The sequence below is a fragment of the Myodes glareolus genome, chromosome 12 (genome assembly GCF_982192425.1).
Source record: "Myodes glareolus chromosome 12, mMyoGla1.1, whole genome shotgun sequence".
Taxonomy (NCBI): domain Eukaryota; kingdom Metazoa; phylum Chordata; class Mammalia; order Rodentia; family Cricetidae; genus Myodes; species Myodes glareolus.
In genome coordinates, this window is record NC_142037.1 from 27,298,100 (window position 1) to 27,370,188 (window position 72,089).

Genomic DNA, 72,089 nt, shown 5'->3' on the forward strand with positions numbered 1-72,089 from the left:
TTTGGGGGTATCTATCATTTGGTAGTTCTTGTCATGTGACTGAATAAATTAAAATTGGTTGTTTGAAAGCCTTAGGCTGTTTCTCTCTAACCTCATAATATAATAATTAAATTGGTTCTACATTACATTCCTGTCTGGATCTGAATATCTCTATGATCTGTTTTATTGAATTTTTCTAAAACTTGTATTTTAGTGCTCAATTAACAAACTTTTTAGTGAAAAAAGAAAGATGATAAAACTGATAATGTTTATAATTGACATTACATAAGTCTCATCTAAATTAGTAACCCTTTCATTTAATTGTTCCATTTTTAAACTGTCCAGCATATCATACCGAGACCTAAATCCTCCCATAGTAATAGCATTTCCCATGGTTTTTTTTTTTTTGGTTTTTCAAGGCAGGGTTTCTCTGTAGCTCTGGACCTTGTCCTGGAACTCTCTCAGTAGACCAGAGATCTGCCTGTCTCTGCCTCCTGAGTGCTGGGATTAAAGGCGTGCACCACTACTGCCTGACTGTGCTTCTCATTTTTTTAATGTGGGAAGAAAAACTCTCTTATTTCCTCCCGTTAAGAAATCCCAGTTTACCAGATATGCCAACAATGTCAGTGAACTGTGAGGTGCAGCATGTCTGAATGGAGAACACAGGCAGTGAACAGCCTGACGGATGACGGCTGCAGTTGCTAGGTGTAGCCATGGGCTGCAAGTGGCAGCCGAAGGAGAGGGAGGATAGGGAAAGCACGTAACCCACAATGGAAAGAGAGAGCGCTAGATAGAAAGCTGGCTGTCTGAAAAACACACAGGGATTGTGCGGAAAAAGCACACGTTGTAGGAACTTCCTGAAGGCAGGGCCAGCCCACATAGGATGGGTAAGTCCTATGATATTTGGTGCCCATGTGTCCATGTGCCTGTGGAGTTTGGACCTGTGGAGTTTGCTACAGAGGGGCTGCAACATCATCATAAACATCATCATCATCATCATCATCATCATCATCATCATCATCATCATCATCATCATCATCATCATCAACAAATCTCAAACTTGCTTAGAGGCTTAGGGGAAAACCGAAGGAAAACCTAGCCTGGCATGTGCAGCTCCGGCCGGAGCCCCCACTGGCCTGTGCCGGTGGCTACAAAGCCACAGGCAAGTAACTTTTTGTGAATTGGCCCCACATTGGGTGCCAATCTGTAGCATAAGTTCTAATAGGTCTTAATAATGAAAGCCCAGAGTCAGATATTGGGAAAAATGCTGAGAGATCAGAGATATAAAGGAGCAAAACCACAGCCACTTTACCTCTTCACTTCCCAGCTGAAAAGAGACCGAGTTCCTGTCTCCTCCCACCTTATCATCACTTCCTGTCTGTACAGACCTCCAGACCTCTATGGTTAGCTAGTGGTTAGCTCAAACCTCTGAGCTTCAGGCAAGCTTTATTTGTACAAGCAAGATATCACCACACTCCTCTTCTTCTTTGTTTTTTGTTTGTTTGTTTGTTTTGTTTTTTTGAGACAGAGTTTCTTTGTATAGCTCTGGCTGTCCTGGAACTTGCTCTGTAGACCAAGCTGGCCTTGAACTCAGATATTTGCCTGCCTCTGCCTCCTGAGTGCTGGGATTAAAGGCTGTCACCACCACCACTCAAGCTGTTGAGCATTTCTTTAAGTGTTTCTCAGTCATTTGTGTTTTATCTTTTGGGAGCTCTCTGTTTAGTTCTGCACACCATTTTTAAATTGGGTTATTTGCTTTTATGATGTTCAAGATTTATTTTTTTAGTTCTTATTATGTTTTAGGTATAAGCTCTCTATCAGATGTATAATTAACAAAGTTATTTTCCTATTGTTTCACTTTGTCTGAATAATAGTGTCCTTTGACATATAGAAACTTTTCAGTTTCATGAGGTCTCATTTATTAATTGTTGGTCTTAGTGCCTGTGTTTATGTGTTCTGTTTAGAAGATCTTTTCCTTTGCCAGTATGTTCATTCAAGATCATTCCCCAGCTTTCTTCTATGAGATTTAGGGTATCTGTCTTTATGCTGAGGCCCTTGATCCATATGGAGTTGAGTTTTGTGCAGGGTGATAAATATAGTTGTATTTGGATTCTTCTACCTGCAGCCAATCAGTTTAACCAACCTCATTTGTTGAAGATGTTGTCTTTTTTCCAGTATGTATTTGTCTTTTTTTAAAATAAAAAACCATGTGCCCATAGGTGTATGGACTTATACCTATGTCTTCATTTTGATTCCGTTGGTTAACATGTCTGTTTTTATGTCAACACCAAGCTGTTTTTATTACTGTAGCTCTGTAGTACGACTTGAAATTGGGGGTGCTGATAGTTCATCAGTTCATTTATTATTATTCAGGATTGTTTTAGCTATTTTGAGTATTTTGCCCTTCCATAAAGAGCTAAAAATTGTCCTTTAAGTTCTGTGAAAACTTGTGTTGGAATTTTGATGGGGATTGTGTTGAATCTGTGGATGTCGGTAGGATGACCATTTTCACTATGTTGTTCCTACCAATCTACGAGCGTAGGTTTTCCATTTTCAATATAGTCAATTTCTTTCTTTGTGTGTTAAAGTTCTTTTTATATGTCTCCATCTTATTGCCCTATTATTGTGTTTTCTCACTTTTCAAGTCTTCAGTATCACTGGTGGTCACATATTTGCTTGAATAAGGAAAAAATGAGTTTCCTAGCTTTGGAGTGAGCCTTTATTTATTTGCTTAGCTACAAGAATAAGATTTTCTGGAGAAATGGAGAATATGGTAGAGTGAACCATCCCTCTGTCTCACTGTGGCCAGCCCTTGACTCACGTTTGTTCTGTTGGATCTTGCATCCTTGTCCTCGGTGCCTAAACCTGGGAATCTTATGTAATGCTCTAATTTGCCCTCTTTGGTTTCCTTTTTATTTTTTCTTTAGTGAATAATTCAAGTGTTCTCAAATTTCTGTTATAAAAATGTCCCTCCAGGAATCCACAGTGAAAATGAAGGATTATTTTACCACTAAACACAACATGACCTCCACCCTTGTTTTGATTTTGGATGCTGGCCATAATCTGGAGCAATTATCCTGACCTCCAGCTGTGCCTGAGCTCCCCTTTGCTCAGCCCCCAGGTCCAGGAGCCTCTCACCGCAGGATGCTGGGTAAATGGCATGATCTTCAAAAGCCCATGCTGACTTCTCACACTGAGGACTGAGTCTCCCCCTATGACAGTCTCACATGAGAAATACTCACGATGCTGAGCATACCTCAGATACACAGTCTATTGAAAACACAACATCAGCAGGAGAGCGGTTCATGCTATTCCCATCTGGCTGTAGTCTCGAGACATAGTAACTTTCCAGACTAGGTTTTCACCCCTGTTCTTGTTCATTGTCACTGCCCCATTGCTGCCTGGTCTCTCACCCTGGGGAAGGCTTTGGCTCGCTTGGGGATCACTTGGGTAGGCTGTCCTGTACTGAACACAACGGGAGGCTTGTGGAGGCTGCTGCTGAGCTGATGTCTGTCACGACCTCTACACCAGGCTGTTTTTCTGCTGCAGTAGTGATGATGTCTGTAGGTGGCTAGTGGCCTTTCTAGAAGGGTGGGTGCTTAGTGCTCCAGCTGAGTTTCTGGATGCACGGTAAGCAGATCCACTTTGCAAGGCCTCCGAACCCACCATGTTGGAGTACCCAAATGATTTCTGAATGAGTGATAATGTGGAATCAGTTCCTGGGTTACAGTCATCACTTTTTTTTCCCACTTGAGAACTGAGTCCAATCCCAGAATAAATGTATTTAGCTATAAAAATGAAAACACTGTGATTAAATTTAATCTTGTTTGCGCTTCCATTGGTGAGGATTTCCTGAACCTTGTCAGAGGACCTAGGTGCTCATGTGTTCCTCTGGGCCTGAATGTTACCTGTGACACAAAGTATGATCCTAATATTTTTTGAAGCAAAACATTATTGTTCCCACTAGTCTCTATTCATTCTTAGAGACAGACTCTTGCTGTATTGCATAGGCTGCACACTGAACTACAGGGCTCAAGTGGACCTCATGCTGAAGTCTTCAAATAGCTGGGAGTATAGGCATACTGCAACCAATTATCTTATTTATTTTTTGTTGTAAAAGGAGCAGCAAGCTGCTTCCCGCCGCCCGGCTACCAGCTAACTTTACCTGAAATAATTACATGGAAACTGTATTCATTTAAACACTGCCTGGCCCATTAACTATAGCCTCTTATTGACTAACTCTCATATATTGATTCAACCCATTTCTAATAATGTGTGTTGCCACTTGACTGTGGCTTACCGGAATGAGTCTAATCAGCGTCCATCTCAGAGAGGAGAGCCATGGCGTCTGCCTGACTGTGCTTTCTTTCTCCCAGCATTCTGTTCAGTCTACTCCACCTATCTAAGCTGCTGTCATATTAAAAGGCCAAGGTACTCTCTTTATTTAACCAATGAAAGCAACACATAGAAAGAAGACCCTCCTACACCAAATTTTTATGGTGCTGAGGATTGAACTGGGCATTGTGCCATACTAGACAAGCACTCTACTTCCAAGATTCATCCTCCACCCATCATGTAGACTTTAAGCCAAAGCTAGAGCCTGGTCTCCACCAAACTCATGGTCAATTGTTCCCCCGCTCCCCATTGGAGGCAAATTTGAATGTGTTGTACCTAATTGGGAGATACAATTTTCTAAAGGGCTTTCAAGGGTAACCTTGATGACATTTAATTTTAGTTCTAAGTTCTAACTTTAAAATTTACATCACCCAAGATTATGACACCATTGTGTTTGGGTTCCTCTTTATGGAGACTTTTAGGGAAAGAATCTCAGTTATGATGACATAGTGTGTCTAATTACTCTTTATGACAGCTTTTGCAATGGAGATTCACATAGTGGCTATATTTGCTATTTTATTTTAGATTTGTATATTTTGTTTTATGTGTTTTATTGCTATATTCTGTGTTTTTGTCTGTGCACATGTGTAACTTGTACCCATAGAAGTCAGAAGAGGACACTGGATCCCTTGCACCTGAAGTTGAGGACGGCTGTGAACAACCACGTGGGTGCTGGAAACTGGACTGTGGTCCTCCCGAAGAGCAGGAAGTGCTCTCAATCACTGAGCCACCTCCCTAATTCTTGTGTTCCCGACGACGGAGCCAACTCTCTAGCCCCTGTATGTTTTTAAGTCTAAAATATTTGCGCTTCTTCTTAGGAACTAAAAACACAGTTTAAGATGGTTTTTGTTGCCATTTTTATATTTTCTATATGGTGAGGAGGGTTCTAGTTCAACTTTCTATTGATCTGGGACATTATAGAGGGAATTTATGACTGTGCTTAAGGGCAAAGGATTAGGCACCTCCCACTTTGCTTTTCTTGAGTTAATTGACAGATGCTGTTTGCCACAAGATACTAATCAAGAGTCATACAAATAAGGGGTGAACAGAATGCATGCCAAGAAACAGCAGGGTTGGAGAGATTGCTTATCAGTTAGAACACTTGCAGCTTTTCTGAAACCCCCGAGTTTGGTTCCCTGAACCCATGTTGGGTGCCTGGCAATACCTGTAACTCCAGGTCCAGGGAATATGGCACCTTCTTCTGGTCTCTGCCTGTGTGGGCACCCAGATAGGAAGCATACACAGACACACAGAGACACACACAGGCACACACAGACACACACAGGCACACACAGGCACACACAGACACACACAGACACACACAGGCACACCCAGGCACACACAGGCACACACAGGCACACACAGACATACACAGACACACACAGACACACACAGGCACACACAGACACACACAGGCACACACAGGCACACACAGGCACACACAGGCACAGACACAGGCACAGACAGACACAGATACACATGCACTTATATAAAAATGAAAGCATCATCTAAGCCCGAGCCTTCTACTACCCTGAATGCTGTAAACTACAGTCCTAGAAAAAGTAGATGTTGGCTGGCCCTGGAGAGGATGCTGCAGTCTGGAGCCGGGCTTTGCCTACCTAATCAAATATGACCTGTGGGAAGCCATGCCATTCTAGGAAGCAACGGTTTTGATCTAAGGAAATGTTAACCTAAGTATCTGCTCTGAGTTTTCTTTTACAGGGTTTTGCACTGAGATTCGACAGGGCGAGACCACTTGGAAAGCTTCCTATGCCCATTTCACATTCATGCCAGCTGTGCTGGCATCTCTCTTGCCCTGCATCCACCTTGTGGCTCTCCCATCTCGTCCCTGCCTTGCACAGACCTTCCCTGGTGTATGCAGTCCCTGATACATACACTGTCTTGTGGTGGTGGGCTTTTTGTGAGGACACATTGCCCTTGCTTTTCGGTTTGAATGTTTTGCCCTCATTTGCAGCCAGTATACTGGCTTCAGACATCCTGCTTGCTCTCACATGATATGAAATGACATGTGAAGTCAAATCACCTAAGACGCTGTGTGTTATCTTTTTGGGGCCATGATGAAGTACATGATCCAAAGAAATTGAAGGAAGAAAGGGTTTATTTTAGCTTATAGTTTCAGGGGGAGAATCCACAACGGTGAAAAAGGCACAGCATTAAAAACAGAAATGAGAAAGATTACATTTCATCTATATGCAGGAAGTAGAGAGAATGAACAGGAAGTGGGGTAAAGTTGTAAAACCTCAAAGTCTGCTCCAATGACCTTCTCCAGGAAGGCTTTACCTCTTAAAGGTTCCACGGCCTCCACAAATGGTGCCCACAATTGGGGGTGAAATGGTCTAACATACAACGGTCTTAGTTACTTTTCTATTGAGACGAAACACCATGACCAAGGCAACTTATGGAAGAGTTTACTGGAGACTTGATTATAGTTCCAGCAGTATAGTCCATGCTTATCATGGTGGGGAGCATGCCACCAGGCAGGCAAGCATGGTACCAGGGCAGCAGCTGAGAGCTCACATCCTTATGTTCAATAGAGAAGGCAGAGAGAAGAGAGTTAACTATGAATGGTATTGACTTTCGAAACCTGAAAGCACCTCCTCAGTGACACACCTCCTCCAACAAGGCCACATTCCCTAATCCTTCCCAAACACTTCCACCAACTGGGGACCAAGTTATTCAGCTATATGAACCTTTGGAGACCATTCTCATTCAAACTACCCATGAGCCTATAGCGGACATCTCTCATTTACACGACCTTACTCTGCACACAAAAACCATCTTCATTTGCTCTTAAGTCAGTGAGGCATCTGAGAAGGGTGGTCTCCAGCGGCCATTGTAGTCTCTACCAGTCAGGAGGTTCAGGGTAGACTTTTCTTTGCTTGGAAACTCCCCACTTCCGGAGGCCACGTGAAGGTAGTGGCTTGGGCGTACATGCGCCTGGCTGAGTGTTGCAGGATGGTGGTGCGTGGAGTTCCTCTGTAATATGTAGCAACTTCTACCCCAGATCACTCTTAAAAGAGTTCTTCCTGGGAGGTGAGAGGACAAGGAAGGGCTGTGATCCTCTGGGGGAGGGGTAAGTGGCTGAGAAGGAAGAACTAAGATGCTTTATCCTTTGGACAACTTTGGCTTAGAATCATTTGTATTAATGAAGGTTCTGTAGAGAAACAACCAACAGGAGCGTGTGTGTGTGTGTGTGTGTGTGTGTGTGTGTGTGTGTGTGTGTGTAGGGCTGTGGTGATATTTTTTATAAGGAATCCTCTCAACTCTCTGGGGAATCTGATAAGTATATACTGTGAGTTGGGGAGATGAAACCCTAGGGTTGCTAGAGGCATAACTTCAGTTTGCAGGTTGACAAGCTCGATTCTCAGGAAGAGCTTGGTTTTCTTCACCTTGAGTCTAAAGGGGAGATAGATGTCCCAGTTCAAAGGCAGTGGGCAGAAATAATTCTCTTCCTTAGCCCTTTAGCTGGTTAGATGGGGCCCAGCACTTTTGGGAAGGCAACCTGTTTTACTCAACCTACCAACTTCTATGCTAATTTCATCCAGAAATGGTTTTACAGGCACACCAGAGTAACATTTGGCCATATCCCTGGGTGGCCTAGAGTCTAGTAATGCAAAAAGGAGTTGATCTCTCTCTCTCTCTCTCTCTCTCTCTCTCTCTCTCTCTCCATCCCTTCCACCCTCCCTCCCTCTCTCTCTCTCTCTCTCTCTCTCTCTCACACACACACACACACACACACACACACACACACACGGCATGAACTTAGAAAGGGAAAAGAGGAAGGGGACTAGTCAGAGTAGGTAGGAGACAGGAGAGGGTAATGGGAATGAATGCAATAGAAAAATAACTATCCGCATCCACGAAATAGTGTCAGAATTTAATTTCCACACACATATTTAGTTATTAATTGTGTGATAGGTCTGATCATGGTTTCAGAGTTCGGGGAAAAGCAAGGCATGAGAAAGCTGCAATAAAATTATAATAAATAAACAGGGTGTCCTTTTCTTCAAAGAATTCTAAAAATCTGTCTCTCCTTCCTTTGTGTCAGTCCTACAACACACACCATCCACTGCGGTCAGGAGGTGGCAGGGCTGTCCTCACATAGCGCTATGAAAAGGTGACCCCCCCGACCCCAGGGTGCTTACATTTGAATGAACTCTCATCAGGTCGCCAGCTTCCAAAGGACCATGTAGGCTGGAGTTTCTGGGAAGCAGCTCACAAGCATCCTGAGTTCTCTCTTACCATCAGCTCATTTTACTTTCCAGCTTGCACTTGCCGTTCAGGCTGATGAGATCTTTAACCAGCAAGACTATGACCTTGAACTGATCATCCTGCTTCTGCTTTGTGACTGTGACCGTGAGGGTTGCAGGCACGTGCTGCCCGGGCTTGGTTTGTACAGTGTTGGGGGTTGAACCCAGGGCTCTGTGCATGCTAGGCAAGGCCTCCACCAGCTGAGTCCAACCCAGCACTTGATCCAATTTTTGAAAACTGTTACTGCTGCTAACTTCGGAAGCAACAGGTTGATGTTTATGATGATTTAGAAAACTAGATGTAATTATTCAATAATGTATTTCTTTCTAGACATCTTATCCGTTCAAAGTTTTGTGCCTCTCAGGTGTTCACAGTAAGTCTCAAAAGAATTTGCAAAACTTATCATTAATGCAAATAGCCTCGAACAACAATTTTAGAGTTGATTTTGTTTTAGATAATCTGACATTTAGTAAGCTCCCACCATTTTAAGGGCAAACAAATATTCATTGAGAAATCATGTGATCAAACTCCAGGTAGCCAAGCCTAGCAGTTGGGTTTGAACGGGTATCATAATAAGTAACTTTAGACAGAGCTTCAAGTGCAAAGCCTTTAAAATGCTCTAAACGATAAAGTATTTAAGACATTGTCGAAATTAAGAAAAAATTGAAAAATTGCATGAAAACACTCTATCAGAAGGAATTCAGAGTTAGTTGTCTTAAGCATTGCCTTCTGCTGTGACACCAGTGGTAGGCCCACCAAGCTCCAACAGAGAGTTTCAAACTCATGGTCACACAGACAACCCTGATGAAAATCCATAGAACACCAAAGAGGCATGAATGTAGACAAGTGAGTTGTAGCAGAGCCGGGTGGGGACAGTAGGACTGGGAAGGAAGGGATGATGGGGGTAAGAGCAATCAGAATTTGTTGTATATGTATATGATACTGTCAATAAAACCCAAATTTAGTCAATAAAATAAACAAGGAAGCACAGAAATATAAAATAAATATTTTCACTATGATGAGAAAAAGTAAAAAGAATTAATTATCCTCATAGAATTGAAACACTTGTTTTTTTACTAACAATAAAAAAATAGCTTTTGTTTGTATTGTTGTTGTCCCAGGACTAATACAGAACAATCCGTATAGCGTTAAGAGGCAAATGAATCTGTGAGACCCATGGAGGCCCAAAAATGTGAGCCTAGTTCCACCTTGTCTAAAGGGCAGAGAGTTTGAAGTTGCTCAATTGTTAACAATCAGGGCTACACATCCTGAATCAGGATGTGGTTACTGTTTCTTTTGACATTAAGATGGTCCATACAGCTAGATCCACTCCACCCTAATCAATGGTCAGGAAATTCAATCATACTTCTGCTCCTTCTTTTGAAATAGGAGGTTTGACCTGTGAGTAGCCACCTTCAGGAAATTTGGTGTAGGGTGGGTTTACTGCCTAAACAACAGAATGCTAATGACTTGATATCTCAAAATATTGAAGCAAGTAACTGTTCTAGTTGTCCTTTGTGTCTTGTTAAAGCAGTCCTTTGTCTTCTTCCCTCTGTGGTATGGGGATATAAAAGTGTATGGAAAAATTAAAGGTGGTGATTTCATTATTCATTGGAACTCCCTCCCGGTACTATTCTATATTTCTGTCTTATTATTTTTAAATGCATCTTTGTATTCTTTACTAATTTTTCTGATCCCCACGCCCCTACCCTGGCGAGAGGTGTTTTTGTCGAGATTGGTCCCCAACATGAGACTTAATTGGACACAAAGTCAATGCAAAAGCAAAGTGTGGTTTGGACAGTGCTTGCACGCACAGCACTCCTGGGTGTAATTTGCGTGTAAAGAGAATAAGAGAACAGGAAGAATGGTCAGACCGATCATCTGTGAAGGACTTAATTGGAAACAGTTTTCTGCTCTTAAAGAGTGATTGATTTTAAACATACCTTTGAAAAACAAACGCCTTACTGATAACCATTTTAAGTACATTATCTCAATGTGGGATTTCAGTAAAAGGTCAGATCTTCCAGTATGACTCAGTACTGATCACAGATAGATTTTACCCGGAAAATGAAATTAGTTGAGCGTTTTAAAATTGGAGCACTTGTTTAACGAGGGCTACACCCTTACCCCCACCCCACTGAAATAAAGACTCCAAGGAGAGAAGTTGGGTGGTGGGAAATGGAACATGAAAACAAACCTCAACGCTCCTGTGCAAGCTTTCTTCACACAAGTTAGACCTGACAAGTGGGCAGAGGAGTGTGCCCTTTACAGCAAGCACAGTACAGTCTGCTGTTTTTTTTGCAGTGCAAGAGGCCAATTGGACTTTCTGCCCTTAATTAAAGGTTGTATTTTAGCCCAGAAGAGCAAGTGTGGAGCTTTAATTTCAGCTCAAGTCTTGTTTCACAGTCCCAAGGAGTAGCTCCCTGAGGACCCTGACTCACGTTTTCTTTTTTTTCCCAGGATCTAGCTCCTTCTTTTGCCATTGGCTAGGCAGTGTTCACAATCCTGGTCATGCAGGCTGTCTCTTGGGCGGATGGCTTGACTCAGCATGGGAGAATACTGTGTCATCCTTTCCAATGAAGAGGCTCTGTCTTTGGACCTCAGCTAGTCCAAAGACTGAGCCTTGGAAGGGAAGGAAGCCATAGCAGTTCTGTGAATTAAATCTGAAATGGGCATGAAGGAAAGCGCAAGCGAGCCCTGGGTCCTTGAAAGACCTGCTCGGGGAAAGCACTGAGCAACCTAATAGGGAAGCTCACAGTAGGGTGGAGCTTTGATGCACACAGGAAGAGGAAGTGCAGGCTATGGAGGATTGGTGTGTCCTCTTGTCATTGCCCCACTGAATGGGAACTGCAGTGGTTCTTGCGACCTGACATCCTGACAGAGAATAGACATCATATTGCTAGGCCAGGAAAAGACTCAGATTTAAATATCAAAATCCCAACTGGGATCTGTCATTAAAAATAAGGATAGTACCTTTGCGGCTAGGGGTGCCTGGGGAGACTAGTTCTGACCAATGGGACTTGGACTGAAGTCCCATTGCCAGGAAGAAGGGAGAGGGCGGAGCAGGAGAAGGCAGATTCATTCCCAGGAAAGCTTTTGTGCTTTGGATGAAAAGATGCAGGAATCACTGAGCTCTTGATCTTTTTGGCTTAATTGCAAATGTGTTGCCTGGAGCTGGGTCAGCCGTTTTATTACCATGAAGTCATCAGTCCAGTTGCTTACTGTGTGAAGGTAATAACCCTCCATCCACATAAGCTACCATCATTGGAGGATCCTATTGTTTGGCTCAACAGTGTTAGTCGACAGATACTAAAATTCAGATGTGCAAAGAAAATATGTTCAGGTTTTTTTTTTTGTAGCTGATTTCATATTTTTCCTGAATCTTTAAGATGGGAAGTGGTGGTAAAGATTATAGTGTTGGTGGACTAAACACATTAGTGATTAACTCTGAGTCACCACGAATGCATCAGTGTTGCCTTAAGGAAAGAAAGAAAAGCCCTTCCCCCTGGAGTCATTTAACCAAGAGCGAGTCCAGATTTGAATTCTCTACTTCACGCTTCCTGTGTCCTGTGTCCTCTGTTCTCCGTCTCTTTGTTGTGTGAATCTGAAAGTTACCTGCCTGAAGACTGTCTCATGAATCTGTCCCTGCGTCTGTATGTTTATGTGTGTCTGTCTGTCCCTCACCAAGGGATTTGCTCTTTATTTGTTGAGCAGCATAGAAATCATCACATGGGGGAAGGGGTGAGGGATGCTTTACAGAAATCGTGAGCAGTTATACAAAGGATTGAGTCAGTGGCTCCAACTGACCCCAACTTAGCGAGATAATAAACGCATTACAAACATCACTGTCAACCGATACCAATATAAATACAAATGTTATGTTCAACAGTGCTGGTGGATCTTCATTTTAGAAGATTATTTTCATCATCTGTGTTTGCTGCTTTCAGCACATGATACACGTGCATTATCTGGGTCAGGGGCACAGAAGAGAACATAGCTTAAGATTGCAGCTACACGTTAGCTTAGGCTGTGACAGTCAATTGCATGGAAAACCCAGGGCAAGTGAGTATGATCATTATATTGGTCTCTTAAAGGCGAGTTAAAAGAAACAGGCTGAGTCCATAGTAGGATATCGATCTTGTGTTAAGCGTCCTCAAGGTGTATCATTAATTCTGGCTGTGAGGTCCAGTAAAAGTTCTAGTCTCAGCCAGGCAGGTGGACCTCTGTGAGTTCTATGCCAGAACTCACAGAGAGAATTCTCCAGAGAGAATTCCAGGACAGTCAGGCCTATAAAGAAACCCTGTCTTGAACATAACAACAACAACAAAAAAAAAGGTTTTAGTCTCCTACAAAGTAAGAGACATTTTCAGAATATTGCACCACCACAGTAGTTGATACTTATATCTAACAATCGATGATTATTAAACTTATTTTGAGTACATGGCTGAGATGATGATTTGGGTGAATCACTGGATTCATAAGCAGTGACATCATCTAAGTGGCTCTCATGGCTCATCAGAGCTCATTGTTAGTGGGGGAGTTTTGCAGGTCTAAACTCGACTCAGCACTTCGTCACTACCAAGGCAGTCACAGAATCCTACAACACGCTGAACTCAATGATTCCCACCTATTGGCTGCACATCACCATCATGGTGCAGTTGGAGCTCTCTGTGTCCATTGTCGCCTAAGTGGGAAGGGTGGGAGGGATGCGGGCACCATGAGGGTGAACTGGAAAAGCATCCTCATTTCGTATTAGGTTTCTCACCTTTCCTACATCAGCCCAAAGAGGGGGAAATTTGCAATAATAATAATAAAAAAAAATCTTGAATTCTTTGAGGTGATAGAAGCTGAAAGGATAGAGAAAAGAATGAAATGGACTCTACTAGTTAAAGTGTATCACTGCCCACACACCGGGTAAGTTAGTTTGAAGAAGTTTGCATGAGAATGTCTCCTATTGACGGATATGTTTGCATGCTTAGTCCCCAGTTCTTGAATTGTTAGGAAGGATTAGGAGGTGTGGCCTTGTTGGAGGAGGTGTGTTGCTGGTGGTGGGCTTCAGGTTTCAAAAGCCCATGCAGGTCAGGCCAGACCCAGTCTCTCTCTCTCTCTCTCTCTCTCTCTCTCTCTCTCTCTCTCTCTCTCTCTCTCCCTGCTGCCTACAGATCAGGATATAAAGCACCCAGCTACTGCTCCAACACCATGCCTGTCTGCTTCCCATCAGACTATCATGGACTAGCAACAACAACAACAGTAATTAAAACATGGGTAAAGTATACTGCTGCATGAACATTGTGAACCAGACAGAGAAGAGCATCCCTTCTCTGTGGCACCCGCTGTTTACTCAGGCCTCTGGCCCTGCAGTGGGCTGTTTCTCTAGGCTTATTCAGCTTGGCCTTTGCTGTCATCGCATAAAGGATGGGTCCCTTCCTTAGGCCCGGGCAAGACTTTACCTGTGCGTTTGTTCTTTCTTGTCACAAATAACAATTCAGGAGCCAGATGTGGTGGCATACTTCTGTAATTTCAGCACTTGGGGGGCTGAGGCAGGAGGATTGCAAGTTTGAGGCTAGGCCAGGTGACTGAGTGAGACCATGTTTACAAAAAGAATCATCATCATCATCAACAACAACAAAAACCAAAACCATGCTATGCTTATATGTTTTTAAATACAACAACCTCTTCTGCTTCTTTTTCTTCTTATTATTAGAGACAAGGTCTTACCACGTAGCCCTGGGTGGACTGGAACTCTCTACATAGACCAGGCTGGCTTCAGACTCACAGAGATCCTCCTGCCTCTGACTCCTGAGTGCCAGGATACTTTTTACATAACAATCAGAAAATGATGGCTATAATCCCAGCAGTTTAAGATAAGGAAGAAGGATGCTGGAAATGTTGGATTTGAAGTTTGCCTCACATCATGAGGTCCTGTCTTAAAATATCCCCCAAAAGTCAAAAAGCATGGCAAAGTAGTCTTAATATGTCATTAATAATCAAATCTCCTGGGCTAATCACAGTCAGTCTAAGTTCCTTATTTTCTCTAAGTCCTCCTACACCTTTTTCCAGGGGCCTGGAAAAATCTTCCCCTTAAAAGCATTTTATTTATCCCTGGGCATAGTAGCACATCCCTGTGACCCCGGCACTCAGGAGAAGAAGGCAGAAGAATCATGGGTTCCAGGTCAGCCTGAGCTACAAAGAAAGATTCTGTCTCAGAAAAAGTGTTTTAGTTGTATATGATACTATTCCATGACCTTAGAAACATTGTACTATCAATGTTAATATACTGTATACCAGCATTTCACTGTGTTAGTCGTCTCAGAACATGGGACAGGCTGGGAGGTGTGGCTGCAGAGAAACATGCTTGGGTGGTTCTTAGGTAGGGGTTAAGTGGTGATCCCAAATTTATGAGTTAGATAAATCAACAAGGCTTTGCAACTTTTCCCCAATAGGGAAAGAACTTTCAGAATTGGGGGAAACAAAGACCTGCCATTACTGAGTTGGAAAGAATGGGCAGCAAGGTGGGTGAGAAGACCAGAGAGTGAGAAGGCGGATGAGAATCTTGAGGGACCAGCAGACTAGGTTTGGGATTATTGGTGCCTGATATAATCTACAGATTAGTTCATATTCTTCCCCATTTTTGTTATATCTAATGATAAAAATCATGCACCCACATGTGCCTTTTATATTAAGCCACAAGGGTCCCCTTTATTCCACCTCCCAACTCCTAAGTTGTGTGCTTCACTACTGCTCAACAAGGCCCACCCAGACCTAGGGGCTATGGAGGCTACTCAGCTGGTCTGTTTCCCTCCTTCCAGAGAGCCACGTCCTTTCAGCAACAACCTATGCCTGAGTCCTCACTCTGCATACACACCAATAGGAGCAGACAGCCGCACCCACCAGGGGCGGCCTTTGTCCTAGGGAAGAACAGTCCTTACTTAGAGGGTGCACTTTACCACCCCACCCGTTAGTGATGTGTGTATAAGGAACAGAACCTGGGCGAGCAGAATGAAGTTCCTTTTTTTTCTCAGTTACTTGTGGAACCCAAGTCACGGTCCCTAACATGGAGGGAGACAACACATCTCTCAGTGGCTGTCAGCAGTGGCATCCTGGCTAGATAGTATGATCCTCCTGGACCAAATAATCCCATGGAGAAGCACAGGGCTTGGTTTGTGTGTGCTGCTAACTGGGAAATTAACTGGTTCTTACCAGATGGCCCCTGCCATCAGCTGTTCCTGCTCTCCTTGGTCCCAATCGAACTAACACACTTATTTAAAGTTCAAGCCAGCACTTACATCAGCATTATGACGTTGCTTACAATTTCCGGCCTGGAGGATGTTTACTAATTTAAATCAGTAGTCTGGTGATCAAAGGGAGAGAGTTCATCGTGTGGGCACCCAGCCAAGGAAACCCATGGTGATTTTTCCTGGCATTTCCTCTGACCCCAGGTATGGAAGGATTGATAATGTGAGAGCAAAGGTGGGGTGTGGGGGGGTGAGGGGTGGGGCGGGAAAAAGCGTGGCATTCGATGGGCCTGAGAAGTGGTTTTGACAGACGCGTGCAGTCTGACAGCTGGCGTTTCAGCCTGTGTCTTAGGTGTATTCTGAGGCCTTGCTGAGAGGCAAGTAGAAGCCTGGGCATATGACCAGGACGATAGAATTCCAGCTCCTGATGGCGCGTTATTAGCATGTGGACATGCAATAGATTCACCCCCACTTCGTCTGTGCCCTTGGTGGGTGCGGCTGCCTGCTCCCGTTGACATTATGCAGAGTGAGGACTCAGGCCTAGGTTGTTGCTGAAGATGACAGCTCTCTGGGAGAGAGGGAAACAGGCCAGCTGAGTAGCCTCCATAGCCCCGAGGTCTGGGTGGGCCTTGCTGAGGTCTGGGTGAGGCATAGCACTTATAAATTTGGGGAAAAGAGTAGACTTTTTGGTTTTTTTTTTGCCCTATTTGAAATTCAGTTTCTTCAGAGATTCTCTTTGAAGGGCCACTCCAATGCTTCTGAAGCAACAGGGAGGAAGTCTCTGGCTTCCATAAATAAGGCAACGCTATGCTGGTACTTCTGCCCCTGTGCAGGTTCCACACTGGCATATTCAACTAGACACAAATAGGAAATATATATATATATATATATATATATATATATATATATATATATATATATTGTGGAAAACTGCACCTTTGCAAAAAAAAAAAGTATTGACTTTTTCTTGTCACTAATCCTAAACAATACAGTAACAGTTATTCAAATTCATTTGGGGATTTAAAGTCATTTCCAGATAACTTAAGTGCGGAAGATGGTGTCTATATAGGGTCTAGCTGAACCATGATACGTGTGGACTTGAGCATTTCTAGGTCTGGCTGGCTGTCTCCTCTTTCTGTGTCACACAGTAAAAAGGTCCGGTTGGAATCACACCCACAAGGCATGGCCTGATGGTTTTCAGACCAAAGTGCTAATTTTAGGTTTCTTAGTTATGCAAATTAGCTGTCACTCAAGCAGAGCACCAAGGATCCCACGGAGGGGCTGGTCAGTCAAAGCTGCTGAGGCCTGCTTTGGGCGTCTGGGTGGAGATTTCTGTGTCGCACTTGGGCTGGAAGCTGCTTCTCTGTGTTACCGTCCAGTTTTGCTGAGAGAGTAAAATCCGTGTCCCATAGGAGGCGTCCCTCTGTGGTGTGCACAGCGGCTTCACCTCAATTGAGGCAAAGCACACAGCTCTTTGTTGCGCCTGCTTTTCCATTTCTAAAAGGAGGGGGATGGTTGGTAGAGACATGAAATGAGGTCACATTTAGAAGTGCTGGGCCATTGGAAGGGCTCAGTGCCATGGTGACTATTGGGACAGCTCAGGGCACACAGATCACACTTCGGTGCAATTCTAGAGTCTGGGCTAGGGACTTGATGTACAGGCTAATATGACCTTGGATTCTTTTTTTTTTTTTTTTGAAATTAATTTCTGTGCTAGGCCTCTCATGTCTTATCCCTTGAGCCCTTCTTTCTGGGCCTTCTCACCACACTCTTCCACGGTTTCTCCCAGTCAGGAGAGGCTAACTGCCCCGACCAGTCATTTTCCCTGACCACCAGCTCTGTGTTCTTTTGCTTCCGTAGTTTAAAAGGAAAAAAGGAAAAGAAGAAAAGAAACCAACCAAACAAAATGATCAAGCAACAAAAATGAAAATCAAAACAAACTGGCAAAAGAGCGATAAGACAAAAAAAAAAGTCAAAATACAAAATGAAACAAAAAGCCCGCAGAAGCATGCCAGTTCTGTGTTGGTTCTGTGTTGGCCGGCTATTCCTGCTGCAGAGCTTAGGTATGGACATACATTTGGGTCTCCCAGGACTGCCCTGTGAGTTGCTTTAGACACTCAGATTGTTCTATTCTGTAGTTATAGCAGATGACCAGTTCTGAAAGGCCAGACTCTTGTTTGTGGAACAAACTAGGGACTGGGAGAATCTGGAAGCTGCATTTTGAGAATAAGGTTTCCTGGTGACAGGATGGCTTGGGAAGGATGCTAGAGCAGCCTTGCCTGAGAGCAGAAGACAGGATAGCGAGATGGGGCGGATGGAAGTAGAAGGCCTTGAGAAGACTACGTCTAGTGGGTTTCTGAATGACCCTGCTCAAACTTACATCTCTCTGCAATCAACTCACTCCCTTCCTGGGGAGGGAACCGTCCCTCCTGTGGGTCCTATGCTCTGGCTTGTTTTCTGTGGTTTAACATTTTATATTTCTGAAGAGACTGGGATTTTAGAAGCAGAATCTGCTGGTTTGTTGGCTCTCAGTGGGTCATGACTTTTTGCTTCTATAGTGTTGAAGGGACTACTGAGGCTTGTTAGTTAACCAGGGCTGCCACCATGTACCAAATTGAAGACTGGGAGCCCCAGAAATTGACTGTCTCCCCGTTCTGGAGACTTAAATGTGAGGTCAGGGTAACGTAGGCTGCAGGGTAGCGTTAGGTTCTTGTTTTGGTTGGTGATAGTGTCGTCTCCCTGTCTCTCATTGTCTGTCTTCTATGCTTGTCTGTCTTTGTGTCAGAGACCTACCTTTTAATAAGAGCATCAGTCCGGTTGGATTAAGTGCCTGCTTCATTCCAGCATGACATCACCCTTTACCTAAGAACATCTGCAGTGACCCACTTTCAGGGCACTTTGATGCTTTTTCCAGTCAGAAATAGGAGGACCATCTCTGCATACACCTCCCACAGCACATCAAAAGCCAGTTTTCCCCAGATCCTGTTTCATCTTGAGTGGAAATAGGTGTGACATTGTCAGCTTGCCCTCCTCTCTGTCTGTGGGACTGGCTTCCACGCTGTAGCCTTGCCACCTTCATGGGCTTAGTTAGGAGTGTGCAGTCATGATGGCTCTTTGAATCCAACGGTCTGAAGTTGGCAAGCCTTGGTTTCTTGTGGGTCATTCTTGAGTTAATTACACAATAATTTATCTACTGAATCTACAAATACATTTTAATGTCTCTGGAACTTTCAGGTGGTAGGCGAAGTTCTGGAATTCCTTTACAGAAACCACCATCATATGGCAGGTGCTGTAGACACGGTTGATGAAGTCTGATGTCATCCTGTTCTAGCTTCTTTTTTGTTGCTATGACAAAGCACTCTGACTAAAAGCTACTTGGGAAGGATTTATTTGGCTGCACTGTGCTCTGACAGTCCATCAGTGAGGAAAGTCATGGCAGGAACCCGAGGTTGGAGCCTGGAGGCAAGATCTGTGGATGGGCTCTGCTTACTGGCTCCCTCTGGCTCTTACTGGCCCCCTCTGGCTCTTACTGGCTCCCTCTGGCTCTTACTGGCCCCCTCTGGCTCTTACTGGCCCCCTCTGACTCTTACTGGCCCCCTCTGGCTCTTACTGGCTCCCTCTGGCTCTTACTGGCTCCCTCTGGCTCTTACTGGCTCTTGCTGTCTCACAAGTTGCTTCCTGTTGCTGGGAAATACACCATGACTAAAAGATAAGGGTTGTGGTCTGTCATCAAGAGAAGCCCAAGTAGACACTCAAGGTAGGAGTTTAAAGCACGGAGGAATGCTGGTTACTGGTTCTATTCCCCAGGCTTGCCCAGCTACCTTTCTTGGACAGCCTAGGCCCAGCTGCCCAGGAATGGTACCATCTGCAATGGTTACCATCAATCTTCAGTTAAGATTTTGCCCACAGACTTACTCACAGGCTAATCTGATGGAGGCAATTCTTCAACCGAGGTTCCTTCTTCCCACATGACTCTCGTTTGTCAAGTTGTCATAAAATAGCCATAACAGCTTCCTAAGAGTTGAGATCATAGGTGTGTATGAGCATGCCTGACTAGAGCATGGTGGTCTCATCTGGTGCCTTGTAAATGCTAAGCAAGTGCCCTGCCCCTGAACTCCCTCAGCGTAAGCACCAGGTAGAAGACAACACATTTGAAAAATTTCTTTTAAAAATTTCCTTGATTAAAAGGTTAATACTGAGAATTTACCCATGGGAGATTATTGGACAAGTAAATATAGTTTACACATTGAAGTACTTATTTCAGAGCCTCTATCCACAGGGTTGAACCTAGGGCCTCATACATTATAGAAAAACACTTGCCCACTGAGCTCCGTGCCCAGGTCTTGTGCTTTTTGATACTAGTCAAACCCAGAAGTCATTTAACACCAAGGCTCAGTGGATAAATTAAATGGCTTATGTTGCCATGACTAGATGTTGAAATGCAGTCATTAATATAGAATATATATTATATATTATATATTGATATAGAATATATGAACATTGCTAGTATAACATTTCTAAGATTATGAAATAGTATCATATACAAATAAAACTTGTTTTTATGAGACAGAATCTTACTTTGTAGCTCAGACTGACCTTGAACCCTTGATTCTCCTGCCTCCTTCTCCTGAGTGCTGGGGTCACAGGCACGTGGCACCATGCCCAGTGATAAATAAAGCACTTTTAAAGGAAGCAGTATTTCCAGACACCTGGAAAAACACGTAAGACCTACAGAAAAATACTGGCCATAATTAGCCCAGGCGGTTTGGTTATTAATGACATATTAAAACTACTTTGTCCTGTTTTCTGACTTTTGGGGGTATTTTAAGACAGAATCTCATAATGTGAGGTTAACCTCAAATTCAACGTTCCCAACATCTCTCTTCTTCATCTTAAACTGCTGGGATTATAGTCATCATTTTCTGACTGTTTTTCAGTAAGTTTTTTTCAAGTAAAGTAACTGTGAATCAATAGGATTGCCTTTGGAGTTTCTGATGGTCCTGAGGAAGATTTTCTTTTCAGCTCCACAGGTCTTGAACAACTGACTTCACAACGAACATCCATGCTTCAATCAAGAGGCTCACAGTGGGCAAGCCACGAGGGGACCCTTCTGCTCCCCATACATTCTTAGACCCACTCTACCTGGTTGGCTGATCTTCCATGCTCTCCTGACCCTGATTGGCACTTTGTGTCTTAGCCCATCTGGATGAATCGAAAGTCAGCCATCCCCATTCCAAAAAGGCTAACACCTTTGCCATCTGCTTGTGAGGCTTTGAAAGCATATGGTTCAGCTCAGAGCACCCACATTCCAGACCGCCTCAGAATTTCTGCACTTCATCACCTCCGTCAAAGCCTGCCTGAAAGAAATCAAAAGCAGTCTTGATGGCAGATAGTTTAGAACTCATTTTCACCTCTGGATGCTACGATTTCTGAGTCAAGTCAAACCAACGAACATTCCCATTCTTAGAATGTTATGTCAAACTGCTCCTAAAATTATATTCATTGGTTTCATTTTATTATTATCCAAGAAAAACAAGATTTTCTGAAAAGGTCACCATGATGTGTTCTTGCAGAACTCTTTGGAACACACCGTGAGACTTGGGAGAGGATCATGTAGAAGCCCGAAGTGCAGGGACATGTATTTCCAAACAGTCTCTGTTCTCTGATTCTCTATGCCTTTTAAAAAGCACCGATTCTCTCAACAACTTTATTAGCTCTGTAAGTTTTCATGATCTTAATAAGTTCTTTTAATGGGAAGAATGCCAGGAGTTCATTGCTCTTTCTTTTTCTTAATGGTTTGAAGGCTCCCTCTTCCCTGTACAATGGTGACAAGAACAGTACCTCTACTGATAACACACACTAACATGTACACTGCTAGCAATTCTCCTCTGGCTTTCCAGAACCTGATAATAAGAACAGAAATGGTTTCAGGTCAAATGCATTTTCCAAAACTACAAACAAATATAAAGAACCGGCCCCTTGAAATGAATGGCACAAGGCTGAATTTTCATAGCAAGATGCAGTCTTTTCAGCCAGGAACATTTGACAATATCTGTAGATACCCATATCTGTAGATGCTGCAAATAGGGCAGAGGAGTGTTGCTGGCATTTAGGGGGTAGAACCTAGGGATGTTGCCAAATATCAGTGCCTACAACCTGAAGAACTGCCTAGTTTGTATGTGAGCCAGAAGGCTGAGGACAGCTGGATCAAACTGTCAGCTTCTAGAGACTAGGACCAGTTATTCCTAGGACTAGTTATTCCTGCCTGCTACAGCTGCTCTTGGAAGTAGTTTTTAAGTTTATTGTCTAAAATTCCCCTTTTCTTGTCTTGAGATAACCATTCATGTGTGTGCATGCACATGCATGCGTGGGTGTATGTTCATGCGTGTGTGTGTGTGTGTGTGTGTGTGTGTGTGTGTGTGCGTGCATGGAGTCCAGAGGAAAAAGTTGACTGTCCTGATCTATCACTCTGGAGACAGGGTCTATGACTGAACCCAGAGCTCACCCTTTCAAAGGCTGCCAGGTCAAAGAGGTCCTGGGTCTTCCCGCTTCCACCCCCAGCACGGGGTGACAGACACCATGCGGCCACATATAGCTTTTGAAAATGTATCTGTTAGGGATGTAAATGCAGGTTACTATATCCAGACAACAAGCACTCTTACCTACTAAGTTCCCCAGGGTAACCATTCTTTTTTTTTCCTTCATATTAAAACTTATTGAACCTCAGACAGAGTAAAAACAGTAAAACCATACAAAACCAGTCTCTGTATTGTTTAGCAATGGATTCATATGTGATAAAGACAATAACACCAGTTTTACCAAGTTTTGTTCTTTAAAAATAATAATGCTGGAGTGACCGCAGCCACTAGTCCAGACAGAGACGGCTAGAGCGGTGTAGATTCCCCGCGGTGAGTGGTGCAGAGCTGGTGGGAGCGCGTCCCGGACAGGCTGGTACCAGCCTTGTGACCGGGAGAGTCAGGCGGGCGGGTGACCAGGGGCGGATAAAAGACTTACAGGACATAATAAATAGACGTAAGGCTAAACATAAAGGTAAACATTTATTACTTAAAGGAGAGACAGACAGACAGAGAGACAGAGAGACATGGAGACAGACATAGAGGAGACACGTGTACACACGCCAAGAAAGGGAACAGAAGAGAGAGTTAAGATGGCGATGGAAGGTCAGAAGAGAGGTCAGAAGTCGCTGGGAGTGGGCATGGCTTGCCCCTTAAAGGGACCAGACCAAAAGAATAACACCAAGATCCAAGAGTGGTTACATCTCTGGAGGATTAAAAAAAGAGACTCAAATGTATAGACAAATTCTTTGACTCGAGTGACTTAAAAAGGCAAATATGTATTCTTTAAATTGCATCATAGATATAAGCTTTCCACTGCAGGTGTAGTTTGGTGCTAGTGTGCTTGGCTAGCGTTCCTGAAGCCCTGGTCTCTCCCTGGCACATACCTGTGTAGCTGGCACACACCTGTAATCCTGGCACTTGGAGAAAGAATAAATTAAATGTTATCCTTGGTGACATAGTTCAGAGGCAGCTTGGGGCTACATAAGAAATGTTCACACAATTTTTTCCTCTCCAGGCAGAGGCCAGTTCTGGTCTTTTCTGCTCCTTAGCAGTCAGGGTGACTGTGCCTCGAACTCTTCGGTGCTCAGGATGCTCCTCCACCAAGGGTGCGTCTGGGAATGAGATGTGGCTAAGCCTCCGTGGTCAAGGTCTGGCTCAGACACTGAGGCCTGTTCTTCCTGGTACATCCTTCACCTGTGCCTGCACCCATGTCTTGTGCTGTGGAGGCTTGTGAATTGGTGAGCCCAACATGGCCCCTTAAGTGTAAGATGAAGTCACCTTTCTAGCCAATACCTGGCACAGGACTGGGTCTGGGTCTATTGAACACCTATGGAAGATGCTAGCTCTTAGGGAAGAAACCCACTTTGGGGGCAGACATATTTGGGGTTCTGGCTCTGCCACTGGGTGGCTTGGCCAAGTTCATTATCTCTTTTTTTTCAACTTAATAAACCTTTATTGAGCTCCTACAAGGAGGATGACTAAAGGCCAAGCTCCTTTCTGTTAGTTTAATGCTCAGTAAAATGGCCGACTGAATCCAGAAGGAGTTCTCGACAGCCAGGGTGAGTTACCAAAACAGTTATTGTCCCCCAAAACCAGAGGGGAGGGGAGAGGAGGAGAGGGAAGAGGAGGGGAGGCAACTGGAAACTGGGTGGGTGCTCACACCTGTAACTCAGCCTAGGTGCCCCAGTGAAACCCTTTCTCAAAAGCAAAACCAAACAAAGGTCCGCAAGATGGTTCATGGGCGAAAGGTGCTTGCTGCCGGGACTGACAACCTAAATTCAATCCTAGGACCATGCACACTAGAAGATCACTAACTCCCCAAAGTTGTCTCTGACCTCCACACATGTGCAGGCAATAAATATACTTTAAAAAAAATACATAAGTGAAAATCTGTAACCTGATACCTGGGCCAGGTAGAGAAGACGTTATGGTGGGATTGGCCCTGAGCCCTCCCATTCCCCAGACCAAACTTATAAACAGCATATACACTGTGTTTATTGGGGACATTCAACCCCAAGGTGTAGGAGGGAGATCAAGCGGAAGGAAAAGAATATAGTGACCCAAGGCAACACATTTCCATGATGGACGCTGAGTCATGGCCAACCTTGAAGGGTGTGTCTGCAGGCTGCTTGGGAGGTCTCCCCAAACTGCTGTTGGAAACAAACAATACTTGCAACAATTCATGGGGATGGAAAGAAAGAGTATCACTACCTGCCTCTCTCCAATCTCCCCTTCCCTGAAGTTTCCCCCATGACTATCAGTGTCCTTATGAAACTGCTTTTGGCTTGGTTTTGGTGGGCCCATGGAATGCCAGATGCCATGTCCTGTAGTGGAGCATCCTGGTTAAGCTCTTGGAAGAGAAACCCTAGGCACAAAGATGGTGAAGGCCAGAGGGAGCCTGCTGCGGTGCACGGAATGGTTTCAGTACCTTCTATACTAAGATATCTTTCCCATGGTCTGGCCCTGGACACTGTGGAAGGCCCAGGGAGAGAACATGGGTTTCAGGGAACAGGCAGGCATGAGAGTGTTCCCTGCTGATAGGAGAAAAGAGCTTCCTAATTAAGTCCAGTCCATGGCTCCATCTTCTCATCTGGCTAAATGGCAGAAGTCACTAATTCCTGAGAGGCACCAGATTTTGAGGAATCCACAATGGTGTCAAGAGCTTCATGTGAGCTTCCCCAACACTTCCTGTCTCCATCTGAACTTTTAACTACCCCAGAGATGACTGAGTCTTGGGACACAAAGTCTTGGTTTAGAGAATCCAGGAGCAAGAGGACCACTGATCTGTCCATCCGTCTGTTTGTTGTTGGCCTGAGGTGTTGGGAAGTGTGGCATGCGCTGATGAGTTTTTGGTGTTGCTTGAGATGGTTGGATCTCAGGAACTGTCAGCCACACTTTGAACATTTATGTGGTCGGTCTCTGGTGTGGATCCATCTACGTCGTCCAAGCTCATCAGAGCAGAAGAAAGATTACGTCCAGCCTTCCCAGTCACACGCGCAGGGCAGGGCTTCCCACCTGTGTGTTTACGCTGATGACTCATGAGGTGAGAGCGCCTGGTGTAAGCTTTTCCGTGGTTTTCATATGAGCAGACAGAAGGCCTTGAAGCTTGAGGCTGTGGGAGACCAGCTTCGACAAAAATACCTTTCTTCCAGAGTGGAGGCGTGGGAATTTAGAAATATCGTAAAGAATACAAAGACGTGAACGAAGATAATAAAACACAGAGACACCTAGGGTAGTATTGGGAGGGAATTTCAGTGAGTACTGAAAACTCACCTGTGTTTAATTTCCAAGAGCTCAGTATATCCCTGATATCAAAAGGTAGGAGTAGAGCAAAAGGACTGCATTAACGTACAAGTTGAAAGTCATGGGGTCCATTCATCATGCATCACTCATGCCCTAGACTCATGCCCTAGACCAAATACTCTGTAAGCAAACCACTCCCTGGGTGGAATCCCAAGTTATTTCCATAAAGGGAAGTGGAACTTAGTTGGCTCCTTAGACTTTTATTTTAGGTAGGGACACCAACTACTCTATTTCAAGAGCAGGAGGGCTGGCAACTAGTCACACCTGTTGACGATAGCCTTGAGAGAGCAGAACTCTAATTTACAACTAGGTGGGACTTTTGTTTGAGTTAGAAGCCCAATAATCTTGAATGAACTAATAACAAGTCCCAAACTCTCTGACCTTTGGCCTCTTGGGGTCTCCCAGATGCCTCTCCTGAAGCACTGGGGCTCTCTGTCCCCTATGAACCAGGTGTGGGCTGCTCAGACACGAAAGATCCTTCCTGGGAATTTGACTGTGTCACAAACGAGTCCTGAGAATCTAAAGTCAGCAACAGCTGAAGCCTAGCTGGGGGCATCCCAAGATTGTAGGGATTTAAGTGCAGCATCCGATCCATCGAGGGAGGCGTGACACAGTCCCTACGGGAAGCCATGCCTCGGACAAGCAATAGTCTGTTGTTTAAAGAGCCTGTGGAAGCAGGTACTGTTGAGGGGACAGGATAAGGCATTGGTGGGGCACTGCTGTGGGCCGTTACTGGGACGCCGCTGGAAAGCGGAGCCTGGCAGGCCACTGTGAGGCATCAGATTCTCACTGAAGGCTATATTCACTCCCACCAAAGTACCTGGACTCCCTAAGGACATCGTGTGCGATGCCTTGTCAATCATTCTGCCTGGTTGGTGGATATACCATGGCTGACAATACATCTGGGAAGGTGTAGGAGGCAGCGGGGGAGGAGTTACCTCGCACCATGGTCGGGTAGGGACAGAATGACCTGTGGCCCCCCTTCACCCTCATTCTGCGTGGATTCCTCAGCAGATAACATAAATGATTTGATTCACGCTGAATGGCGGCTGGCTGATGAACTCCGCTGTTCCCAGAAGGCACTGATGCAGCTGGTGTCGACTTCTTATTATCCTTGGGAGGCTGACATGCGGGAGCCTGGCATGCAGCAGGACACTCATCTTCCTGCTCCATGTCGGCCCAGGTGCAGCTTTGGAACAGAGGTCTGGTGCCGATGTAGGGAAGTGTCCTAACACCACTACCAGGGTAACCATTCTTATGTCTTGGATTTTATTTTATGTGTATGTGTGAGAGCACACCTGTGCAGAATCACGAAGGACAGAGAGAGAGAGAGAGAGAGAGAGAGAGAGAGAGAGAGAGAGAGAGAATGAGAGAGAGACAGAGACAGAGAGAGACAGAGACAGAGACCTATGACTGATGTTAGGAATTTCTACGACCTCTCTTCTTTGAGGCAAGTTCCCTCAATTGACTCTAGAGCATGCTGGTTCAGCCTTGTCTGCCTAACCTGCCTAACCAGGTTGCTCAGGAGTCCTCTACATCCTAAGCACTGCAGTTATTGCACAATGGCCGCAGAGGCAGGCTTTTCCATAACTCTGAGCCTCCGAACCCTAGTCCTCGTGTTTGCAGGACTGACTGGTGCATTAACCACTGTGTCACCTCGCCAGCCTCTCTCACATTGTTTACACTGAACTGGACCTGGATTCAGAGTGGAATCTTTAACCATGCTTTGTTTTGTGATGATTATATTAAGGGTCCTGCCAGTGATGTCGCTGAATATTCTCCTCAGCTTTAGGCTATGGTGCTTGCCTACTTCTCCACGAGGCCCTGGTTTGATTCCCAGCACCACGAAACATAAATCAACAATCTGAAACCTTTTCACACAGCTCCACTATGTTACCGCATTGTGTTAGGTACTGGAAAAATCAGTGGGTTGTTACTTTGTTTCTCACAGGCAGACATAAACCTCATCTGGAGCTGTCACTCTTGACTTCAGCGCTGTGCCTTCTTAGGAGTCCTTCTCAGCCTAGTGTAGCCAGGCACTTATTTTTTCCTGATTCCAGTGCTCTTCCATTATATTTAATCAGTTGTTGCCTGTGTTTTTAACAGTGTTTCATAACATTTATTAAAACTCTGGAGTTTTATAAGCAGAAGCAATTCTGCATCCCACTGCATGTGTATTCAGTGTATATGATGTGAGGAAGCCACGCCCACACAATTTAAATCCTTCCCAGATACTTATTTCATGATGTATTTCCTATCGGAAGCACCACCAATCTTTTAGGAGAAGTCAGCCATGAGTGAAGACAAGGTTGTTCTTATCTCTGTTGTACACTTTGTGTGTGTGTGTGAAGTCGGGGTTATGATTGCTTCCCTTTGCAATCGAACCTAAAAGAGTTAGCAGCGTGGAAGTATCATGGATGAGCAGGCACGAGAGGCAAGCAGAGGAGCTGTTTCTATCACCTTATGTGTAACATTTTGTGCAGGCTCTCAAAATGTCTCGAGTGCTTTTTTCACATAGAGAGCTCTCATTTCACGCTAGCCGATATCTGTGTGTGTGATACAGAAAATAAAGTGTTTGCCTATTTTATTTCAGACCATGCCTTTTAAATCACCCTAGTAATGTAATATATGGGTTATATCTGTCTGTGGCCTATGTGTATACACATGTATGTATCTATGCTTGGGTCTTGCATAGATATGAGTCAGATTTAATACCTATATTCATCATAAAGATATACTAAAATGAAACCCAGATTCAGTATTAATTCTGAAGTGCTTTACACTGATCTTTTATTGCAAAATCTTTGAATTTACAGGAAAGCTGAAAGGATCCTACAATGAAAAGCCCTTCTAAAGCAACTTTCACTCCGTAATTGATGTTTTAACAGTCTCTCTTTACCATAAACAGGTCCATTAACCTACCCCATCCAGTTATCAACACATCTTATTTTGGGATATGTTTCAAAATAAGGTGTAGATTTCAAAATACTTTATCCCAAGCCATTTTGGCATGCACGTATATAACTTCAGCTAAATATTTTTGTTTTCCGCATTGAGGTTAAAAAAAAACCCTACATACAATAAAATGCACACATACACAGTGGGCTAATAGAATTATGATACATGCATACAGCTGTAAGCCTTCATCAGGACTGATGTAGAACATAGTTAATCATTTCAAAAGGGTCCCTTTGTGCTTCTCCCTAGTCACCTCCACCCTGTGTCTTCAAGGCAATTGTCTTGACATCTTGCTTACTAAGAAGTAGTTTTGCTTTTCCAGAATTTACAACTAGAACCATGCAACTGCTTTGGGGTATACACACACACACACACACACACACACTCACACACACATATATATGTATATGTGTAATATATATGTATGTATATGTATATAATTTACTGTTATTTCTGGCTACATAAAACATGCCAGGTTCTTGGTCGCTCAGAATTAAAGATTTTCACCCAGGGCAGAGCAGTGGTTGAGTGTCCAGTTGACAAGAGAAGGCTTAAGTGCACTCTCGGGCAGCTCATTTTTATGACAAGAGGATTTGGAAAAGAAACTGGTTTTAAAACACACGTTTGTAAGAGTCTGGGTGAAGGCTTTTACACAGACCTGGGGCCGGCAGTTACTCGGGACAGGCGTGTTCCAGTGGGGCGGGGCAAGGGATTTTCCAGTTCAACCCCAGGCAAGGATGGAAGGTCCATGCTTGCCCTTCCTTCTTCTCCTTAGTTCCTCTCTGTTTAACTGGGTCTGGTTTCCATCCTTTCGCGCCCGCGCACTGTGAACACTGAGGGTGGTGGTGGGAATTATTGGGGGTGTTCCTTTCCACAAAGTAACCGAGAGAGCAAGGACAGTTTTCCTATCACAGGGTGGCTTTCTCCGCAGGACTGGGGAGGGAGAGCAGCCATTTGGTTGTGAGTCAGCAGCTTCCCCCTCCCATCCTGGGAGAGGCTGTGTGGAGGTGGCGTCCCTTCCAGACTGGAGCACAGAAGTCCCTAGGGACTCTGTCTGGTGGGACTTGGAGAAAGTGAGGGCCGGGAGCGGGCATGCCACGTGTTCATGAGCTTGTACACTCTGCTGAGCACATTCTTACAAATCCTTCCTGATCTTTTAAAAAGTGTTTGAAAGTGTACACGAAGGCACGACAGAATGCAAACTGGTTAAGTTACATCTAGAATATACTGTGCAATTTTCAAAACATTGTAAAACCTCCAGAAAAGAGGAGTTTTCTCTTTTAAGTTTTGTTTGATTCTTGTAAAAAGTCTTACAAATAGTACAGCTCTTAGTATGCAAACTCAGGAAGCATAACAAATTCTGTCCCCAGGAGATTACTGTCTTTCCAAGCTCAGATCTTTTCTACTATTTTTAGCTGCAGAACCATATACACTTTTGAGTCAAAAGCTGTTCTATTTCTGTTTAGGAGTTTGTTTTATAAAACCACATATTGTTAGATGATGAGACATTTTCTAAGGTCAGACGGCATACATTGTGAGTTATGTGATTTTTCTCTTGATTTTGGACAAACAGTCGTTAAACCCCTGTGATTTATTTATTTTCACGTAGCCTACTTGCCTCACAAGATTTAATTTGGTAGTCGCTTAAAAGTAAACTCCTAAAATCGCATATTGTGTATAAACTTCTTGGGAATCTTGTCTGGGTTTAACAAGGCGTTCTATCAGCTTCCCAGACATGCTATATGTCCTGAGGTTGAAGTAACACACTCTTGAAGGCAGAGTTACAGATGCTTATATACTTTAGAGACTAGGTTGCACGTGCATATCTAAAAAACATGTTATGTGGTATTTCCACCGCAAGTTCTGGATACAGTGATCTAATTTTTAATTAGTCAAAGCCTTTAGTGAGAACAGCTTACTGATTTAATGCTCAGCAAACACACAGGTGTTGCGCCTTGCCTATTCCTTTTGTTTTTTTTTTTTAAAAAAAATCTCCTGATGAAACCAAAGTCTAGTGCCTGCCCTGCTCTCGATGTAACTGAAACCGCCTGCCCGGCAACCTTCAGACACGTTGGATCTCCTCCGAAGCAGAAGCTTGCCCCTAAGGCAGCTGGTTGTGGTTCCTCAGTGGGGTGATTTGTGACTCATCATGCTCCTTATGAGAAAGATGGACATTTCCTGAAGATCAAGCGGTAAGTCTTTTGGCTCCTTTTCTTGGTGAGAAGCATGCAGGGGGAGTGTGTCCTGGATCATAGAGATCCCGAGTATGCTACATAGAGCAGCTTTTTGCACTGGCCCCTCACCACTGCGGGTATCTGTGCCAAGAGACTTTCCTCCAAGGCCATGTTCATTATAACTCAAGTAAAGCAGTGCAAAGCTCTATCATGGAGAGGAGGGTAACCCCAGAGTCTACCCAGCCAGTAGCAGTGTTTACCCAAAATCATGGGCGGAGCTCTTTGCAAGCATTTTTGTTCTAAGATGAAATGCTGGCCAACAGCAAACTTCTTCACATTCCTAGGTGAATATAACACTAGAAAAAGTCTTTTTCTGCGAGTCTCCTTAAGGATCAGGGTTGAGGTCAGCTTCAGTCAAGTATTTCCCGGATACTCTTCTGGGACTAACGTGGAATTTCAGGGTGGTACCTGGTGCAAGCATCTGAGGATGTTGCAGGATCAAGATGCTGCATACAGACATGTTGGGAGAATAAGAACCTTTTTTGTCGATAAGGATTTTTTTTTGGTCTAGCATTTTATATATATATATATATATATATATATATATATATATACACACACACACATATATATGTATGTATGTATCTTACTTTAAAAACTGGTTTAGTATAAGCAAAACTCTAGTCTTCAGTAGCTGACTCAACATAGCATATTAACTCTCAAAAATCTAAATGTATTAATACGTCATGTTTTGTAAAAATGCCATTACCTTTTATGAAACTCACCGTATGACCTGTGAGAACCACTGATATTTTATAAATAACTCTGAATTAGTGTCAGAAGAGTGTATATATATTTACATATCACATCTCTTAAGCTAAACAACAGCAGTAGCTTCCCCACTAGGGCCCATGTCATGGGGTTTGAAAGGGTTCAGAGGACCAGAAAGGAATCCCCCGCTGTTTGAACACTAATTGTTGGTTGTTCCTGTGACAGACTTGTCATGATTGCACCAGTGGGCACATCTTGCTGAGTCGTAGTATTGCATGCGAGGGCTACAGCTGAGGAAGACAGCGGATAAAAATGCTGTCCCAGTCGTCTGCCTTTCACATTCTAGCCATGAGAGGAGCAGCCAGCATGAAGGAAGCTTTCAGCGCAACATCACTCTTCAGCAGTAGGATCTTACTATCAAGTTCCGGTGGGCAGCCAATGACAGTGGCAATTGCTTGTATTGCCTTGGGGATTTCAGGGACCTCCCCAATCAACAGGAGAATGCCAAACTCTGTCACTGGATTTTTATTTAATAACCCATGGCTAGGTTTATCTACTCATATAGGGTACAAGAGGAGCAAATTCTAATTCTGGCATTGCCTTGGGTGACCCTGGGTAAGCCTGGGCAGTTCCATGGTGTGTGTGTGTGTGTGTGTGTGTGTGTGTGTGTGTGTGTGTGTTTGTAATTAATTCTGCAAGAGACATTTTGGAGAGGCAGAAAGGTGTAGGTTAACTGTTGTCATTGAGAGAGGAAGCACAAGATGCACAGGCATCTTGTAGTGTATGCAGAGTCCATCTGCTCCCCATGAATTTGTCCTTAGGTTCTTTGTTTGTTTGGTTTTTTGGCTCAGAGCAGTTCTGATGTGGTGATGTGGTCTCACCTGAGAGTGTACAACTATTTATCATAGCATGCTGTCTTAAAAGAAGCTACAAAGAAGGAGGCTCAACAATGTATGAATTGCACAATGCACGGTGGTTACTTTTCCTTTTAATAGTCAATCGTCTTTTAATGGAGTCATAAATTAGAAGAGGGTCATTATGCCATTTGTGTATATCTCTTCCGCCTGAAGTTCTGCTGCAGTGAATTATTTTGGATTTGGTTTGTCTGAACCCATCTTCATTTCATTTTTTTTATTGTCGAGATGTACTTTTTAAAAATTAGTTATAGAATTTAGGTTGTAGATTTTTCCTTCAATGCTTTAATGTACTCCATAATTTGTGGTTAGAAAGCAGTGCAACCCAGACTGGTCTGGAGCTTGCTCTGCAGCAGCTGACAGCAAATACCTCCCACCTGCCCGGGTTGTAGCATTCACAAATGATGCTTTAGGTACTTCGCCTTTTGTGACATAGCATTTTTCTTTGGATGTTTTAGACTTTCTTTCTATTAATGGGTTGCAGGACCTTGATTGGTGCCCACATGTGTGCATATTTATTTCGTTTGTGACAACAATGGAAATGAAATATTTGCCAGAGGACTCAGACAGAAGGCAGAATAAACAAGCTTCAAGATGGGTCGGTCAGTTGGGATCATTGAAAAAGGAAATGATGCAAACAGTGCATAAGGCCAGCAAAGCCCTACTTCAAAATGATGAGGTCACAACAGCTACAGATACACAAAATACTGAGACAGGCTGTTGCTAGAAAAATTTTTCTTCTAGGAAACACTAAAAGGAATCCTCCTGGCTAAAGTAAAATGACGTTAGATGGTATTTTAGGTTCAAATGACAAAAAGAATTTGTAAAAGTCACAGATACAAAGGGTGCTTGTTGACACAGGTTTTAGTCCTGTAGCTGCTCAGTCCCAAAGAAACACACAGAGGTCTACATTAATTATAAACTGGTTGGCCTATTAGCTCAGGCTTTCTTATTAACTAACTCTTACATTGTATATTAACCCATTATTCTTGCCTGTGTTAGCCACCTTTTATCAGAGAGGCATTCTCATCTTGCTTCTTCTTCGCCTGGGTGACGACAGCAGACTGAGCTTTTCCTCTTCCCAGAATTCTCCTGTTCTGGTTGCCCCACCTATACTTCCTGCCTAGCTACTGGCCAATCAGCATTTTATTAAACCAATAAAAATGACAGATCTTTACAGGGTATAAGACTGTAGGCAGAGGCTACAGTTCATTTCCTGGCTGCCCAGACTCCTGAAATAAACTCACAGAAACTATATTATTTAAATCATTGCTTCTCCAATCACTTAAGCATATTGTTAGCTCTTATATCTTTGGTTAACCCATTTCTATTAATCTGTGTATTGCTATGTGGCTGTGGCTTACTGGTGAGGTTCTGTCTGGCATTGGTCTCCAGAGGGGTTACATGGCTTCTTGCAACTCTACCTTCTTTCTCCTAGCATTTAGTTTAGTTTTCCCAGCCTAGCTCTATTCTACCCTATCATAGGCCAAGGCAGTTCCTTAACCAATAAAAGCATACATATACAGAAGGACTTCCCACATCTGGTGTTTGGTAATGACAGAAAGGATGGCCAAGAACATAACCCAGTCAGTAAAATTCTTGCCAATGTGAGCATGAGGACCTGACTCCAGTCCTAATCATCCAGGTTGAAAGTGGGCATGGTGGCATGCACTTACAATCCCAGTGCTAGGGAGGTAGAGACAGGAGGATCCCTGGAGTTGGCCAGGCAACTGTCCTGATTTTGCAAGCCCAGGTTCCAGCAAGAGATGCTCTCTCTAAAAATAAAATGCATGACTCCTGAAAAAATGATAAACAATGACAGTTGCCCTCTGGGCTCCACACACATGCACTTGCATATACATGTTGTCTTAGGGCTTCTATTGCTGTGAAGAGACACTATGACCATGTCAACTCTTGAAAAGGAAAACATTTAATTGAGGTGGCAGCTTGCAGTTCAGAGGGTCAGTGCATTATCATCATGGTGAAGAGCATGGTGGTGACACACGTGAACATGAACACATACCTGCATATATATATATATATATATATATATATATATATATATATATATATATGTATGTATATATGGTCAAAAGGCCTACCTGTCAAAAAGGCATAAAATTCATAATCATTTGAGCATCTAAGAATACAATCACAAAGCATACAAAGTCAAAATGTACAAAATTAGAAAAAAGAACCTAAGAAAGTAGTGAGAAGTTTTACTAATCTATTAGTATTGAGTAGAAAAATTAGGCAGAATATCAACATAGACAGATTTAACAACACCATTAAACCAATAGCTCTAGCAGACATATGTAGAACACTTTATCTAGGAAGAGCAGAACACACATTCTCTCAAGGGCCCTGGGATGTTGTCTGTGATAGAGTTTATGTCAAGCCATATATTTATTGATATAAAACTAGTATAGATCATTTTAAGCAAATTTAGGCATTAAGAAGCATATTTGGTGACCCCAACGGAATAAAATCATGAATACAGAAAGTCACAAAGCTCACAAAAATGTATAAATATCACACTCCTCAATGAGCAAAGGTGTTTCTTTGTAGGAAGATTTTTGATTGCAAATTCAGTGCATCTTTGGAGCATAAATGCATTCATCTTCACAAAATATAAGCAAACCAAATTGAGCAACTTGTACGAAGGGTTACGTACCATTGTCGGGTATGCTGTATCCGAGGAACACAAGGCAGAAATGATATGATATAACATGAAAATTAATCAACACAATGTATTGTATTAATAGAATAATGTAAAAAATGTCATGTTTCATTTTGGTACAGGCAGAAAAACCATCTGTCAAAATTCGACACCCTTTTGTTATGCAATAAGCTAGAAATACAAGGCAACTTCTTCATACTTGGTGAATAACCTCTATAAAAATCCCATTGCTAACATTATGTACAGTGAAAGGTTGGAAGCTTGCTCTCTAATGTCAGATATAAGACAAATTTGTTCATTTTCACTGTTTTTTATTTGATACCATCCTAAAACTTCTAACTGGAGCAACTAGGTAGGGAATAATTTGAATGTAGTTCTAAAGAATTACAATGATGTAATTTTAAATGGTGTGATCTTGTGTTTAGAAACCCTAAGGAATCTGTACATCAGGATTCTGTGTGATACTTAGTGTGAGAAATGTCTCCCACAGGCTCAGGTATTTGAACACTTGATCCCCAATTAGTGGTGCTGTTGGGGAAGGTGGTACCACCTTGCTGGAGGAAGTACATCATTGGGGGTGGACTTTGAAGGTTCTTAGCTTCACTCCTAGCTTGCTTTCTCTGTTCTATGTTTACAGTTAACAGGCGATCTCTCAGCTTCCCACTCTGCCTGCTGCCATGCCCTCCTGACTCCTGGCACTCGCCATGATGGGCTCTCACTTCTCTGGAACTAGCAGCCAAAGTGAACCCTATTTCTTTCTTCTTCTTTTTTTTGAAGCACAAATTCCCATTACATTTATTGATATTTTAAAATACTGCATTGTACATGATTTAGATGACTAAAAATATAGTATACCCCATTATAGCTTTTTTAATTTTTTTTTTTGAGATTATGACTTCAAATTTTTATTAGTGAGTATTCCAAGACAACACAGTTAGGTGAGGTTCATCGTCGCCAAATGTGGAGATAAATCTGTATTTGTACAATACCTAGCAACTTCATTGTAAAAGAGAATGTGAACTCTATTTCTTTAGTTGCTTTTGGTCCTGGTATTTTACCATAGCAATAGAAAATCAAACTAATACAGAGACGTAATAACGCAGATCATTAAATTTATAGGCCACAAGGTGGATATAGAACTCACTTCTGTTTCTGTATAGTAGCAATGAACTGTGTAGAACCATTCAACAAAGTTACTTCACTTAAGGAGGATCAAGTATAATAAAATACTTTGGGATGATTCTCACAAAGGAAGTCTAAAACTCATATTCTTTAGCCCACAAAACATTGTTGTAAGAAATTAAGGGAAGTCTAAAGAAAAGGCAAGCAGGGTGTCTTAGGCTCATATTATTGTAATGACTGTTTTATAACATTTTAGTGCAGTCATTATCAAAATCTCAGCTTTGTTGGTGGGGTGGCAAACCAGTACTCTGGTGCCAGGAAGCCTGGCGTGAGGCTCCCTGGAGCTGCCTGCCCAGCTAGTCTTGCCAAACTGGTGAGCTCCAGGTTCAATGGGAGATCTTATGTTCAAAGTAAAGTGGAACCGGATAGAATTTCAGCTTCCTCATACATGCATGCACATCTGTATCTATGCATGTACTTATACATGTGTATACCAGACATGTACACACATGTATACCACACGCGTACCTCACATACATGTTCATAATACAGACACACACACACACATCCATGCCCCACACACATAGAGACAGAAAGTGAGAGAGATAAGTAATAAGTAAATGCAACTTAAAAAAATAAAAGAGGGGGGGACTGGAGGGATGGCTCTCCAGTCAAGAGCACTGGCTGTAGGCAACTCACAACTACCTGTAACTATAGGTTCAGGATTATCCAACACCTCTGGCCTCTGTGAGTACCCACACTAATATACACGTCACCCACATGCAGACAACACACACACACGCATACATATATTTAAAAATAATAAAAATAAAATTTAAAACGTGAAAAAGAAAGGATGCCAAAAATACAAGCAAGCTAAGAAGTATATGTAAACTGGAATAGATAAAAATTAAAACTTTTGAACTTACACTACCAAGATAGTGAAAATAAATCGCTCAATGAGAAGAAACACTTTTAGGTATTTTCACATCCAATAATGGCAGATCGAGACTATATAAGGAATAGTCATAATTAACAACCTAAAGACAAATATCCCCCCAAAAATGTGCAAAAATTTTGAATAGAGGATTCTCCAGAGCTGAATGCAGAATATTAATAAAGACATGAACAAATGCTAAATCTATATGACACTGGGGAGTGAAAAAATAGCAACTATAACATACAGGAGAATGCCAGAAATAGGGAGTGTGTGAAGTTGGAAGCCACATGTACTGCTGGGAGAAATGCAAACGTGGCTGCTTTGGAACACAGCCTGTTTTCAGCAATTTGAACAGAGGACCATGCAACCTAGCAATTACACTTTTAGATTCTACACCCAAAGGACAATATTTACTTACACAGTAATTTGTGCACAAATGTTCATGGGCTTCTCATTACTCTTGAAACATGGAGACAACCCAAACTTCTGTCAGATGATGAAGAAGTAAACAAAATATTGTGTATCAATATAATGGAATATTATGTTAGCCTAAAAAGGAATTAAGTACGGATATGGTACTTAATGTAGAATACATTAAGCAACATCAAAGCAGATACAACAGGCTATGTAACATAGGCTTCCACTTATCTGAGTATTAGATTAGGCAAATCTATTGGAACAGGACGCAGAGGATGGCTGACGTGGATTTCAGAACAGTGAAGCGGGCAGCTACTGTCTCTTTTGGAGCGATAACGGTACTTTGGAATTAGTGGTTTTGGTGTCTTACCATGGTGCCAGGGCTGAAATCCACCCAGCTGAATACTTTGATGGTAAGTTGATGGCTTGTCAGTTACAGCTCTGTTACAAACAGCATAAATGCTTGATCAGAAAGCCTTCATACGAAGTCCACCAAAAGCGAATGAAGTCTGAGAAATGATCACAACCCAGAACATCTTAAAGAAACCTGACCATGTACATATGCACAACGAAATTCTATTCAGTGGTGAAGGAAACGGAAATCATGAAATTCACAGAAAAGTGGATGGGATTAGAAAAAAAAGTGGATGATACTGAAAGGGATATCCCAGACCCAGAAAGACAACTACCACAGGTTGTCTCTCATGTGTAGTTCTGACCTCCAAATTGTCAGCTTCAAACACTAGGAAAGTAAAAAGAGACTTGGGTGCCTGGCGGTGGTGGCGCACTCACTTGGAAGGCAGAGACAGGCGAATCTCTGTGAGTTCGAGGCCAGCCTGGTCTACAGAGCGAGTTCCAGGATAGGCTCCAAAGCTACACAGAGAAACCCTGTCTTGTAACTCCCCCCACCTCGCCCCCGGAAAAAGAGAGACTTTGGGAATGGCAGGGAGAGCTTTAGAGAGGGGAACAGCAGGTCACAGGTGCTATGAAGGGGGAAATAGAAAAAACAGGGAGGGTTTTAACTGGGGAGAATGGACAATAGAGAGGGAGAGGGAGGGAGGAGGGATAAATAACACCAAGGGAAGCATTAGTATTTTATGTTTACTTGGTCAGACCAGGTCTCATTGTAGACCCTAGAGACACAAGAAGCACTTAGAGGAAGGCACACCCTCTAGGTTTGTCTCCCAATTCCACAGGTATGCTGTGCTGTTCATCAGCCTGTGGAGTTAGGTTTCTGTCTGTAAGGGTGACATACCCTGCTGCTGGTAGACATTTTCTCAGTGCATGTGATGTCAGGTGTCTGGGAGAGACCCAGGAAAGCTCAGTTTCAGACTGCACATTCAGTAGTGCATTGCACGCCTGTGTACACCTGCAGACGAGCGTGAGGAAGAGCAAACTGTTCTTGGATCGCGGCCATAGGCTTCTCTGAGGTTGGAGGCCAGAGTTCAGTTACTAGAGAGTACCATATGGGCTGAGAGGAAGTACCAGCGCAAGCAATGCAGAGAAAGAGGAGGGGGCAGTTCCAGCAGAGGGGATGACGTGTGGAAGCCCCCCCCCCCCCCCGACCCCGTGTCTGATGGAGGAACTGAGAAGGTTGGAGGATCAGAGTCCTGAGGTGCAGGGTAGATGCCAAGGTTGGTTGTGCTCAGTAAGAGGATGGTTGAGTTGGGGAAGAGGAAGAAGTGAAATGACATTTGGAAGTCAATGAGAGTCTTTGATAGGACAAGGGGCTTGTGAGATCCTAAGATCATTCTCGGCCTGAGCACAGTGTGTAGGGTGGGGTTTAGGAAGCAGCGATGGAGCAGGAGACCAAGTGGGACACTGAAGGCCTTGGATCAAAGGGAGGCCTCTAACGGATAAAGGAAGTCATTTTGGAAGAGGAAAAAGATTAGGAGAGAAAAACCTAAAAACAAGAGTGCTATGGAAGAAAGAAATAATGTAATTTATAGATAGTTAAAATACCACAGATACAGATAGAAAAGCTAAAAATATCATCCAAAGTACTAACAAGTTAAAAAGCAAAAGACAAAATAGCTATATAACCAACCCAAGGTCATGCAGGGGTGTGTGTGTGTGTGTGTGTGTGTGTGTGTGTGTGTGTGTACCACTGAGCTAGCTTGGGGATCAGAGGACCACTCTGGGTAGTTAGTTGCTTTTCTCTCGGCTGCTCCTCCGAGCCCTCCAGCCTAGCTAGCCTCCAAGATTCAGGGTGATTTCCCTGTCGGTGCCTCAGACCTTATAGTAATAGTTTATTTGTGTTTTACTGAATAAAGCTTGCCTGAAGATCAGAATACAGAGCTGAGCCACTAGAGGCCAGAAAGTGGTGGCACATGCCTTTAATCCCAGGACTCAAGGCCACCCTGGGCTACAGGAGAGTGAATCAGTCTAAAAGAGAATCAGACCTCACGGCTCTGATCCCAGCACTTGGGAACGGCACACCTTTAACCCCACACTAGAGAGGACCAGGAGACAGGAGTTCAGTGCAGTCTGGAGGGCGTGCAGTCTGAGGTCCGGTGGAGCACAGTGCGGTCTACAGTCACTCCGAGGACAGGATCGCCCCTTTGTTTGTCTGAGCCTTGGTAAAAGTAAGAACTCTCTAGTGACTGGCTGCTTTGCTTTTCCGATCTTCAGTTTGGACCCCAATATCTGCCTCTGGGTTTTTATTACTCATGCTATAAGACCTCCCTGCAGCAGTGCCGGGATTGTAGGTGCAGGCTACGGCAGCTGGCTTTTTACTTGGGCTTAGGGGACAGACTCAAGAGTGAGGCCTTTTACCCATCTCCCTACCCCACGCTACTTTTTAAGGACCGTTGTTTCTTGAACATCGCCAGCAGTTTCTCAGAAGCTGCTCTGCTCTTTCATTGGGTTATATAAGTTACGTCCCTCATAATTTGTGTCTGTTTTTCCCTTTGCCAATGGCAGCAGAGTGGTATCTGCGTTGTGAAGTTAGATTAAAGAGAGAGTCAGAATGAAGCTCCCAGGCCAGCCTGGTTGGGTTGCCCCCGTCAGCTCAGTGACAACAAAGGTCAAATGCAGGGTCAGCTGTGATACTGCAGAGAGACCCACAGATACATTGTATACATTGTATGCAACTGCTGCCAGGCTATGTAACAAAGAATCTCAGCAGAAGCATCTCTGCTGTCTGAAGTGCAGCCTTTGCAAAGTTCTTAGGCTGTATTTTTTTTACAAGTTTGATTTTTTTTTGATGCACAGGCATGCTTTTATGGCATGAGAGCATTTTGTTGAATGACTTGGTAGTGCACTATTGGCAGGCAGCACCTTTCCAGATTTAGATTATAAGAGGAAAATCAGCAAGGGGTAAGTTCAGCTGCCGGCCACTGGGTACTTAAAACTACAGTTCTCTCATGGAGCCCTGGGCTACTTTATCCCACAGGGACCAATTCTGCAAGGCATATGCAGCAGAGATGGCCCCTGATGCTTGCTCTTATGGCTCTAAGCCACATTCAAATTGGGACTGTGTTGTTATCACATTGTAGACATTATTCTTAATAGCAGAATGAAAACTGGCGGATGTGCGAAGAATCGGCGTGCAGAAAATGGGCTAAGTTGCCCTGGTCATTTTTTTTCTGACCACCTTTGAGCTGAAGAAGGTAACTGTGGGTTGTACACAAAGTGGTGAGAGACATTAGCCAATGTTTATTGACCTTATTCCAGACTGTCAATCTAATGGGTTAGGTTCTTGGTGGTGGGATCATTTAGAGAAAACACACTGATGTTCTCTGATGAACGACTTTCTGAAAGGGCTCAGTGCTCACAGAGATGGATTGGAGGCTTCCAGACCTTTGAAAACTCTGTTGGCAACAGCCACGTAAAACTGGTCTTAAAAGTCTGGTTTGTCTAATTTTATTTTTAATAATGGGGAAGGGCTCATGTGAAATTTTAATTTTAGATCGTGGCTCTCAGCAAATTTGCTTTAATGATCAAAAGTTTCAATCATTTGTCCTAGAGTTACCAGGTGTTTGTGTGCCCATTCACAGTGGCCCCTGTCGTCCTTAGCAATTGTGTTTTTTAATGACATAATTCCACCCTACTTATCTCCCCCACTCCCTTCCTTCTAGACCTACCTCAGCTACTAGACCTGGGTAGTTAGCTGCCTTCACACGCAGGGATATTCCCAGCCTCCACCTTGTTTAACCAGTTAGTTACCAGGACTTGTGTGCTCTGACCTGCAAAGGTTTTTATGTGCTATTTAGAATGGAGAGATGAAAGGGAAACCTTGGCTAGCTAGCTAAGATCATGGGAAGACTGACAGCCGAGTAGCCATTTTTGTCAGGTTTAAATTTAAGTGGTGAGGGAAGCCAGTTGATGAAGGGAAAAAAATATAACTAAAATGTTGAGAGAGATTAGATGGGGAGGGAGGGAGGGAGGGAGGGGGAGGAAGAGAGAGAGAGAGAAAGAGAGAGAAAGAGAGAGAGAGAGAGAGAGAGAGAGAGAGAGAGAGCACAGATACATTGCTTGGGGTCCTGATGGTCTCTGAGCCAAGTCTAGCTTATTTGTTTTTAATATAAATCTGATTTCACTTGTAGTTAACTGAATGGGGCTCAAACAGTACTGCCAGCGAGCTGTTACCCTTATCAATACTATCTGTTTGTGTGGCTGGCAAAGGTTAAGCCTGGCAGGTGGTCCAAGACCAACAAGCAGTCAAGCCACGGAACTGGTTTTAAGTCATAATGAGATTTGGAGCTGCTGCTTTGGTGTTCAGTCCTGGTGATGGTCAGGCTACAAATGCTGGTTCTGTTGTGGAATCAAGACATTCCTGTATGAATGTAATTTCTTTTTCTTCTTTTGAGGTGAGCCATTCTTAAAACCCTGGTACCCTCTGACTTACTAGTTAACTGTCCCTAAGGCACACCAACTATGAGAAACTTGTGTCCTGGGTGACTGAACTGAGAAAAGGGGGGAGCTGTGGAATGAGGCCGAGGGTGTGAGCATGTCTCTGATGACTAAGACAGAGCCTATGTAGGAGTTGATTCAGTAATAATGTGCCTCCTGTTGCAACCCCTCCGCCCCACGCTTTTTAGCAAACATTATTTTGAATGTCAGAGTGCACAGAGTTGTTCTTTGGGCTAAATTTGACTCTGTGGGAGAATCAGCCTAGACTTCCAAATGTGGTCACCTTGGTACAGTGTGTGGGTGTAAGACCAGTTTTCCACTCGTGCCCGGTGGATCTGTGCGAGTCTCACCCAGAAATGAGAGACGCTAGATGCCATTTTAAGGCAACCCAAAATGTTAATTTAAGAAGGATCCTGAGACCATGGTGGACGACCAGGTAGGCAGGCCTCTGCTGGAGCAGGGGGAGAGGGATGAGTTTGCAAGTTTCCGTCTAGTTTGGAAAGAGTGACTCTGTAGTAATTACAAGGCATCAGGGGAAACTGCCTTAACATAACCCAAAGGGGATTTGGGGTATTGTGACTTGATGTCAGGGTCTCTGTAATGTGCAAATGATAGAGTAATCTAACGATTGAGTTATTAGAAGCTGACTGCTATGTTTAAACACTGACCACATTTCAGGAGTGACAAGGGAAGGGCGGTCTGGCAGAAAGACAGGAAGATCTTCCAGTCCTCCTCAGGAGCATAGTGGGAGATGATGGTTTTCATGCAAAACCTGCTGCTATGAAGTCTGCCTTGGAACTATTGATCCTCTGGGTGAAGCTCAGGTCTATAACTCTGGCTACTCCTTTGGTGTGAGGAGAACTCATGTGTTTATCAGTCAAGTGTTATCTCAGGTATCATGTGGCTACAGAGACAGTTACTGATGAAAGTCTTCGTCCTTGCAGGATTTTCTTTCCAGAGGGAAAAAGCTTGAACATAAATCTTGACCTTACTGGTTTCTAGCATCCTGTATTAGTCTACTTAAAAACAACAACAACAACAACCCAAAATCTATAACAAAACTCTTGAGGTAGGCTAAATCCATGAAGACAATAGATTTGTTCAGCTAAAGGTTCTGCAAGTGAGAGATCCAGGGGCCAGCTCTGGCAGTGGTCTTTGTTACTGGCAGAGCCCTGAGGAGGCGAGAAATATGGAGCAAGCGTGATTGGCTTATGTCTGTCTTTTTATGAAGCAACCAGGATTTAAGCAGGGAGGTTGAACTCTAGTGACCTTGATTAAACACAATCCTTTTCAAAGGCCTCACTTCTAAACACCAGGCTGGGCTAAGTCTCCATTCTGCTAATACCATGACCACATGACGGAGGGATTAAACTCTTGCAGAATGATTGCAACTAGAGATCATTATGTTAAGCAAAACAGACTTCACTCAGAACGAGGAAGATTACGTTTTCTTTCCAATGTGGACTTTAGAAATGTGTTGTGTGTCTGTGTGTTGTCTATGTGTCCTGAAACTAGAAAGGCAACCTTGACAGAAAGGAAGACAGGTTAAGGGAGGGGGGAGGGGAAGTGAGAGGAGAGCAAGAGAGTAATGGCCAACTTGTGACAGGAAAACAGAGAGGAGACCCCTGTGGGGAGATAGGAGACCGGTGAGAGTGGGGAGGGCAAGTGAAGGCGGGTGGTGGATAAGGTCCAAGGAAAACGATGCCTATGTAGACAATGCCACAATGAAACGCCTTACTTTGTGTGACACTGTTTTAAAATTTTATGTGTTCTATGTGTGTGTTTTACTTGTACGTATGTCTATGTATCGCATGTGTGCCTGGTGCCCGAGGAGGACAGAAGGGAGCCCTGGAGCTCCAGGACTTGGGTCACAGATGATGTGAGCCACCATGCGCTTGCTTGGAACCTAACCTGAGTCTTCTGGAAGAGCAACAAGTGCTCTGAGCCACTGAGTTCTCTCTCCAGTCCCTTTGCTGCATACTAATTTTAAAAACAGTGAAAGAAATATTTTTGCATGCCTCTCAAACACAGAACTCTTATGTGAGTTCCTGGGGAGAAAGCACTTCTGAATCCCAGCTCCAGTGAGTTGCTTCACGCTGGTGACCGTTGAGTGTCAGTGCTTTCCGTACTTGTTGCCTGGGGTGACAAAACTGTGTTTATCCCCAAGTAGTGAGACCTCTCTGCAGGTTACAGCAGCAACTGCTTAATAGTAAGAACCAAGCGTTAGTGCGCCACACAGCCGCGAGCGAAGGGGCTTTAGCTGCTGTCCACTGGCAAGAAGACCAATGCAAACCATGATGCATTGGGTCTTTCCACAGCAATGGCTTAAAGCCCATTTATTACCCAATGGGATGAATTCAAAACTTAGGATAGACCAAGTCCCAGCAAATACAAGAACACACTGTAGAGCTATCTGAATCACTCTTTCCCATAGCAATGTTTTGTATGGCCTTAGTGGGCCACAAGCAAATTTGTATCTTGTTAGGGTCCGACTTGTTGTGTGGGCACCACAGGGACATGGATACCACACTTAGCCCTGTGTCGGGGAGAGTGTTTCAGCAACTCAATTTTTATAGAAGACCTTGAGAGTTCTGTAATTTCTGATCTGAGGTTAACCTAAGCCAGGCTGTTTGAGCCTGCCCACCATGGCAGACATGGAAGCAAGCATGTTTCCCCTTCAGAGTGATCCTCTCGCAGACCCGAAATAGCGGCTAACGGGCAGTATTGGTTCTATAGGCATGACACTTTTAAAATGAAAGCTTTTTATTCCAGATACTTCTCAATTTTGTGGTCTGCATCTTTAACATTTCCAAATACAGCTGTGAAGAAGATGGGTGCATATTCTTTTTGTTTTGAAGCAAAGGCTTCTTAGGCTAAGAACTGTATTGCCAGTGAGAATGTTAGATCGGGTCTCTCGGCGATTTATCTATTGCTTTCTTGACCCCGTGTCATCAAGGGAGGGTCAAAAGCCACATGATGCTTCCGAGCCCCCGACAGTATTTTTTTTCACATCCGGGTCTCTGATTTAGCTGACAGATGTTGGAACACAAACACAGCCAGAAAACTCCCCAGTGGCAGCACGCAGTTCTCCCAGCTGCACAGCTAGCCCAGCCGGCAGCGAGTGCGTCCTGAATCTCAGAATCTCCCTACTCAAAGTCTTAGGCGTTGTTTCTGGTGATCTATTATGGCTCGGGCTGATTCTGTCTCTCACCCAGATCCCTAAGAAAGCATGTAGCTCTAGAGCTCAGGAGACCAGGGGAATGTTGGCAACAAGAGTCCCTTTTGTGGCCATCAGGGCTGGCCCCGCCAATCCTTTCTCTGCCTAGCTATTGGCCATTCAACTTTTTATTAGACCAATCAGGTATCTTAGGCAGGCAAGGTGAAACAAATGTAACACATCTTTACATTAATTAAACAAATGCATCATAAACAAAAGTAACACATCTTTACCTAGTTAAAATAATATTCTACAACACTCCTGCCTCCAGGAGCCTGCCCCGAGTTTCTGCACTAACTGCCCTGTTAGGTTGAAGATGACATTCACTCCCCAGGTATGCTAGGTCAGAGTGTTTTGTTACAGGAGCAGAAAGCAGAGTGGGGCAGAAGGTATGCGTATTACAGCATGCTGTCTTTTCTCATGTTTTTTCTTCCCAAGGTTTCATTATCTGTAGTTGACTACAGTATGAAAAATGTTAAATAGAGAACTCAGGAAGTAAGGATTTTCGAGTTTTAAATTATATGCCAAGCCCTTCTACCCATTCCTGCTAGCAGGAGCATCCCTGTGTGCTACATCTGTCTACCACCCTGTTAATTACTTTCTATCCATTTCAGTTATCAGATCAGCTGTTGTGGACCTGCAGCACTTGTATTTAGGTTGCCCTTGAAGATGGTCTCAAGGCACAAAGGTAGTGACCTGGCAATTTCATTACAGTAGATTGCTACGCTAAAAAAAAAATTGCTATGCAAAAATATTTTCTGGTGTCTGTTGTAGTTCAATGTTGCTAATCTATTACTGCTTCTATTTTATAAATTAACATTTTCATAGGGATATGTAGTATTTATAGGGAAAACGGTGACTGTATAGGGTTAGACATTATTCACAGGGTCAAATGTCCTCTTGGAAAGAGTCCCTTGTGGTTAAGGCAGCCCTGTTGCAGATGCTTAAGAAAGGATGCGACCAGACTACAGAGGCCCAGGAAAGGGAGCATTTTTATATGAACCAAGCTTTGCAGTGAGGTCAGGGTGGGGTGCACTGAAGCCACATACATTTGCGCTCTGGCCTCCTAGACAAGTTAGTGTGATATTAAGTATGCCACCTTCCTGTGTTGCTGGATTGTCATGTTGAGCCAAGCAGTCGTGGTCCCCACCTTATAGAGCATCCAACACACAACGTCTTCCAAACCAGACTCAGAAACTCTCCCCAAAATGATTCTTCCAAAGCCCATACTGCACTGCTCCTGGGTGCACACCGTGATTTAAATGCTGCCAGAATGCTTATTCTGGACGTTTTAAACAGGAAAAGTCAGAGTAGTCCTGGAAATGAGGATAGGCGAGTCAGGTAATGCTCTGACAAAGCATGTAGGGTAGCTCTGTTTTTATATATCACAAAATCTGCACGGGTGGGGGTGGGACAGACTGCCGAGTGACTGGAGGTGAAATAGAAATCGCTTCTTGGTGTCTCACTGCACTATGTGTAGGTGGTTGGTTGATGAAAAACCAAGAAGGCCTGGGTCCTGGTCCCCATTTTGTCACACACCATGTCTGTGACAGTGGCCCAGACATTTCAGTTCCCTAGAACTTATTTCCCACGAGTGGATGCACGCAGAAAACTGTCCTTCTCATGTACATGACTTTGTTTGTCTTGACGGAAACACTAGACCTAAAGTAACAGAAGACTCCATGGTAGTCTACAAACACCGAGAGCAGTCATTCTGAAAACGCTGGGCTCTTTAGGGATCATTTGAATTAGGGCAGATTCACCATGACAACATGCTCTGTTGGTTCAAACTGAAAGTAAAACTCATACTTGAGATACGAAATTAAACTCAACAATTTGAGTTATACTCATTCAATAAGTACGGCACCAGTATCAAGTAGGAGACGTGAAGAGCAAACACAGCAAAGAAATAACCAGTGAAGCTGCTGGTCTCCCCGTGTCCAGTGTTTTCAGCACTTTCCCTGAAAACTCTGTATGGGCACCATGGTGAAGCCCGTCGCCGTCTGCAGACCAGGTGCCGTTAGGGACACACACATGTGTTTCCACTGGTTTATTTTACCAGAGGAGTGTGCATGTGTGTGTGTGTGTGCATCTGTTCAATGTACTTATCACAAATTTAATTGCTCAACGAAGAGCTGCAAACACTTATCCGACCAATATTTGAGATGGGTGTGTTAACTCAGACATGCACAGCCATCAGCAACTCTGTACTCTGCTTCTTGAATCCTGGTTTTAAGTATGTGTCTCTCTTTTTATCTTTTTTAGGAGGGCTTTGGGCATCCAGACAGGTCTTGATGCATAGTCTAGGCTGGAGCTGCACTTACCACGTAGCCTACACTGACCTTCAACTCTTGGTTCTTCCGTCTCAGCTTCCTGAGTGCTGAGGTTATAGGCGTACTCAGCTTTAAGGATGGTTATTTTTATTTTAAACACGTGTGTGTGTGTGTGTGTGTGTGTGTCTAGGTCAGGACAATTTACAGGAGTCTGCTTTCTGGATCGATCCTGGGTATCCAACTTGGTCCTCAGCTTTGGTGACAGGCACCTTCACCGCTGAGCCATCTGCCACACTACACATGTTTCTTAATAGCCGTCACACACGTGCTTAATATTGGCTGGATGGGAAGCAATTTCTTGTATTCGTTTCAAGAGAAGCCTGGCCTCGTTCCGGCACAGACACCAGCACGGAGCTCTTTGTATCTCGTTGAAATGCTGTGCAGTGTTTGGGAGTTGGTCTTCTCTGTGCTTTGAAGGACCCAAGTGTTGACTACAAGTTTGGAAAAAGTGACAAACCACCCTGCCCTATTTCGTTTCGTTTGCTTTTTATCCTCTCCAAAGTATGGTTAAAGTTTTAAACATCATCCTGAAAACTAGAAAGGACAAATGGCCTTCTCTTTGGTTGAAATCAACGAATCCTTTCAAAGTAACTTTCCTGATTCCCATTTGCAAATAGCACTCCGAGCAAAGTAGTGTTAAAAGTCAGCTATATTGAAGAAAGAGTGAACAAAATATCATATATGATTACACACGTGTTGCTTCTGTACTCAAAAAGAAAATTACATAGGAAAATATTCATTTCAGGAGAAAAAATAGGGTAGAGATTACAACTTGGGGATTTGGCAATATTTTGACCGTGTGCATTTGTCAGAAGGCAATTTGTGTGTGCAAATACGGTTTGCTGACTAAACCGTGGAGTGATGCAAATGATAAGGCAGCGATACGAGGCTTAGGGGAATTTTCGGGGTGCTCCAGTCAAGTGTAGGTGCTGTGTAGGTGCTGTGTAGGTGTAGAGAGCGGCTCCTCTCTCTGCAGCTCTACTTTGGGGAGTGGGCATGTTTTTCAGCACTGAAAGCCACTGACATTTTAGGACACACGCTGGGCGGTTAAATCACCTGTAAACAGTCTTGATGGGGAAGTCTAAACTTGTTTGTGCATGCTTGGACGTGCTTATTGGCACGCGCCTTTCTTTAGAAAGCACCCTATTTTCTTTTGGAATCTGGTGCTCACTGATCTGAGAGCAAAAGATGAGAAGTCAGGATGTTATTGTTGTTTTTTTTTTTTTTTGGATTTTCAAGACAAGATTTCTCTGTAGCTTTGGAGCCTGTCCTGGAACTCACTCTGTAGACTAGGCTGGCCTCGAACTCACAGAGATCCACCTGCCTCTGCCTCCGAAGTGCTGGGATTTAATGGTGTATACCACCACTGCCTGGGTATTTCCAGGGAAAATTTGAAGGTTACTTCAGAAGTCTCTTAATCCTTACAGTATTCTCTAACTAGCTACCATGCCTGAAATTCTGACAAAAGGCCTTTCTTGTTCCTCGACATCAGGGTTTGAAAACCTGTAGGGACACTCTAGAGAGGCCAGTGTGCCTCAAATCCTTTCCTGTGTCTTCACTGGTAGGACAAGGCTTTGGGGTTGAGATGTCTGAGAGTTTTGTGTGCCTCAAATGAAAACGCAGGCTTGACAACACCATCCGTAGCGATGGATTTTCAGAGCTGTGACTTATTGTGAGAAGGAAGACGAGGAGAACTGAGTAGTGGGGCATTTGCTTCGCTCACCTGCTCCAAGGACCTTGGGAAATTTCTGGTCCATACAAAAGGCCGCTTGGTCATTCCCTGCCCAGGAAGATGTCTCAGAGGAGTCAGCGGAAGAATCTCAAGACAGAGCAGGAGGCAGTGGGGACCCCAAAGGCTTTTCAAAGCACTTGGTCCTATGTTTAGTTGGGCTTCTGAAGTCTGACTGAAGCTAGGTGAGAAACGGGGTACTGACAGGTAAAGGGGCTCCCTTTCTGTGACAGTGTGAGTGGTCTGAGATCAGGAGCTGCGTGCCAGACTCTGAACACATCGCCTGTGCTGTCCTGCACTCAGAAAGCAGGCTGAGCCCGCCTGTAAGCCGCACTCAGGCCTCAGGCCCCTGCTTTTAATTCCTGTCCTGACCTCCTTTGATGATGAACAGTGGTGTGGAAGTGTAAGCCAAATAAAGCCTGTTCTCCCCAAATTGCTTTTGGTCATGGTGTTTCTTTACAGCAATTATAACCCTAAGGCAGGCACACACACACACACACACACACACACACACACACACACACACACACACTATATTTTAACTTAGCTCCATGCTCCACATTTGTTCTGGGTAGTTTTTATTGTTAGCTTGAGAAGAGGAAACTTAAGTTGAGGAATTGTCTCCCAAAGCCCCAAGTAGACATCTTTTGTGACCTACTGACACCTCCAGTGCCAGGAATGGGTTACATTTAATTTAATTGTTGGCTAAAGCGTTGCTCAAATAACTCAGGCTATTGCCAAGGCTGTTGGTTGTTCTCCACAGCTTGATGGTAAGGCCCTATTGTTAGAGACAACATAGACATATCTCATTGAACCCAGAGAGGTCCAACTGGTGTCTTACTAGAAGCTTCCCCACTACTGAGTGTTCTTGGTACTGGACAGTACCCTGAATGCTACCAGAGAAGAAAGGTCCACACCAACCCAGCTACAAACCCTGTGGTGATCTGTATTGGTGGCCTGCATGATGCGCTGGTGTAGCATGGCACACACATTGTTTGAGTCACCAACCATTACCTGATTAGATTTAAGACCTGCTCTGTGGGATGGAACCATGGCTGACACTGTTCAGGTGGCCAAGAACCTGAGACAGAATCATAGGTCATGGAACCGGGGAAAAACTAAATATTATGGTTCTTCTAAAAATGACTCCTAATGACATTCTGATATACCTATAAACCTGAGTCTCACTCAGCTTCAAAGAAGTGTCCTCCTGAAGTAGATGGGAACGAATACAGAGACCCACACCTGAATAGCGTGCAGAGAGTGAGAGGCCTTGGAAAGCACTGTCCTGCCTAGGATGTCTTCATTACCTCCCTCTCCTCAGGGCTCAGGGAACTATGCAGAAGAGGAGGCAGGAAGATTTTAAGAGTCTGAGGGGATGGAGGACACCAAAGGAACAGTATCTTCCAGATGTAACAGGGCTGAGTCATATGTGAGGGCACAGACCGTGGCAGCATGCACGGGGCCCGCACAGGTTGAAGCCAGACAGGGCCCCAGCACTGGGATGAGGAAGTGGCCTCGTGGTCACATCTCTGACAAAGAGTAATCTGCAGTTAACACTCACGTGCAAAGGAAAAACTAGTTTTTTTTCCAATGGGGTTTCACTGAGTATACTAACCACACTTCAGGGCAGGTGTCATGCCGGCAGGAGATGGTCAACACAGCACAAACTCAAAAATCGTTTTTGGAGATTCTTTTAAAGACTGGGTTTTTCTGTGTATCCCCGACTATCCTGGAACTCACTCTGTAGATCAAGCTGGGCTCAAACACAGGGAACCACCTGCCTCCCAAGTGGTTTCGATTCAAAGCATGTGCCTGCCTGACTCTCTTATTGGTCTTTTCCTTGTATATTACAGTTTCTGATTTTGAATTTTTATGTCCTCTCTGTGTGCGCATGACTTTCTTGGGCCCTTGCTTAGTTTCTTTTTTTTCTTTGTTTTTGTATGTTAGTCTGTTCATTTTGTCTTATCGTTGTTTATCTTCTTTCTTCAGCTGTTTTCTGAAGAGAGAGAAGGAAGGAAGGGTAGGTGGGGAGGAGGGGAGGATCTGGGACGAGATGAGGGAGGGGAAACTGATCAGAATATATTGTATGAAAATAACTTTATTTCAATTAAAAAGTTAAAAATAAAATCACGAGGAAGGAGGAGGAAGAAGAGGAGGCGAAGAAGAAAAGAAAGAATTATTTCCACGTGATTATCCCACGGCATGGCTGTGGGGAGTGGTCTTGATCGAAGGGCTATGGAAGGGTCCAACCCACTGTGGGCAGCACCAACCCTGGGCAGGTGGCTGTATAAGAAAGGGAGCTGAATGTGACCCTGAGATCCAGCAGCCTTCTGCCACGGTTCCTGTTTTGAATGATTTGGTTCTCTTGGTGATGAACTGGTAATCTATAAGATGAAATAATGAAACCCAACTAGGACAACATTATTATTATTTATTAATTTTGAGACAGTCTCATTGTGCCTTCGAGGCTGGTCTTAAAATCACGATCCTCCTGACTCAGCCTCCCCAATTCTCAGGTTATAGGAATGTAGCATCATACTTGGGTAGCTCTCTGGTTTCATTTAAAGAAGAACCGAGATGATTTACATAGGCGCAGTGAGACCAAAACACGTGTTCTCAACCAAAGATCACAAAGAGTAAAGAGAATGAGAGAACAGCAGGTGAAAACTGCTGGCTGAGGAAGACCAAGCCCTGAATGTCAGCACTGAGCTTCCTCCTGGCCAGAAGAAGGCAGCACAGAGAGGGCTAGGTAGCGTTCTTTTTGTTGTCTTACAGCAGAACGCCCATTGCTTGTTTCAGTGAAGCCTTCCTGTAATGCTTGAACACTGTGCTAAGCACTGAAGAGACACTGGTGGCTGAAGGTCTAGAAATTCTGCCCTTCACAGAGTGGGCAGTGGGAAGTCAGGTGGACAGGGTATTCCAGGACTCCAACTTCCACAGGCTGTGTAGGGAGGCACAGGGCCCTAGAGCAGGTGCGCCGGACTCGGACAGAATGTTGGGGCGGATTTTGTTGTGCCCAGAAACATTTCAAATGGCCACACCTTTCCAATAGCGTAGAAGATCATTGTGGGATTTCAGTATTACTTGTCAAACAGATGTCTGTTTCTCTTCATGTTCCAGGTGTTTTGGGAGTTGTGAGTTCAGTTGAAAAGACAGACCACACACAACTAGTCCTGAAAAATGGGACATAAATGGTAGCAAGAAACCTTGGCCCCAAATCTAGGAATCTTTCAATGGCGTTAATGTCAAGTTCCCGAGGAACACGTGCGAGCCAATGACTGCATAGGCCCAGGCTAACAAAGCCCCTGTGAAGCCCAGGGAAGTTCAACTCAGAATGCCAAAGGGTGCCAACCACACCCTGTCTGTGAACTTGTTTTCATCATCTTTCCCAAGTTTGAGAAGTGGTTTTGTGGCTACATGGGCAAGGGTCACAGGCTCTTCCAACCAAGGCTGAGGCCCAACCAGGGTCAAGGCTCCAGCTCCAGCTTAGGCTCTCACAGGTGCCCAGACCCCCCTGAAGGCCCGGGAGTGCAGGCCTCTATTTACCAGTGTGAAGACAGATGGACTGGTGTGACCCTCTTCGTCTTCACACTCTTTGAAGATGGTTGGTGATCTGTGCTATTTTTGCAACTAAATGAGGCAAGATTTCTTAAAAAAAAAAGAGAGAGAATATTTTTATTTATTGACATGTGACTTTAGAATTAATAATGACATCAGAGCCAGCAAGCGTGTTCCATGTGTCACACACTCTACCCATACACATTTGATCATTCCTGCCCTGTTTTCTTAACTGGTAGGATGACAGATGTGTGCCCCCAGGACTGGGAGGCATTTGACAATCCACTAATTGGAAGTGCATTGTTGTCTATTTTCCTAAGTGTGCTGTTTACACCAGAGTTTAGGTTTTTTCTTCCTGTCTCTTCAAATACTGTTGGCAGGAGGGCGTGGTACCATCCCTGGATCCCTCACCGTGTGGGTTCTCTAGAGCAGTAAACCACGGCTGGGCAGAGAGGACTGGTCAGAATGTGAAAGGCCCAAGGCTTTGGGGAGAAACTCGCTCAGAGTTTTCATGAAATGTGAGATAAGGATTGGGATGGTGCAACACAGAAAAACTTGGTTTTGAACAATATTATTGTATGTTACATGTAAAGGGTTTCTGCCGACGTACAGAAGTGGTTCTGGATTGTTAGCAGAGAGAATTGTGATGGAGAGGCGGGAATAGCAGTTACTAATGTGGGTTAGTTAGAAGCCCCCGTGCGCTTTGGTCACAGGACGTGGGGAACCAGTTGGCACTGCTCAGGAGGCTTCTTCTCTGTTAGCTTTCACAGTGCTGGAAGGTTTGTCAGCAGCCTCACCCAACTGTGAACCCTGTGAGCTGCAATCATAAGCAGTGTGGCAAGACATGCCCACAGCTGCAAAAGTGGCATGAAGGCTACACGAGTAACCATCTGCTTTATGATTGGATTCAAGACCTGTTCCAAAGGACAAACCACTTGCTGGGTGCTGCAATGAAACCAGTGGTTGGGGAGCTCACAGGATTCAGGGGTGAGCCTATTGCTACTACTCTGCTAAATGGATAATATCAAAACACCCTCTAGATTAATGTCTGTGCACACATGGATTAGTGCTGCACTCACCAGAGAAGTTGCTTTGTGCAGTGAACCGTGGCTAATGCGGAGTCAATTGCAGAGAGTCTGCCAGTGCCGTGCTCCGTCACAAATGGGTCATCTCTGCTGAACCCTCCCTATAGCTCAGGGACCATCACAGAAGAGGGGGTGAGAATCTGTAAGAGTCAGAGGTCAGGAGGACTAGGGCAAAACGGCATCCCCTAGACCTGGCAGGACCATTGCCACCCTCAGCTGGGAGGTGAGAAATTTAGATTAAAACGCACGCTGTCTTTAAGCCTTTAAATCTTTCTGTGGCTTATCTACTTACACATCCATCTTTTGCATGTATTGTATCCCATGGATAAGTATATATTATTATACTTCAGTAGAAAAGTTGAATTTTTGATTGCCTGAAATATCATTTTTATACCTAAAAGCATAAGGGTTAAACACTGTAAGTGACCTAAAATAATTTTAAGACAGCATTGTTGTTAATATTAACCTTAGTAAAGATGCCAAAATAGAAAATATATGTTGTTATTATCTCAGAAGTACAATTTCCAAATTCTTGTCTACATTATTTTCAAAGTAAACAGAGATCTCCCATTTAAAATGCTCTGGAGGCAGACGGCATGTGGTGGTGCACGCCTTAAATCCCAGCACTCAGGAGGCAGAGGCAGGAGGATCTCTGCGAGTTTGAGTCCAACCTGGTCTACAAAGCAAGATCCAGGACAGCCATAGCTGTTACACGGAGCTACCCTGTCTTGACTCGCATGAACGTTGTCTTAACTTTGAAGACACAATCATGCCATGGGTAGAAAGCAGTCCCGTTGAATCGGGCATGAAGAGTGTCCACTGAGAGCCGAGGAGAAATCATCCTCCCAGATTAGGGAGATGGAGGCTTGAGAACAGGAAAGCACCCCAATTCTCTGCAGCTGGGGGTTCCCATATGTATTTCCGCTTCCTGTCTTGGGAGTCTATCATTTATAGCCTAGTGTCACACGGTGGGTGTGTCATTGTCACCTCATCTGCACAAGTGCCAGCAGGACGGCAGAGTGTGGGAGTGACCACGTTTCCTGAGAGGGCGGTCTTTATGGATTCATTTCTGGTGCTGTAGGCCGCGGTAGAAAGAGGTGCCCGGAAGACGACAGAGAGCCCACGTATGACTCTGCCCGCTGAGGAGGCTAATTTTGCTTACAAAATTAAGACGAGGCTTACAAAGCATCAAGGGCTCACATCAACGCTATCAAGCGTACTGTGGGTAAGGCCTGCGTCATCCGCCTTTTGTGTGTTGATCCTAACCTGATCTGGGGACCAGTTACGGGGAATACAATCAGAACCGCGTCACACCCTCTGTGAACTTGAACGTTCCAGTGGAGAGTGAGGGAGTGATGTGGAAACACGGTGTTTGCAGCACGGAATGCGGGGGCAAGGCAAAGGACAAGACTGGACCCTGGGCGGAATCATTGACCCACTGCTGATGTTAATTGCAGCTCAGGATTTCTCAGTAGGGTGCTAGGCCCTGGAAGCTGCTAGGAGCTAGACCCGAGTTCTGTGACTGACACATCGCTCAGCCTCCACCACGCGGTCAGGCCGCTCACAGATTCCGCTCCAATAGCTATTCGTTTCACCCTTGAAATTTGTTTCCAAACAACTGTTTCCTTTTGACATTCCCAAAGCAGATTGACTTTGTGAGTTTTGTGTCGCTTCCAACTCTGTCAGTATTAGAGACCTCACGTCAATTCCAACAGCCCACCGCTGTCTTTCTCCCAAGAGTTCCTGAGAGTGTTGCAGCCACTTTGGGGGACAGTCTGCTTATGGTCATCACATGTCCTTGCCACCCCGCCCCCCACTCACTATCATGGCCCAGGAAGGACCTTTGATTACGACAGGGGCCTCGATGGTTATCTCTGTCACTTCTACTCCATCCTATGGTTTTGTGTTTATTTAAAATAAGCAGAGTCCTATAGATAGATAGAGTGTCAAGTGCCTGTTGTTAGAATCCTGAGGAAGGAAGGAATGAAGGAAGAAAGGGAGGGAGGAAGGAAGGGAGGGAGGAAGGAAGGGAGAGAGGAGGATGGAGGGAGGCTCGCAGGCAGGTGGGCAGACCTGTCATAGGGCACAGTGGGCAGCTCAGCCTAACAGAAACTGGTTCTTTGTTTTGTTTTGTTTTTAAACTGTACATTGATTCTTGTGGATTTCACATCATGCATCCCAATCCCATTCTTCTTCCTATCCGATCCTGTTCTTCTCCCCAGCCCCTCGCCTCCACCCTCTGCCCCTGTGACCTCCCCTAAACAAAACAAAATTTAAAAGTCTAGCCAAGAAGACAAAGCAAATCTCCATGTGGAGGCTGTGGTGCGGCCCAGTGAGTCATACAGTATACCCCTCAGTCCATCTGTACTTGTTAGTGCTCTTTGCGATGGATTGTCGGTCTGGTTTCTGCAATCCTGTGAATGGATGGGCCCTCACTGGGACTCCTCCTGGATATCCCGTTGTTGTCCTGAGTCATGGAGATCCTACAGCTTTGGATCTGCAGGCCCAACCCCTTCACATGCCCCAAAAGTTCATAGATAAGGTGGATGCTGGGGTGGGCTAACTCATATCCCGGTTCTGGGCCTGGGTGGCAGCTGGGTTGGTCAACCTGGCAGCTCTCCCTCATCGTCCCTACCAGGGCCAGCTCTCCAGCACTGCTCAGCCAGCTCACCTAGTGCAGCAGGCAGCAAGGAGCAGGGCCAGTTCTCCTGCACCCACACCACCAGGGCCAGTTCTACTGTCCTGGCTAGGCGAGGTAAAAGGCCCACTATCTGAATTGCTGCAGTTGATGAGGAACAGGGCCAGCTCTCTGGTGGCTGACCCTCCCACTTGCCACAGTTGGCAAGGGGTTGGGGGCATATTTCCCCAACCAATGCCACCATATGGCATATGAGGGAGGGGGCAGGTGCCACTTCCTGCTCTCATGTCCACAGGACCTGCTCACCTGTGTCCCTGCCAGCAGGGTCGGCTCTTGTGTGCTCTCCAGGCCAGGTTCAGGGCCTGCTTGCTCTCCTGCGTGCTACAGCTGGTGAGGGGCCAGACCAGGTCTCCTGTTCTATTTCAGGGCCAGCTCTCCTGCCTGCCGCATGTGGCAAGAGGTGAGGGAAGGGAGGGCGTCTTTCCCTCACCCGTGCCAACACATGGCTGATGAGGGAGGTGAGGTCAGCTCTCCTGCTCTCACACCCTTTGAGCTGGTTCACCTATGCCCTGCCAGGAGGTTTAGCTCTCCTACGCTGCCTGGGTGAGGTGCAGTACCAATTCTCTCACTCTCATGACCCAAAGTGGTGAGGGGCAGGACAGAGGATGGGGGAGAGGGAGTCTTCTCTCCCTCCCCCACTCCGCCATATGGTAGATGAGGGGTGGGGCCAGATATCTCACACACTTTCATGAGGTGCAGATTACCTGTGCCCCGTCAATGGAGCCAGCTCTACTGTGTTGCCCGGATGCAGGGCCTGCTCTTTCCAGTGCTGTAACCAGTGTGGGGCAGGTTTAGCTCTGCTGCTCTTGAGACCCCAGGACTTCAGTGAGGGGCAGGTTCAGCTCTCCTGCTATTGAGACCCCAGGACCAGATTTTCTAGCCTGCTGTAGGTGGGAAGCCGGTTCCTTGGAACAGCATGCTGGCTCTGGTTGCTGTTGGAGTTATGTGGACTGGCAGACGTCAGTCTGTATGCGGTCACACACATGCTTGAACAACAAGGGCTGCGCCATCTTCTTATGTGAATGTGCATGCCTGATTCTCTAGAGCATGTCCTCCTTGAGGGGACCGCCCCTCCCCACTCCGGAGAGCACTGTGCCCAGCCCACTTTCCCTCTTGTCAGACTCCGTTACATCATCACTTCTTACTTGTCTGCCTAGCGCTTACTTCCCTCTTGTGTATTCATTAGCTGGCTTGTTTATTATGTCTTCACCAACCAGTGTGTTGCTCTGTGATGGAGGAGGCTCTGCCTTGTTCTTGGGACTCTCCAGGGCCCTGAGGATGCTTGGCATGTGAGCAACCCCCTCCAGGAGGTATTTGTTTACCAAGTGACTGTAAAATGCCAAGAGAACAACTTTCCACCATTGACTGTGAGGGCTTGCGCATGCCCAGTGAACTGACCGGCATGCCGACAGTGTTTGTAGTATTCCCTTTCCTTGGCTCCTTATAAAAACTAATGTCAGCTCCCGGCTCAGGGCTGATGGGATTGCCGTGTTCTTATTTCAACTTTTAACTGACTTCCTACTTCTCTTTCTGACTCAGTATTGGCCTGTGGAACGTGCCAGAAGATGTGGTTAAAAAAAAAAAACGAAAAGAAAAAACAAAAACAAAAAACAAACAAACAAAAAACCCACAGCAGTCTCCTGGATGCTGGGACTGTGGGTTGCACAGTTGGTTTTTGTGTTGACTTGGTGTGAGCTGTGGAAACTCACTTAACTGCTCTGAAGACCACTCTTCTCGTTAGTAAAAGTAATTTATAGTGAAAGCCATCAGTAAAAGCAATTCACAAAGAATCCTGAAGCCCTTAAGGCAGCCGTTCGCAACCTGTGGGTCATGACCCACTCCCCCCAGGGCTGGATAGCCTGCCTATCAGATATTTATGTTATGATTTATAACAGTAGTAAAATTATAGTTATGAAGTAGTAATGAAATAGCTTTATGGTTGGGGGGCACTACATAAGGAACAGTATTAAAAGGTCACAGTATTAGGAAGGTTGGGAACCACTGCCTTAGAGGAATATAGTTACAATCAGAGGCTACTACCAGGGCTCACATCATCTGCCTTTCACTTTCTCAAACACCCTGGAACCCCTGCTTCTTTACTGTGCACTCTATGAGCCTTTGTACTCAACATGTATTTATCACCTTTTGTTTTTCCACACAGTCTTCATCTGAGGAGATCAAGATTTCTTTACAGTCTGCCATTAAGGGCTATTATTTTAAAGAGTTCTAGGAGAACTCCTTTGAAATCATAAGAACTGTCCGCACACTGGTCACGAATCACAGCCATTTGTTTCCATTTTTACGTGCATTGTGGAATTTCATTATAAGTCACCAGCCAGTATGTGCTTTAAGAAGGCTTAGCTACAAAGTCAGAGTTCAGCAAATGGCCGGTTTCCGGAATGTTCTTCCTCTAGATCTCCTTCTGCTCCTCTGCTGCCTGCAACCAAGTGAACAGGTGCTCCTCCTTTGTTCTCTGAACCTGCACGGTCTTTTCAGATGTTGCCACTGAAAGTCCAGACCCACGGCGACTTGTTAGCCCCGGTCTGATATCCCCATGGTGAGTGTTTCTGTGTGCTTACTGTGTCCAACACTTACCAGCCACGCCTTGATCGGCACGCGCTTTCTTTGTCTGCAGTGCCGTTTCTGTCCTGTATGTGTGGCAGGCACACAGTTCTCTTGTAAGACCTAGCTCAGACTTCACAACCTTTTGGTAGCTTCTGTCCCACCCTCCCTGAGCTGGGAATCCTGACCTATCTTCTCTGTACTGACGCTGTCCTGTTGTAACCTCATAGTGAATCACTTCTCTTTTTCACATCTGTACCACTTGTGGAGGCTTCAGGGTGGATAAAGAGCTTTGTCTTTTTAATTTCCATAGTCTCAGGCATAGCTTAGAAATCCTTATAAGTGTTTGCTGACTGGGCCAGTGAACGAAAATAGAGCGGTTTAACTTCTGGCCTCACACAGTCCTGAGGAGGTTTGACTGGGAAACGCTCTTTGAAATGACTTTTGGGTAGTGATGGGATCAGAAGGTGAATTCAGAGGATTCTGGGCGTCCTGTGGCAGATGTCCACAGCTGGAGTAGTATGATGGGTCGAATTTGTTTTTCCTCATCTAATTAAGAGATGTTAATTAGACCACCCACCAGGCCGGTGGCTGGAATGTTGTGATCCCTGGCTTTCCCCCATCATAATGGCAGTGGGATTCGCTGTGAATTGAAGTTTGTATGGTGGTCCATGGGTGGGTGGAGTTGATGAAACTTGAAATTTATTTTAGAAAATGTGGCTTTCATAGCCTTTTGACAATTATAATCATAGTTAAAATGTCTTACTATGAGAACCCAAGAAAATTTAGTTAAGGTATGAAACCATTGACAAATCTATTATTCCGAGCAACAGATTTTTTTTTTCCTTTTGTTTATAACATCACATGTGGACATGTTTGCATACAGTTGTAGCTGTGATGTTGGTTTCTGCTTTCCTATAGGAAAAAGACGAATATGAGACATTTTCTGCAACTTAATCCTGACATGAGCTTCTTCTCTCCCTTCACTTCTTCCCTCCCTTTCCCTTCCCTTTCAAACCCTGTTCCTTTTCTTTCTGCAATGAAGTGTCTGTTCCATTTGCAAGTGTTGAGAACACACATTGGAACTCAGTGTTGGCTGGACTTCTGTGGTGTTTCTGTAACCTAGTTCACGAAGCCATTCTTCTCTTGTCATATGATAGAGTCCAGTCACACAAAGATGCAGTCTCATGTCCTTAGCCTGGCCTGAGCCATCTGAGCCATCGGGTTCCTCCGTGGCCTTCTCTCTATGTCTCCTTTGCTCACCCAGCTCTGATCACCCTGGACTCCTTTAGTTTTGGGGGCTCACTAAACTTCAGCACCCCTGCTCCAACGGTCCATTTATCATATTACCTTTCATTGAACTACCACCTACTTTATTACTCATCTTCAAAAGACCCTTAGTAACGTGAAGAGAGGACCTTGGTTTCCTTTCGCACTGCCAACGCAATACCAGGGTGGGAGGACGCTGCCAACGCAATACCAGTGTGGAAGGAGCACTGCTCTGTCTTCTAGAGACAATCGATTGCAGTTCACTATTTCAAGGCCAATGGAAACAAAACAGAAAGAGACAGGAACAAAATCGGTCAGTTTCTGTCACGAGCAGGGCAGTCATTCTGTGTTCTCTGTCGAGAAAATGAAGTACAAAGTCCCTGTGTTTTTCAGGGACTTGCATGCTGCGTACTCTTGGCTACCATTGCTCAGGATTGTGCTTAGGGTGGCAAGGTGGCGGTGTGCTCTCTCCCATACTCTTGAAGGCCTATAGCGCTCCAAGGACACGAAGGATGGCTCTTGGCCCAATTAAAACAGTCTCCCACGAGCATCAAGTGATCTCCGGGATACGCATAATCTTCTGTATTTTGCCAGAGGTCGAACTAGGGTCTCGAGGCTTGCCTGGCAAGTACATTTACCCCCAGAGTCATCTCCGTGGCTCTTGTCTTGTTTTTGAGACAGAATCTCTCACTGGACAGGAACTAGCAGATTTGTCTAAGCTGACGGGCCAGTGAGCCCTGGGGATCTCCTTGTCCCTTCCCTCAGCTCTGCCTTTCAGGCATATGTTGCCATGTCTGGCTCCCCCAACCCCACTACCCTGATTTTGGACTCCCAAGACCAAACTCAGGTCCTTGCACTTGTAACACAAGTGCCCTACCGAAGAAGCCATCTCCCCAGCCCCAATATTACAGTTTTTGACAGGCTCTAGAGATAGTCTGGAAACCGTAAAGCTGAAACTATAAGCTCCATTTAGATTCTGTGATGGGCTGAGCCAATTCAGTCTGAAAAAATAAACTGACTTGAGAACATTTAAACACTAAGAGTCTTACTGAGGAGTTTGCCAGCCACAAGCCCCATATCAGGTAAGCTGAAGTCTACAGCCAGAGACAAAAATGGCCTTTTAGACTCCAAGGCTGATAAACAGAGTTAGCGGAGATAGCACTCCAGACTCCCACACCCGTCAAAAAGCAACAGAAGCTCTGGGTCCAGCGTTATGAGTCCATGCTCTCCAAGGCTACAAGCTGCCGAACTGTGCTGTGCGCAGAGCACTTGATACAGAACAGATTCTCAGAAACACCAGTATTTATTCTCCTTCCCCAAGAGGGGCAATCAGAGTGTTGTATGAAGTTACAAACACAAGGACTGAGGAAGGCGTGGGGAAGCCGGGCCATCTGGATCCTGAAACGGATTCTTTAACACTGAGAACTTGGTTCTCTGCTTGTACTGTGCTCGCTGTCATTCCTTTCAGACATGTAGGGGTTTATTACGGTTAAGATCTTATTAGACTCATAGAAATGCCAAATAATGAGCTCCCTCATCTCTTTCCCTTCCTTCTAGCTTGTGATGGTCCTGGCAATATGCTAGGTTCTGGCATTTAAAAATTAATGATTTGTAGATAAACGTGGGAACACCGTTCTAGGAGACGTTGGCTGTAGCGATGGCATTGCATGGAGGACACAGGTAGTGCAATTTCACTATGAAATACTGATTCTGACACTGGAGAAGTGTGGAGTGTTCTGAGAAAACATAAATCGACCCAGTCACATCACTCCTGGATAATTCCCCAAAGAATCAAAGTCAACACACAATACTTGCATACCAGTGTTTATTACAGTACTGTCTACAACATTGTAAAAGGAGCGGTGGGCCGCGTCCCGCCACCTGGCTAGCTTTACCCGAAATAATTACACACAAATTGTATTCATTTAAACACTGCCTGGCACATTAGTTCTAACCTCTTATTGGCTAACTCCTACATATTTTTTTAACCCATTTCAAATAATCTGTATCGCCACTTGACTGTGGCTTACCGGCATGAGTTTAACTAGTGTCCATCTCGGAGAAGAGACCCATCGCGTCTGCCTGACTCTGCTCTTCTTCCTCCCAGCATTCTGTTTGGTCTATTCCACCTATCTAAATTCTGCCCTACCAAAAAGCCAAGGCAGTTTCTTTATTAACCAATGAAAGTAACACATAGACAGATGACCCCCCTACATCACAACAGCATGGTGAATGAAGGTACACAACAGAGGGGTGGATAAAGAAAATGCAGTATGTGTACACATGGAATTTTGTTCAGTCATAAAGAAGAAATTATGATATTTGCAGAAAAATGGATGCAACTCTAGAGAATCACATTAAAGTAATCAATAAGGGTCTCAGACAAATGGTTCATGTTTCCTCTTACTTGTTGATCCTGGATTATGTGTAAGATCACAGAACTACACATGTGTAAGTGACCTAAAATTTGAAGAAAGACTGTTAAGAAAAACAAAGGGATCTAACAGGAGGGGGAAGGGTTAAGAGGAGAGGGTGGGTGAATGGAGGGAATATGTTTCTAAAGGCATTGTACACCTGTATGGAAACACCCTTATGTAATCAGTACTATGTATGATGAATATATATCAACCAAAACAAAACAAAATAAAATCCCTGACTTTGAGACGCCTGTGTTCCAACTACTGGGTGGAGCTCCTAGGATGCTGTGGAGGAGAAGACAGACAGACACTAGACAGCTAATTGCAGGAGTTTGAATGTTAACCACTGGCTGCTACGGGGCTGTGAGCGGCAAGAAGAGAAAGGCTTCCAGAAAAAGTCATATTTGAGACAAGGCTGAATGACGTGTGGAGGTTACCCAGACTAATGTCAGCCAGTATCATCAGCATTTCCTTCATGTGAACATGCTTCTGCAGATGCCAGTATCATCAGCATTTCCTTCATGTGAACATGCTTCTGCAGATGCCATATGTGAGAATCACTTCTAGGTGCCTTGGGGTTGCTGGAGAGAGAGACAGCCCAGGAGTCATACTCAGCTCGCACGCTCAGGTAGCCCCGCTTGCTTTGCCAGCATTGGTGTGGTTTGTGTGCAGGACAGAGGGGCTTGTCTGTTGCGGAGCTAAAGGCTTTAGGGGAAGCAGTTTCTTACACAAAGACTATAGTCTTATGATGGCAATTTCTTTCTCGAAGATCTTGGTGAAATTCAAAAAATTCTAACACATCAGCAAAGAAGAGTAGGACAATAGTTTTTGAAGAAAGCAAGAGGAGAGAATGTAACATGCGTGGGGCCTGCTTCTTTGGGTTTCTGTCCCGCCCGGTACCCCACAGCCGGCAAGCCCCAAGGAAAATCACACAGAGATCTCTGTAAGTAATAAAACTGATTGGCCCATTAGCTCAGTCATCTTATTTGCTCTTATGACTTATATTAACCCATTGTTCTTATCTATGTTAGCCATGTGGCTCAGTACCTTTTTCAGTGGGGCAGATCACATCCTGCTGCTTCGGTGATCTGGGTAGGGGGTGGGAGGAATCAACTTCCTCCTTCCCAGAATTCTCCTGTTCTCATTGCATCATTTCTACTTCCTGCCTGGCCAATCAGCATTTATTTAAAACGTGATTGACACAATACAGACAATTCTCCTGCACCAAGAGAAGATGCAAAAAAAAAAAAAAAGAAAAAGAAAAAAGAAAAGAAAAAAGAAAAGAAAAAAAGCCTTTCTGGGGGTGAGAAGAGTGGACAGATCTCAGAGGAAGGGGAAACCTTTCGAGATAGCATGCATCTCTTCATGGAACGGAGAGCATGGAGAAGAGGGGAGAGGTTCTTCAGACTGGAACCACACAGGGCTGTCCTGAAGGGCCATGCAGGAAGAAAAGATGGAATGTGTAAGCAACTTTCGCGAATGCTGTGAATCTAGGCATGGTTCTAAGGATGTTCACTCTTTTGATATGGCCACACGAAGTTGTCATCTACAAATGTATCCAGAGGCTTTCATAGCTATCCTAGGACACATGTGGCATGTGGGTATGGATTGGACGTGACCAGAAGGAAGTAAGAGTAAAATGTCTGCCTTGTAAAGCCAGGCACGATGGTGCATGCTTCTGTTCTCAGTTCTCTGTGGTTATGTTTCTGCACATGTCACGGGGTGTGGCGTTTGTGTCCTCAGCTTCTACTTTTAGGATTATTGAGATTTATTCGCGCAGGACTCTCAGCACTAAGTGTATGTTACTCTGGGTTTGTTACTTTTCTGGGTGAGTTCAGAATTCTTATGGCATAGGAGAGACAAGAGCTATTCAGATAGAGGTCGGACCAAAGATAGAAGTGTAGTGGGCAGATGGAGAGAGCGTTGAGTGAGACACACTCTGATAGCATCTACAGGGGACCTGGCTTAGTTTGGGTCATAGTGGAGGTTCCCTGAGAGAGTACTACTGAGGTGAGAGCTGAAAGACGATCTGGTATTAACCAGATTCAGAGGGTGAACTGCAGGAAACAATCCAAGCAAGGGAACTGGGTGATGACGGAAATGATTTCCCAGATAGACAGAACATAAAACTAATAGGACTTTATTATTTCATTCAACAAGTTTATTTCACATAATCTTCTGGCTCTGGAGGCCCAATTATGAATGAAAGCCCAACATTCAATGTGCTTACATTGTAGTAAGCGCCAGGGAGAAGTGCTAAGGATATGTTCTTTGTTTTGAGATGGATGGAGCTGCTGTCATTTGTGGAGGCAGGAGATGCTGAGGGGGGCTGGATTTGTGCATGTAGAATAGGGTATTTTAAATGCATTTGAGATGAACAAGTGAATACTAAGGAGTCAGTGCTATATGTGGGCTTGAGGTTCAGAGCTGTCTGAGGCTGACACATACATTTGGAAATAGATAATATATAAATGATAACTGAAGTGTCAGGAGTGGGTGCATTGCTCCGTAACTCCATAAGCAGCACACAACACAACTGGAAAGGGAGCCACATACATAGGTTTGTTATGAATTGTGTTTCATGGCCATGGATGGAGACAAGAGGACCAAAGGAAGGAAGATGCAGCAGAAAGAAAAGTGAGTTCTTGAGAAGCTTCAGCATCTATGGTCAGGCTAAGGGGAAAGAGATACTAATAAAGTGGGAACAAAAGGGTATAGGGAATGGTTAAGGTAGTGACATGACTGAGATGGTGGTGGAGAGGGTTTCGAGGGGGCAGTGGCCAACAGGATCAAGAGCAGCTGAGAAACTCAGTAAGTCAAGGTGACTGGTGTAGTGGCTCATCTTGCTAGCTTAACGGAATTTGAAGTCATCTAGGAGGCACACTTCTGATATGTCTGTGAGGACACTTCAAGAGAGGTTTAAGCGAGGAGATAAAAAACTCGACCCACCCCATCACATGGGCCAGGGTGCTGTACTGAATAAAAAGGAGACATCTGGCTGAGTACCAGCTCTGATCTCTTTTCCGTTTTCTCCTTACAAGAGCAGTGTGAGCAGCTGTCTCCCATCTCCATGGCCCCAAGGTAGTGACTTGAACTTGAATGAGAATGTCCCCCAAAGGCCCGGGTGTTTGAGCCCTCACTCCCCACTTGGTGGCGCTGCTTAGAGAGGTTTAGGAGGCACAACCTTGCTGCAGGAAGCATGTCACTGCGGGTGGGCTCTGAGATAAGAAGCCTCAAGCCACTTCCAGTTTGCTTTTTCTCCTTGGTGCTTGTGTTTAAAGATGTGAACTCAGCTTCCTGCTCCTGCCACTGTGCCTGCCACTTGCTGCTGTGCTTTTCCACTGTGGTGGACTCCTCTCCCTCTACAGCCTTAAGTCCAAAGAAACGCTTTCTTCTTTAAGTCGCTTTAGGCATTGTGTTTTCTCACAGCAACAGAAAATTACTTCTCTGCTAATGATGAGCCGTACCCTTGAATCATGAGCCCAGATACACCCTTCCTTCCTTGGATTGCTGTTGTCAGTGCTTTTTGTCATAGTAACAAGACAGGCAGAACAGTTTCTGCCCTTGACCTGTGAACTGGCTTCATGGTTGTCTCAGCAGTCCATTGAATATGGGTCGTCATTTGGTGACCTCAGCAAAAAGCTATTTTTTTTTTATTGTTCAGGAGTCTCAAGGGTGAAGTAACAAGGTCGTAGTGGATTGAAGAATGAGTGGGAGGTAAAAGAATATAGACTCTAATGTGCCCTGCAACGTGACGTTTGAGGAATGCTGTCTTTCAGCCCTGCAGGCTGAGTTCCTGGCTGGAGTGAGGTCAGCTCAGAGGGAGGTGGTGACTTTGCAAGAGCCCTAGTTGGAAGTTTAGCAGTGGTTAGGTTTTTGAGGCTAGGTTGGCCTTATTTCTTTTTCTCTGCCATGTCCCCCACTCTGGAATATGACATTGGTTAGAATGTGAGTGTCTGAGGCGATGACAAGGGAGTGTTGGAGAAGGGGCTGGAGTTTCCAGAACACACATTGAGTTAATTCTACTGATACATTCGAACAGCATGGATAAATTGGGAAAACATGGCACGGACCACACACAGCTCTTGAATGTTCCCCCAGTGTTGTAAAGATTATATTCCTCAATCCCTTTTGTTAAGTATTCTCTACCATCCTCTCCCAGTGTATCTGCTACTCCTTAAGGCATACCAACCCTTGTGGTCACTCCCAGTGCCTGGTGTTTCTCAGCCTTGTCATAAGCCTGGGGGGAGGAATCTGGGTATCTTGTTGACTTGAGGCATGCTTGTCTGGATTGGCAATGACTTTTCTCTTGTCCCTTTTTGATTTCTGTAGATTGTCTCTACTCTTCAGGCAACTAGAAACTTGGTCCCAGAGGTTACGCATAACATGAAGCTTCCCTTTAGAATGCTTTTTAAGAAAGAACCCCAAGAATTGGTATTTATATTAGTTCAGAAAATTATATTTTCAAAGAAAGCACATGTGAACAGCCCACACGCTCACGTCATTTACAATATATGATATGGTCAAAGTCAACATCCAAGGCAGATCCCTCCCCTCCTATATATCTTTAAAACATGTAAGACTATCTTCCTCATATCTAAATTCCAATTTTATGTACCAAAATAATTTTAGAATAATGTAAACATGGTAGAGATAATGTGGCTCCTGCTTACATATCTTGCCATTACTTTCTCATACTGTCTTAACATATGAAGATCACAGCTGGACCTCTATCCTCTGAAGTCCAGGTCAATACTCTTCTAGATATTTATAGATGTCCCTTGAGCATAGGAAATCACATTGAACTTATGTTTTAAAGAAATTGAACACTCTCTTATATGAATAAAAGCATGTTACAGTTCAAATAGGTTTGAGACATCAAAGAATCAAAATTTAGTACTCTAACTTTTAATATTTATATTTATTCAGTATTATTTATATTTATACACTATTATGTATGTTCATATTGGAGGAAAATGCCTGGGAACAGCATCTTCAAGCAGAAAGCCTTGAACCAATTATTGCCTTGTCCTTAGTGCCCATTCATACCAAAGCTAGCATATTTTAATTATATATGGCAGAGCTCAACAGCCAATATTAATTTCTCATTCACACAAAGCCTATTTTCTCAGCAATAGCAGCGTGAAGTTAGACTCTGAATATCTGTTGTCTCTTCTGCCCCTTTGGATATTGCTTCTTGCTTGAATGTTGTTCCATGCTATCATTTCTATCACCGTATTTACTTTTCCACGGATCACCACTTTATGTGTAGAGATGTGTTTAGTGAGTGGATCCATGAGTGTCCGCACTTTTGACTTCACTTGGATGTGCTTAGTGATGAATTCCTGACCATATAAACTTTGTAAAGGAGAAGTTAATATTTGCTGCTGAGCTCTGCTGCATCTGGTAAAAATATGCTAGCTTTGGCATGAAAGGGCACTAAAATGAGGCAAGAATTGGTCCAAGGCTCTCTTTCTGAAGATGTTTTCCCCAGGCTTTTTCCTCCCACGGAGTTATAGTATAATATGCACGAAACTTTGATGCTTGGATGTCTCAAATCTATGTGAATGGCAAAGTGCTTTTTTTTTAAATATAAGAGATTGTTCAATTTCTTTAAAAACATAATTTCAATGTAATTCAATATGCTCAAGAGACATCTAGAAATAACTAGAAGGACAGAGGTCCAGCTGTGGTCTATAGTGGTATATTATCTGTATTATATTAAATAAATCTTGCATGAAGACCAGGGGCAAAGCTAAGCCATTAGAGATCAGGCAGTGGTGGCACACATCTTTAATTCCAGGATTTGGGAGACAGAGGCAGATGGATCTGTGTGAGTTCAAGGCCACCTTGGGCTACACAGTATCAGTGCAGAAACAAATCGAGGTGGTGGTGCCTCACCTTTAGTCCCAGTACTGGGGAGTCACGCCTTTAATCCCAGCACTAGACGGGATATAAAATGGGAGGAGAGAGAGGTTCTGGGTTGCTTAGTCTCTTTAGTCTGCTCATTCTGCTCAGTCTGCTTAGGCTGCTGTCACCTAGCCTTGGTAGAAGTAAGACATCTCTAGTGATTTGGCTGCTTTGCTTTTCTAGTTTTCAGGTTGAACCCCAATATCTGTCTCTGGGGTTTTATTATTTGTGCTACAGTGGTCTTCATATATTAAGGCTGTATGGGAAGGTGCTGGCAAGATGTGTAAGCAGGATCCACATAGCTCCACCATGTTTATATTATTCTGAAATTATTGTTGGTACGTAAGTTGGGATTTAGCTATGAGGATGGTCTTAGAAGCTTTAAGGAGCTATTGCAGGGATCTTCTCTGCTTGTTGACTTTGATCGTGTCTTAAGTTGCAAATGTATGTTCTGTTGCATGGTGAGGTAAGTGAATGGGCTGCATATGTGTGCTATGTCTTACACTTGGATTGTCCAGGTGTGTATTTCTTACTGCAGCAGACCCTTGAATGTCATCACCTGGGTTGACTTCCGTGTCCTGAATCTTTCCATCATAGGATTCCGCAAAGCCCTAGTCCCGTGAGAGTGACACTGATACACACTTCCCACCCTCCACAGTGATGTTCTTTGGGTACCCCCAAGAGACTGTGTAGAGGGAACTCCCCATGCCTGCTCACTTTTGTGTGTTTGGGTGGCCCACGGCAAATGTAGCTTCTCAGACAGGGATGGACCCGCTCTTGAAATGCTTAGATTAGCAGAGGTGCCATAGTCAGACTCCATAGGCAACCCGTAGGTGTGATTCAGGCTAGCACCCCGTGAGGAGCCCCCATTAATCCTATGAACCCTGAGCCCACACTGCCGTCACAATCAGTTACATGGAGCCCAGGGGCTGCCATTGAGGTAGCAGAGGTAGCAACTCATCTTCCTGTCTACTCAGAGGCAGTCTTCTTGGCTAGCTGTTTGAGGGAAAAAGTGAAAAGATTTTCTGTGTTGTCAGTCTCCAGAATGGTGGACATGCAAGGCATATAACCACAACGTACACATATCTGCACACATGTTCTGCTATATGAAGTATAAAGAAGAGATATTTAAATATTTATATGTGGTCACACATATGTTTACATGGTGATATTTCATATACATCACACATATTGATATGTTTTCTCTTCCTCAAATTTCTACTTTTAATTCAATGGTCTTCTTGAGAAGTGAGTGTGGCTTTTTAAGTTAAGGGTTTTTTTTTTAATTAGTGATTGAAAGAAAGACCATCCTGGAGTCAGGTGGATTGAGTAGCAAAATCAGAACAAGCGAGGTCAAAGAACATCAGGAAGCAGTAGCAACTAAAAAACAAACTGTTTTATTCACTTAAACGCAGGTCATGAATCAGTACCAGCCCCCAGGAGGTGTAATCCTTGCCCCTGGAAGTGACCATCTCCCGGCGTCTATGACCACCAGCTGTTTGAGATTACGCTAAGTTTTGCTGCAATAACAAAGAACCCAAGTTTCCTACTCCTGTTTCCCAATAACTTCTTAATTGTGGTGGAGGCAGTTTCTGGCTGCTGCACCCACGGAATACAGGCTGTTTTTTGTAACGCTTGTAGGTCCAGTCTCACTGCATTATCACAAGGCCGACAACTCAGGTATAGTACCTACTCCTCAAGGGTCTGGTTTTTTAGCACAGGGAGCCCTTTCTTTAAGCTGGGGGATACCAGGACCAAGTATCAGTGATATTTCTTTAGACCTCTGAGTTTCAACATTGAAGACTCCCCGCATCTCCCTCTGCTCAGCACAGACTTGTCTCCTCGATGCCCATGAGTCTTCTCTTTACCCTGCTTTCATAACCTCCGTTTTGTGCCTTAATGATCTTCCTTCAAATAGTTGGAGAGGTGTCTGTCTCTAGTTGATAGACTCAAAGTGGCATCCTTCGCCCTTGGCATAGCCTCATTGTTCTGTAGAGGAGGTGGATATGGCTGTTGGTTTCTTAGTGGGAGAACATTTTCCCTGTGTGATCATTAAAATTCTGATCCTGAGCCCTGAAGAAAGATGGCAAGTTCCATTGCTACTGTGGGTGGTATTATCCCTGGGCAGATGGTTCTGCCTGGGCTGCATAAGAAAGTTAGCTAAGTTCAAACCGGTGAGCAAGACAGCAAACAGTCTTCCTTCACAACTCCTGTTCGGACTTAACTCAGTGATGGACTGTGACCTGGAAGTGTAAGCCAAATAAATTTTCCCCTCCTCAAATCATTTTTGGCCCAAGGGTTTTACTATAGCAACAGAATGAGACTAGGTCAGGGGTGGTCTGACTTTGCAAACATGCTCTGTGTCCCCAAGGATGGTAATGCAAGTCTGGGAAACAGCGAGCCTTGATCTAGAAGAGGAGGAGGAAGTGGGGGAGGGAGAGAGGGAGGAGGGAGAGGGAAAGGAAGAAGAGGAAGAAGAGGAGGAGGAAGTGGGGGAGGGGGAGAGAGAGAAGGGAGAGGGTAAGGAGAAGAGGAAGGGGAGGAGAAGGAAGAGGAAAGGGAAGGGGACGGAAGAAAAAGAAGGGGAGGAGGAAAGGGTGGAGCTGGGGAGGAGCAGGCAGCAGCAACAACAGTATCAAGCAGTTCGATACCTGGAGCACTCTGTAAACAATCCTGAGCATCAGCTCCATCAGTGGCAGCCTACAGAAATCTTGGT

The 72,089-nt window shown here is 44.4% G+C and overlaps 1 pseudogene; it reads right to left on the bottom strand.

The window, feature by feature from the left end:
* Window positions 1-26,201: 26,201 nt before the first annotated feature.
* LOC125392023 (Krueppel-like factor 17) lies at window positions 26,202-26,935 on the bottom strand (annotated as a pseudogene).
* Between the last annotated feature and the right edge of the window lie 45,154 nt (window positions 26,936-72,089).